The sequence below is a fragment of the Medicago truncatula genome, chromosome 2 (assembly GCF_003473485.1).
Source record: "Medicago truncatula cultivar Jemalong A17 chromosome 2, MtrunA17r5.0-ANR, whole genome shotgun sequence".
NCBI lineage: Eukaryota > Viridiplantae > Streptophyta > Magnoliopsida > Fabales > Fabaceae > Medicago > Medicago truncatula.
Window position 1 is genome coordinate 43881907 of NC_053043.1, and position 71828 is coordinate 43953734.

Here is a 71828-nt window from a genome sequence, read left to right on the forward strand (position 1 = left end):
ACTCCTTTTTTTAATTAATTTTTAATAAAATTTATATTTAATATTTAAAATATTTTTTGAGGTTCAACAACTTAGAATTTAGTAATTTAAATCTATTAATTTAGTATGGACCAACCGTCATCATGAAATGGATCCAAGGACCACCAACTCCTTGCGACAGCAACAAGCATAGCGTCTCTTTCATGCCAAAGAGTCCAACATCATAAACTGATAAGGATTTTGAAACCTCCCCCAAGTTACAAAGTGCCAAACTTCGTGAAGGTGATAAATTCAACCGCCAACACAGATATAGAACCCCACGCCTACAACCTGTTATGTTGCAAACAGAAAGCTTCACGACCATTTCTAGCCAAATCTAATAGAAAGCAACTCAAATCCAATTGAAGGCTAGATCGTGGGACGGTCAATCAACAAATCTGAGCACCACGAGCACCGCCAACACGGTAACACCCGCACCCACCATTCGCAGCAACAATGGACAATAGGTACATGACCATTTCTAGCCTAGAAGACTTGTTACGAAGCATTTGGAGGAGCACTACAACACCAAAACATACCCGTAAGAGGGGTTTTGAAACCAGATCCACCCTCAACGAACCACCGAATGTTTGCACTCTTGCTCAGAATAGTACAATGTGAAGCATCTTGGAGGAGCAATACAACACCGAAACATACCCGTAAAAGGGTTTTGAAACCAAATCAACCCTCAACGAACCACCGAATATTTACAACGTTGCTCAGAACAGTACAAAGCGAAACAGAGGCGTTAAGGTCTTAACACCATGAAAGAGAGCCTGACACCCATCAACAATCCATATCCACAAAGAGAAAATCCAAATCCACTCTTCCATCAACACAGTACACCGCATAGAAACTCCGGCGAAACAAACCACGACGGCACAAGGGAAGGCTACCATCGTCATGTTTGTGCGAAAAAAAAACAGAACCGGCAGAGAGGAAAAAACCGGTTTAAACCACATCCACCGAAGAGAAAATGGAAACCACCATCACATCCGGTATCGAACAAAACTACCAACCGCCGCAAGAACCGCCGGTAGATCTGCCTGGGAGGTGTTGCGGGTGGCTAGCGCCGACGTAACAATATATAAACGAAACAGGAAACATGTTTTATTTTAATTTATAATAAATTATAGAGGTCCCCTCAAAAAAAATTATAAATGGATAAAAACAAATTTTTGATAAGTCATAAATGCAAACATTATTTAAAATAACGTCTTACCAAATAGATTTATTTGTTAAGTTTAGAAAAATAACTTATAAACTAATAAATTATAAGTTCGTGATGAAGTTTATAAAGAATAAACCATTGGTTAGCTTACTTGTCTTACTAAATAGACCCTTGAAATGTTATAAACTTGTAGGATTCCATAATAACTACACAAATCAGATATTTAGGATCCGTGCAGCCACACCTTTTAGCTGTGAACGTACCTGATATATTTGTGGCAGAGATTCAAAACCTGCAGGTAGAGACATGTACTAATATCAAAGCCACTTCTCCAATTATTCTCCCTATATATATATATATATATATATATATATATATATATATATATATATATATATAGAACAGCACACTCACACTCACACTCACACACACACTAAGAATTGGTAGTAGTACAAAAGCTAGTTACCTGCAGCCTGTAGTGACCATGGTGAGAACCCCTTGTGACAATAATGGATTGAGAAAAGGTTCATGGACACATGAGGAAGACAAAAAGTTGATTGCTTATGTTACTAGGTATGGCTGTTGGAATTGGCGACAACTACCTAGATTTGCAGGTATAAGAAAAGGTTAACACTAAGATATCATAAACTTTTGTTGGATAGGTATTTTTTTTTTATTGGTCGGGATTTGAACTCCGGATCATGTATATACTATGTATTGTCCCTACCAATTGAGTCAAACTAACGAGGACGTTGGATATGTATTCTTACAAATTATATCCAATCATTTAATGTGGTATGTTACTTTTAATATTTGATTAATTTGCCAAAAAAAAATTAATTATTTAAAAAAAAAAAAATTAAATTAATTTTCTCACAGTATACCTGTTCCAACAAAACTCCAGGATACTGCGAAGAATTCTCCATAAGGAAAACTATTCTTAATATTAATGTGTAAATTGGTTTTCTTCTATCTTTGTAATTCAAACCTTTAAACTCGAGAGAATTGTTTTCAGGGCTTGAAAGGTGTGGTAAGAGTTGTAGACTAAGGTGGATGAACTATCTAAGGCCAGATGTCAAAAGAGGGAACTTCAATCAACAAGAGGAAGAGCTTATCATCAAACTTCATGAAAAACTGGGTAATAGGTATCAACTTATCAACACTATCATGGCAAAATCATATCTTAATTGTTGTAAAAAAGCCGTACAAGCCATGAATTATTTATGAACACAAACAACGCACCGCAAAGAGAATAAATTAACATACTTTATTGAAACATTTCAAATCACATTACGATATGATTATAACCCAACACGAAAATGTTATCAGCCAACAATGATTTTTTTTCTTTTATTCCATTTTGCTACCATGGCTTGCCCTTCTCATCGCTTGCCTCTCTTAAATAGCAAATGTTCTTCTCTTTTTGTTTAATCTATATGCCAAATATATATAGTGCATGTCTCCTTTTGTACACTTGAAAGCCCCACTTTGAACAAACAAACTTAGTCATGTTTCCCTCGTAGCTATTTAATGGTGACACTACATATGTATTTGTATTTTTCTCAAACTCTAGTGTTAACTCGTAAGCTCAAGTGAGTTTGCGTTTTTAAGTGTGAATTTAGTGTTAATTCGGAGGTAAACTTGTTTTCAGTGAAGTCGGAGCTTGCAGTTTGAGCGGTTTAACTCCCAACAAAATCGGTGAAATCAAATAAATTCATTTGATTTTAATCGAGGTTTATGATTTTACTTTTAAAATAGCCTTTTTGGTGGTCCAAATTTTTTGTCTTTCCGACCCATAAGCCCATTAAACGTGTGAAAATGAACTGCTTTCAATAACCAAACAACTCATCTCCCACACATTACGCTTAAACGACCGAACCAAACACTATTGTATAATAGTGAAACTTTAATTTTAGTTTTTTATTTATTATAGTTTTACTAACAACTCATGAAAATTATTTTTTTGGATTGTTTGTTGGATGATTTGATGATTTTGTGGGATAATTTTGTGTATTTTGATTAACATAAACGCTTTATTTTAGGATTATATATAATTTGAATTTATAATTAAGTTAATATTTTTAATTATTGACATATTAACCTATTTATTATTGTCAAAAAAATATTAACCTATTTACAGTATTATATTAGTATATATGTCATCTATATAATAATTTTAATATAATTTTACTTTTACGTAAACTCGTACGATTTTACGAGTCGAGTTTATGAGTCGATTTCATCTGAGTAAAATATGTTGAAGTAAAAACTTGAATCAGACAACCTTCATTTGTATCTTTGTTACAAAGAAAAAAGTGAACAAGTCACATGAGACATGACCTCCATATCATTAGGAATGCTTTCTATACAAAAACAACTACATAGATCCAACATCATCCCTATTGATATAGCTTGAGTCGATGACTTGGCTGAACCAATTGTTAGATAATAAGATTGAGCTTATGCTATTGGCCTCTTTATGTTTGTAAGTTAGTAGATTTTAAAGAACTCTATCAAGTTTGTAAGTTAGTAGATTTGTAAAGAACTCTATTGGTTCTTTTGGATAATTTGGGAAGTCAAGTTATTGCCAATAATATTGTGTTTGTGAAAAATCCTCGTTGAAGACATATTTGAATTGTTTTGCTCCTCTCTCTCCCCTCTTTGGTTGTTTTGTCTTCTCTCATTTTTCTTCTGAATGTTGGTTTCTACATTTGATTGTTTGATTTAGTTTGATTTTATTTCTCTCTTTAGTGGGCTTTTTTGGATTGATTCTCGCAATATTGATTCCTCGCTTCTGTCTTTGATGATTCTTCCCATTTGGCCGATACTCCTCTCTATGGTTGATGGTGTGATTGCTTTGGTTACACTATTAGTTTGTTTTAGTTTATTGTTAGGGTTAATTTTGTAATAAGCTTAAAACTTTAGCTTCATGCATGGGTAGTATTTTGAGTCTATATTATTGAATATGTTTTTCATTTTTTGTTTGGCAAATTCTCGATGCTATTTGTTGTTGCATCGTGATTCGTGAGTATAAAGGGAGATGTTAGATAATAAGATTATACTTATACCATTGAGCCATTTATGTTTCTAAGTTAGTAAAATTCATTAAGTTTTATATATATTCTCTTGTAACCTTTTAATATGTTATGTTATTTGATATTATTGGAACTCTATTTGACTTATTATTAGAACCTTTTGTATGAAATGGTTGAGGAAGCCTCAATTCTCACATGATCACCCTGAGTATAATACTACTAACCAACTCTTTATGTGATCACCTAAGATTAGACATATTTCACCTCTTTAAAAAATTCTCTATTTGTTAGAGAGGTATGTGATTAGATATTAATTTTTCCACCACTCTATATGTGAAACTTTCCTAGTGCCATGATTATTTGTTATCTAACTGAATGTTACTCCGATGTTGAATATAAGAAACAAAACATTCACATTTGGTGCTGTTTAATGAAGTAAATGTTAACTAACTTCACACCATTCAACTGGTTTACAATAATTTTTTATTTTATTTACACCCTTAAATTAATTTATATTTTTGTGTACAATAAATTTTTTATTTACATGCAAAAAGTTTCGATAAAGAGTAGTTTAGGAAATAAATTTATTTTTTATCCATATGAAGAAAATTAAATGAAATTAACTATCATTTTTTTATTAGCTTGAATTTATATGATTTGACTTATATTCAAGACCGGAGAAAGTATCTCTATAGGGGTTTGTTTGGTGGTTAAAATAAAATAGACACAATAAAACAAGAAACTCAATGAATAAAATGGGATATGAACATCATGAATACTTATTATATCATGTATTTGAGCATTCATGATAACAATTAAATATTTTTTCCAAAATAACTTTTGATATTTTAAACATTATAAATTAACAAAAATACTAAAAAATCTAAAAAATTTAATGAAATAATTTTATATAATTTAAAGTATTCATTGACACTACCAAATAAACAATTTCAAATTTGAAAAAAAAAATAGGGGAACAAACAGTTCTATTATGAAAGTTAGATAAGCTAATAAATAAAGCTATGGTATAATAATTAATTTTAAATGATAAAACTACCGTTGTAAGAGAATTATATTTAACTTCTTAAAAGAAAAACTAAATTAGTAATCTTATCTTCTCTTATCTATTTAAATTTTTAAAAGGTCAATTACATATGGATAAAGTTAAAATTATAAATTACTTTACTGTCCTTAAAAAAAAAATATTTTCACTTATTAATATTCTAAATTATTAGGAGAGTTGATTTACTTTAAACATCTACGCTTTTTATGATGATCAAATGATTTATATAGTGCAGATGGACCGTGATTGCTTCAAATTTTCCAGGGAGAACCGATAATGAGATAAAGAATCACTGGCACACTACCTTGAAGAAGCGTTTTGTAAAGAATATCAAGTCGAAACGTGGAACGAGAATAGCAAAAGATTCAAATTCAAATAATCACCCTACATTGGAAGAACCTAAGAAATTTGAAGTAGTTTTAGAGAGCAACAATGATCCTAATATTGCAAATCAAATATCTCCGCAACCATCTTCAAGCGAATTGTCTTGCATAACAATGGACAATGCAATTCTTGATGATAATGACCTTTCTTTTATGGAAACATACATGGAGAATTTTAGTGAGAATTTCTGGACAGAGCCATATATGATAGACAATTCATATGTCCCCCATAATCACCCTACAATGGAAGAAACCAAGAAACTTGAAGGAGTTTTTGAGAACAATATCGATCCCAATATTACGAGTCCACTATCTTCACAACCATTTTCAAGTGGATTCTCTTGCATAACAACAGAAAATTTCGCTTCCACTATATCACATGAAAATTCAGTTTTTGATGGTAGTGAACTTCCGTTTATGGATGCATTCATGGAGACTGTGAGTGAATTTTTTTGGACAGAGCCATATATGATAGACACTTCCTATTCCCCATATAAGCACCCTACATTGGAAGAAGCCAATAAATTTGAAGGAGTTTTAGAGAACAACAATAATCCTAATACTGCATCTACCACAATATCATATGAGAATCCAATTCTTGATGACAATGACCTTCATTTTATGGATGCATACATAGAGAATTTGAGTGAGAATTTCTGGTCAGAGCCATATATGATTGACAGTTCACATTTCCTTCGTAATCACCTTACAATGGAAGAAGCCAAGAAAATTGAAGGAGTTTTTGAGTACAACATTGATCCCAATAGTGTTAGTCCAGTATCTTCACAACCATCATCAAATGGATTCTCTTCAATAACAATGGAAAATGTTACTTCCACAATATCACATGAAAATCCTTTAATGGATGCATTATTTCCTGCAGAGTGTGAACATGAATACTTTAGTTCTGTGTACGATGTAGAATTTTGGAGCCATACTGCAGAATAAATTGTTACAGTAATGTGGTGGTTTACTCTTTTGAAAATGACATGCCATAATACTAATAATTTCATTTGAATCCTAGTCCTATTTTTTCTAGGTGATTTTTTACTTTGAACCAATATTTGAAATAAAATAGCATTTCTTTCTCGCTTCTATATTTTTTGTTTACCATCTCTCTCTATCTCTCAAAATAGTTAATTAATAAGAAGAATATTCCTGCTTTATTTTACATTTAATGCTTTATGACGATTCTTCTTGGGGTTTGGATTTTTCGAACATAATAGTTACCATATATATTTCTCTCAATGTCAAATAAGTTTATTGCTGAGTGTGACTTGAAATTTCATCATGTCCAAAAGTGAAGGTTTTGAAAAGCTGTGTCTTTTGGATGGCCTATGTCCCATGTGCAGGACGAGTGATACCATGTGTAGGGCACATGGTCATTTTTTATGTTGTTTGTTTGGGTTTACTGATTATCAACACCACTTCACGTGTGGGGGCGTGCATGGTGGGCGGGGCACGTCATGTCATGTGTGGTGCATAAGGTCATGAATTGTACTATAAATTGTTCTACGTCAATTTTCACTGGAAAAATGTGTGTGAATCTTGGGAAATTAAAAGAGGAGACTTTTGGGGAAGGTTTAGTGACTTTTCGAGGAAGGATTTATGGGATAGGAAACACATGAGAAGATAAGAGATTTGTATGCAATTTGGGTTTATCAAGAGAAGCGATCCTTAAAAAAAACAAAGACTTAAGATTGATTCCTTTTGTGATAGATTCATAGGGCTGAAAAATAATTGTGAACACCTTAGCTAATGAGGAATCCTTACTAAATCACAAAAAACAAAAAATTAATATACATGCAACACACGTTTTATGTTGTGAACGCATATATATTTGAATAACCACACACATATCACAATCCAAAACGAAAAAGGACCACCAAGAAATACAAATGTCCTCAAACCAAGGTTTTAAATAATTTCGCGATTTCGGCCGTTATGGGTGTTGCGATACAGATTGCGGTTGTCGTGGTGTGAATTAATCACAACATTGCACAACTCTTAAATAATGATAGTAACTTAGATAACTTAGACCAGAGAAAGATTTGGAGTTCTAAACTAGATAAGGAGATAACTTATGTAATTTATGATCAAATATGTACTAAAAATATGATTTTCTTCTATCTCAATTGAAAAAATATCCAGATTCTATGTCTTTTGTCATGAACGACATTTTTTTTGCAGCCGTAACGGTGTTTCGTGGTGATTTTTGTTCACTACGTAAAAACAAAGAAAAATGGTAATGTCGGCTACTTATACCTTTTTTGTTGCGGTCATTATCTCGGTAAGAGACAGTTTTTTAAAACCATGGACCACACACGGAAGTGACTACAATAGAAAAGCAATGGAACACAACCCAACACGGATATGGGGCAGCAATATGAACATTTAAAACTTGTTGTCAATCATAATAAGTCATTAGAAGAAAGTAGTGATATATATAATTTACTTATAATTAATAATTTGATTTACAAAAACAATTGTAAATCATATACATATGATTAGAACAATTATCAATGTGGTGAGGATAGACAAGATTAAAAAAATTCTAGTAATATATTACCTTCTTGAAAGAGAACAAATGGCAAAATCATATTCAGAAACCAGAAGAAAAACAAAAGAGCAATAAGATAAAGATTGGAATGCAATGAAGTTGGTAAGCCACATGAAGTCAAGGCCAAGAGCTTGCAGCGCTCCTTATATTCCAAATATGAAGTCAAGATCATGAACCAAAGAGTGTAAAACCTAATCTGGTAAAGATTTGGAATGTTGGAGAGAGCCAATATACTGAGCGTCAATATTTTAGGGTGAGCACAGGGCCACGAGAAGTTTTAAACAAATAATTAATTCGTGGGCGTTAGTTAAATCTAATGATTGATATGGATAGTTCTCGTTTCTCACAAAAGATGTTAGTTCTCAGCAAAACCTATGTCCTTTAGTTATGAGTTTTTTTAACTCCTCCAAAGTGTAAATTAAGAAATTTGTAAAATTAAATAATGCATAAGTAAAACATAAATATAAATTACAAATTTGCAAAATAGTTTGATTTTGATTGATTAATTGTGTGTGTTGAATTAAATATGCAAGTGTGATATTTATGGACAAAACTAACCATATTGGTCAATGCATCGTGGCTAACTGAATCCATTGTTGACTATCTATTTTCTCAGGTAATGTGTTTCTTCAAGTTGTTTGATGTATGTGGCACCTCACGTTTGGCATGTTTTCTCTTATTTCACGATATGTTTTGTTTTTATCCACACATGCAACATTGCCTTAAAAAAGACTCGCCTACATAAAATACAACTAAAATGGTGAATTGTCAAGTTCCAAATGTATTCTTTTTTACTATTTCTAACATTTCTACGACGCAAACCTTAGTCGACTTGAGAAAGACCCGCCTACCTCGTATTCAGATGTTTTGGATTCGACTATTCTTCATTGAATTAAAGGGAATTCGCATGACCCTAAATTCGAATGCTTGTAGTTATGTGCTAACATCTTATTATTTTTAATTGTAATCAATATTTATGTCACTCTCTCTTTCAATTATGACAACTCTTAGGGTGTGGTTGTGCGCGTGCACATATATAACAAAACACATACATTTAAAAGCACACACACAAATTAATAAAAAAAAAATCTCATGGACACACACTTTTTTATACAAGAGCAACACCAGGTTAATCATTTTAAAAAATACGGATGATTTGATTCATTAGATGGTTAATTCAATTTATGTTGAAGATTGTGGCTAATTCAGGTAGTTGAATTAACCATAATTTTAGCTGTAAATTGAGTTTACCATATATTTTAAGGTGATTAATCAGATGTTGTCTGGGTGTATAAAAAATGGATGTCCGTGTATCATTACTGATGATTAATTGGTAGTAGTACATTACGACAAACTATCAATCTTCAGTATAGAAAATAGGTTTTGATCACATGTTGTGGGCAAAGGACTGCAACTGTGGTTTTGTGAGTGCAAGGACAGAGAAACAAAAAATTAAAAAAGAAGAGGTAAAGATGAGTGAGAGGTTAACAATTTGAGAGATAAAGACATAAAGTGGAAACAAAGAGTGTAGGAGGGAGAGTAGAAAATGATTAAGGTCCTTAGACAAGAAACCCTTTGTTGTGAAAACAAAAAGTCGATTGCTTATTGTACCAGAAGTCTGTATGGCAAGGCCAAAAAGAGGGAAGTGGATTTAGTGCCGTAAAAAACAACACAATTTTTATTTTAATTATTCGATGAGTTTGACAAAGTTACAATAATACCGTCTAATAAAGAGATATTTATATTTCCACTGATGCACTTATTTAGAAGAATCTTGATCTTCATTTTCCTCACCCGGGGCATTTCTTTTATCATTTACTTCTTCCTCGTATGGTGTTTCACTATAGGGTGTTGTCACCTGGTTTATCCATTATCTGCAAATTCTTGCACTAGTTTTTCCTTTTCATTGCCAAGCTCTTTGTCAATAAACCTTACATGAATTGATTCTTCCACCATTAAGGTTTCTTCGTTATATACTCTTTATACTCTAGGTCGTTCAAAATATTCTAAAAACACATACATTTGTGGTTTGAAAATAAGAATTCATTACAACCAAATTGATGAAAATAAGAGATATTGGATTTTCTACCTTTCCATAATTCATAAGTAGTATTCTTCAAAATAGGTCGTAGATAGATTATATTTTGAATGTAACATGCATTTGCAGCTTCTGTCCTAAAGTGAGTTGGAACATTTTTTCTAATTAATCATGGTTTTGGTCATCTCTTGAAGAGATCTATTTTTCCTTTCTAGCTTTATACAACTTCATTTTATTATGGTGTCCTGGGAGAGGAGAAATCATGAAAAAAAAGTTTTCAAAAGATGAATTTTCAAACTCTCCTCCATGATCACTTCTAACTATTGCAATTTTCAAATCTTTTTCAACTTGCACTTGTTTGCAAAAGATGACAAATATTGAGTATAATCCGTCCTTGTTTCTAAGGTATTTTATGTAGGAACATATATTATAGTCATTAACAATGACCAGTCCATACCAAAAAGAGTATAAAGAAAGCTAGGATTAGGTTGTCCCTTCTTTGTTTTTTTTTTTTTTTTGTAGACTAAAATTGATTTTTATTTTTTCTTATAGATTAAATTGGATCTTCCAATTTTTCTCAAAGATTAAAATGGATCCTCGCGAACAAAATTTAAAGAGAACCATTTTACTGGGAAAAAAACATGTTTAACCCATAGTTAATTCATAGAGAGACTAATTTAATTCCTATATGCAATTTCATTAAGGTCCTTCCTTATACCACCTGATTTTCTCTCGAGTTTTCGCATATAGAACTCTTCGCTCGTTTTGCTTTACTATCATATGCCCGCATACGGAGGGGTGCCTATGAAACCCGAATTGAGTCACCCTCATCGAGAGGCTGATCGATAACCAAGTAAAAATTATGCTAATTTAGCGAAATCGGGGATTAGTTCATAGCGTGCTGAAAGGGCCAAACCTGTGGGATACCATGGTGGACGCACCGGAGTGCCAATGACTTTGGTTTCAGTGAATTCCAAAACCAAGAAAAAAATTCCCTTATTTTGACAAGGAATGTACTTATCACATGCAATTTGGATTTAAATGAGAATTTGAAATTTTTGCAGTATTTTTTCTTTGCACATTAACTATTACGTAGACAAACTTATTATTACAATATAACATGTTTAAGCACTTGCATAAAAACTTGAGAGGCCCAGGTAACTTACTAGCTTATTCAAAGCCTTTCTAATTAATTGAATATGTAAGCTTTCTAAGGTAGTGTTATATAATGAAAACATTCTGATGCTAGTTTTCTAATGAAAACGTTCATAGTGTTTGAGACAAACTTTCAAATAGCTATTTTATGATTTCAGCTTCCTAATATATCTTGGAATGGATCTTCTGAAGCTAACTTTGCTTTCTAACATTTGCTATTTCCTATTGAGACATCAACCATTTTATGATGCTTCAGAAGGTACTTCTATGATGGCTTGTTCCAATTTTAAATTTCATTCTCATATCAGTTTTCAGATGCGATGAGCGGATAACTTTCTAAAGAAGTTTCTTTCTATTCGATAACCTTTCTAATTTTGAATTCTTTTTTTGATGGTGAGGGAACTTTATGATGGCATTCTTTATTTTCTAACACAGTTCCTTTATTCTTATTCTTGTTGGCTTATTGTTATCTCAGAACAAGATTGTTGTTCTTTCTTCAACAAACCAAGTACAAAAATTAGTATAACAAGATTTAAAACACTAAATTTACTTGGAATGTCTATTATCATTAAAACACTCCCTCACTTTTAGACATATCATATCTGTCACAAAGCCAAACCATCCCTCTATATCATTACTAATTAATACAATAATAGCTATGGAAAGAGAATCTCATTATTCAAACCATACATTACAATAAAATCAAAAGATGACATATTTTTTAATCAGTAACAGCTAACAAGAGAGACAATAAACCATCCTAATTTTCTAACAAAGACTTGAAGCTAGATGATGAGATATTGCTTTTGGCCTGAGAAGATGTTGAAGCATACCTTTTGGCCTGTGAATTTGGTAGAGAAAATTCTCTTAGTTATCTACAAACACTTGATTGAATCTTGGAATTGGTGGCAAATTCACATTCAAGGTCCCCTCGAGAATTTGAACTGCCTGACGCATGGTTGGCCTCTGAGTTTCATTTTCTTGGACACACCAAGAAGCAACTTTTATCATTTCAGTCACTTCCTCAATGTCAGCATTTCCCTCCAACCTATGGTCCAAAAGTGTAAGGATACTACCACCTTGGTTAACTACTGTAGCAGCCAAGGTTGGAAAGAAAGTATTTTGGTCATCTGCAGATGGATCAGAATTCCTTTTACCTGATACAACCTCAAAAAGCATCATTCCATAACTGTAAACATCAGATTTGGCTGTGATAGCAGCCCTAGATATCCACTCTGGGGAAAGATAGCCTCTTGATCCTTCCATGTTTGTAAGGATTCTTCTGAAATCTCGTCCAATTAACTTAGCTACACCAAAGTCTGCAACTTTTGGACAAAAATCAGCATCAAGGAGAATGTTTTCTGGCTTTATATCACAGTGTATGATACATTCTTCGCATTTCTCGTGTAGGTAAATTAGTCCTCTAGCAATTCCAAGAGCAATTTGGTATCTCATTTTCCAACCCAACACCTCAGAACTATTGTTCCCAAACAAATGGAAATCCAAGGAACGATTTGGCATATAATCATAAACCAGCAACCTTTTGGTACCTTTTGAGCAAAACCCACGGAGGCGAACAAGATTAACATGTTGCATTGTCCCTATTATACTCACTTTTGTTCTGAACTGCTTCTCTCCTTGGCTAGTCCCCTCCAGTTTCTTCACTGCTACCATACTTGAATCAGCTAATGCTCCTTTGAAAACAGAACCAAAACCACTTCCTCCTAATTTCTCGGTGAAATTCTTAGTCGCGTTATGCAAATCCTTGTATCCAAATTCCACCATAAACCCCTCCAAGAGCTTCCCGGTTGCAAGCATTCTCTTTCTTCGCCTAAGCATGACAAACAATAGAAGGGCTAAGAGTATCCCAATGCCAACAACCCCGCCCACAATACCACCAATAATCAACCTTGCCTGATTACTGTTTTTACTAGCATCACGTAATTCTGATGCTGCAAGTTTGACATATAAAGTTTTTCGACTACTATCATCAGAAGTCAATTGTTGCAGATTAATGAGGTCTCCTACCCAAATTGAACATCCATTACTATCATATGCATAAGCAGTGCATGAACAGTTTTTCAAGCAAGTTAATTCACATTCAGCTGCATTCCCTAGCCCCACAGATTGTGCATATTTAGGTGATGCAATGTTTGGGATTGCAAGGAACGCGTCATTATCCCTATAAGAGGGATTGGATCCCTCACATTGCAAACTTGTTTTCCTAACACATCCACCTGAGTTATCCCCCAGATTCCATTCAGACACTGACTTTGGCTCGAAACCTCTCAAACAACTACAATAAGGCATGGAATTTTGATAACAGCTCCCAAATGCACCGCAGAAAGCATAAACATCACATTGTACTCTTGGCTGGGACCAAAAGAGGTACCACTGTTGGGTGCTATCCAACCATGTTATTTGCTTGATCTGTCCTGAGATATCCATCACAAGCCGAGATATAATGGAAGAGTTATACAAGGAGTATGTGAAATAGCTCTCATTCTCGTTCGACACAAATGAAAAATTGTAAATGTAATTTAACCTCATCTCAGGAACAAGACTAAAATTTTGTCCATTCCAAGGTCCACTTGTCCAATATTCTTCAGACTTATTCCAACGAATGAGATAGGAATTTGTTCCTTTAGGGTCTAGTTCCAAAGAGAATAGACCCGTTGAAGGATCTTGCCAATTCTTCCATGAAGTGAGATACTGAGGCTGCTTTGTTTTCTCATCCAACTTAATTTTTCCACCCGGAAGAAATGTATCTGTAGGATGATCAAAACTCTGCCATAGAGGATTTGATACATCATCATCAGGCCTATGTCTTAAAACAAGATTTCCAGTATCTAGAAGCATAGCTACAACAGAATCTGACTTAGGAAAACTCATGTTTGTTGACCAAACTTGTTTTGAAGACTCATTCAATAGAACTAAATTACCAGCTGAAATTTTTAAGGTAGCAGTGTTTTTATTAGAGACAGGGTTGTCTCTGTTGGCTACCCAAACAATTGTTTGTGGAAAGACATTTTTGTACCATATTCCTATGTAGTAGTTAGAAGAATTACCTGGTTTAAAGAAACCCAATTCAAAGATTCTTCTTCCTTCAGAGACTAGAGTTTGATCACCTGAGAGAGATTGATTTGCAGTGATGGTAGTTAGAGCTGCAAGGGAATGATGGAAGTGTAAAAAGAAGATGAGGACAAGAAGAGAAAGACAGAACCATGGCTTCCTTGTATTGATCATGGCTTCAATCTTCAATGAGCAAGGAAGCTTTAGAAAATTGAGGGAACAGTCAAATAAATGATAAATGGTAGAAGAGTCAAACTTTTCGAATTAAACTATTGTGCCATATTGTAATGAGTTTTGAAAATGATGAGAGGAGGACACGTATTCTATATCAAAGAAGAGAAGAGTAAAAAAAATATGCACATTAATCTTGGATATTAATCAGAAATCCTTTATACCAGAAAATATCCATTTACTAATATTTAAGTAACTTTGAATTGCTAAAAAAAAAAACATTAACTTTGAGAAGTAATTTATGGATACACTAAGGAAAGATGAGACTATCCTTCCTATATTTCTCTCTAATACACCTCATCCTCACACCCTTCTTTCCACGTGCTCTTTATTATGAGATGACTTTCCTCTATTCATATCATAACAATTTAATGCTTCCAAATATTACCTGAGGATTAGTCTCATAGATATAGAATTGAGTAAGCAAGTTGTTAAACTCTAAAATATTTTCCTATAATCAAGCAATAAATTTATCAAATAGAATTTGGAAAGACTTGTCCACAAATCTTAGTTTAAATGGTAAAACACGGAAATTGCTAGCTCAAATGTCGTATTTGAAGTTTGAACTCAACTTCTTCATCTATGTGTGTAAGTTTTCAATGACTGTTATTGCAAAATTAAATTGACTTAGATTTATATATTCACTACTAGGAAAAGCAAAATTAGGGAGAGAAATTGATGACGGAAAAAATAAAATCTCTCGCAATTTTTTGGTCGCAAAATTTAGTGACGGAATTAGAGACTGATTTTACGTTTTCCCTCTCTAAATTTCCCTCACTAATTGTTGTTTTTTTAGTAGTGAAAAAAAGGAAAAAATAAATAAAACATGACGAGAAATGCAAAAGAAAATCTACAAACACTATCATTCTTCTTCTGAGTTGCAATTCATCTCACATTAGTGTGTAGTTCTTCGACCCAACAAGATGGAAAATATGTTTTTAAAAACTTAAAACCAAAAAATAAAAACATTTGGAGCATGTTTGAAACACTTCTCAAAAACTCTTTTTTAGTTTTTAAAAACTTAAAAATTAAAAACTTTTTTGCTAAATTATTTTTAAAATTACAGTTTTGGAAACTGTTTTGAATTTTTTAGTTTTGGGGACTAAAACTAAAACATGTAAAAAGATAAATATTATGAGAAGAAGACTTGTATATTTCAAAAATTTAAAACAAAAACTATTTCAAACAGTTTCCAGAGGTGCAATTTTAAGCGAATGCTCACCAAAATGTTAATCCATTTAATTGAATAATAGTTTGATGAAAATGATATATCGTAATTTCTACCAATCAATAATAAAAAATAATCACATATATTTCAAATCACAATTGAAAATAAAACTCTATATATTAATGAATTTTAAATTTTTTCTTTAAAATTTTTGGCTTAATAGCAGTTTTAGTCTCCTAACTTTCTCAAAGTTGCGATTTTAATTAGCCCCTTAAGAAAAAAAAACTACAAAACCGCCTCCTAAGTTTTGCATTTGTGGCAGTTTTGACCCCAATGTCAATTTTGACTCGGTCTACGCTGACGTGGCACCCTAAGTAAGGTGTCACGTGTTATTTTTTATGTTTTTTTTTACCAAAAATTGGCCTTGGGGATCAAAACTGCTACAGTTGCAAAACTTATGGGCGGTTTCGTAGTTTTTTTTTTCTTAGGAGGTCAAAATCGCAACTTCGTAAAAGTTAGGGGGCGAAAATTGTTATTAAGCCGAAAATTTTATACAATGTTGATTTAAATGTTTTACTTATCTATGCTAAATGATTTTTATCTGTTAAATTTATTGAGGTTTTACATGTTTTTAACGGTTAGTTTTCTTTTTAAACTTATTTGTGGATCTTAAATATATTTTGTTCCAGTAAATCGAAAAAACCATTGTTGCTTGAAAATGAGTCTAAAGATAGTTTATAATGCAAATGCTCTTCAACCCTATGAGAGACTCCATTAACAAGACTTAAAAGTGAACAATACCTCAAATATGTAATGTTCTAGACTTGAGGTCCGAACATTGACACACCATGAAGAGGTTGAACCTATACCAAACTCAAGAGCTGATAGATCATTTAGCCTCGACTAGAAGGCTATTGTTCCAGTACACCAAAAAATTTTACATTGTCTAACAATATAGACTACGAATAGTTTATAAATAATATCTACACTTCTTAACTTAATAAGACACTATTAATAGATGATAACAACTGTGAGGGCTCATACCATACAAAATCCAATGCGGATAATATTTCTGAATCACACAGTGGTGTGGAATATAATTAAGGTTGGAACAAGTTTAATGTCTTAAATTATACTTATAATTTATTCACAAGTTTTATAATATTAAATATACTTACAAGAATATTTGTCAAATGATAAAAGATAAAAGGAATATTTTTTTATGGAACAAAAGTAGTCTTTTAACACGATGCACTTTGGTTCCTTAGAGAAAAACATGAGAACTTGACGGTAGAGTTGAAATGTCAACCAAGCACATGAGAATTGAATAGGTAGAGTTGAAATGTCAACCAAGCATGAAGAATGCTTATATGTGTGATACATGAAATTTCTTGTCGCCATGCGAAGCCCATTTGTCTAATACTCCCTCCAATTTTATTTATAAAAGAAATTTGAGTCAACAAAAATTAATATATCTGATTCAATTTTTTAATCAGATACATTAATTTTTGTTGATCCAAATTTTTCTTATAAATAGAATCAGATTGAGTAGTTGATACGACTACGATGAAAGCTCATTACATGCGTGAACTAATTTGGATTCATAATATATTAAATCAAACAAATTACAAATGTGCCATTATTTAATATACACTATTATTCGTTTTTAAACAAGAAATGATATTTATACACAATTATTTTAGAATAATTTTGGTGGCACCTCTTGAATATTTTCATTGTGCTCTTATTTTATTTCTTCTTTTATTCTATCTATTTTTTTTTCAATTGTTATCTTAAAATTGTCTCAAAATAATTATATAAATATCTTTATTATTTTCAAAAGCAAAAATAACTCTCATCAATTTTAACTTTTTTAGTTTTTAGGGTTAAATATGTTTTTAATCATTATAAATATATCAATTTTTTCTATTAGTCCCTTAAAAAAAAAATACATCACAACTTTTATTTCGTACTTTTTTTTTTGCTTTCGTATTGGTTTCCGACCCATCAATGGTGGGCAACAAATCTGACTCATGCGTAGCGGCATGCGCACTAGCCAAGCGTTATTCCCCCTGTGAATCGAATCCGGTATTTCTCGGGTACGTCCTTGGGAGGAGTTCCTTGCCACTGTAGCCCAAGCAACTTGGTTTATTTCCTACTTTTTAGTCAACTTATGTTTGGTACTCATATTTTTTGATGAAATTTTCCAAAAATATAATTTATTTTTTTAACAAAACATGAATTTTTAAGCTTAGAAATTCATATTTAATTCATGTTTTGTTACATTTTTTAGTGTGTCATAATATTCTACCAATTTATGGTAAATTTTATTAGAAAATATGAAGACTAAAATGAGTTGACACCAAGAGTGGTAATTAAAAACTTTTGGAGGACTAAAAATCTAACAAATTTTTATTGAAATTAAAACAAAAAAATATAAAGACTAAAAACATATATTTAAATCTAGTTTTTAAAAGGAAAAACAAAAATGATTTTCAAAACTGTTATTTTGAAAACAGATTATTAGACAAGTTTTTAATTTTTAAAAACTAAAACAAATTTTGAGAACGGAATAAACATGTCCCCGTGCAACACGTTTTACATCTGAGGCGTGTGTCCCATTTGACCCAAAAATTCAATACTCGTGATTATTTCTTCTTCTTCTTCTTTTTATTTAATTTAATGAGAAAAAAACTTGTGATTGTTAAGCAAAGAAATTAGTAGACATATCACATCACTTGCATGTCGATGAAAAATACATTTTATTTTCTTCTTGATAACATGAAAAAGAAGTGTTATGAACACTTTATTTTTAACACTCTTTTTATTTACTCTCTTATTAATTAAAATTAATGTGAGTTATTAATTTTTAAAACGAGGTCTAGATAGAGTGGTGCAATCTATATAAGATTTCATCCAATAAAAATATAATGTTAAAGTGAGCGTTAAAAAAGAGTGTATGTTTCCTTTAACACACATTTGAGCGCATTATTTTTTCAACATTTATATTTGAATTTCAACATTCATAATTGTCAAACATTTATTTAACGCCTCATTTTATATACAAGTAAATAGTATGCCACAAACACTAATCAAGTCCATGGAGCAATTTTTACTCTAGCACAATCTCAAATCAAATTTATTTAAATACACACACAAATATATTTAAAAGAAGAATAATTTAGTCACATTATTTAATTATTTATTTATTTATTTATGAGTGTGTGCTCAAATAAATAGTATACATCCAAAAAAAATATTGATATGAGTTTATGCCCAATACCTATCTCCAAAAATTTGGTACATATCCTCTATCCTTCAATTATTATATCTTATTAATGTATAGATCAACACACAACCACTCACTGGTAGTAGTACAAGTACGACAGGCTGCTAGCCAATAGTTTTTTCTTGTGATCAAAATGCTGGCCAATAAAATTAAAAGGTTTTTTTTTTTTTTGTTGTTAATTCTGTTATAAATTTAGAAAAAAAGGTTTCTGATAATTTGATGAGTTTGAGAGAATTATTTTGGGTACGTACATGCAATGCAACACAGGCTTTAGTTTGAACGCTTGTTATTTGTTTGTGGCGGAGACGTATCAACTTGTGGTCCTAAACTCCAAATGTACTCCTGTTGTACCAGCTCATTTAAAAGTGTTTATCGTTTTTTATTTGGAAAATAATGTTCATTCATACACCCCATGTTTAATTTGAGAGAGAAGAAACATAATCACAATCTGATTGATAAGTGTTTTGATAAGAGGAAAAACATAAAGAAAAAATTAAGTGGTGAATGAGTGTTAATTATAAGTGTTGAAAATATTTAATGTCTAACAATTTTCTACTACTCCCTCCGTTCCATATTAGATGATATAGTTTTTTTTTAAGGAATATTAGATGATATAGTTGACAATGTGTATTGTTGACCTGACATATTTTAACCATATTTTTCTACTAATATACAAAGATAAATAATATTATATAAGATATTGTTGGATTTGTTTCGATTAATATTTTCAAAATATTAAATTTTCATAATTCTTTTAATAGATAATTAAAGATAAAAAAATATGCATTGGTATGTGTGATAGAATCAATCATGTCACTTAATATGAGATGGATAGAGTATTAAAATAGGGAATTGTTAACTGATGACTTTTGACACTAATTAAGGAAGCAAATATAATGGTATGTTATAGAAAGTTGTGCGGTCAACTCTTCAAAAATCTAAAAAGAAAATGTTATTTTCAATTTAAAACTTTCTTTTTTTTGGCTTCCTAGAATGACCCATTAATATATGGAAATGCTAACCAGTGCCCTAAGCTCACTAGTTAAGAAGATTAATATAGAAATTATGCATTACAAATTGGTGAAAAATGAAATGTTTAACTTTATGAAAGTCAAAAAGGTGTTGTTTTTAATAAAAAATTTCTATTTTTAATATCCTTAATCATTGTCCTTAGGATACTGGTTAGCAAAACCCGAAAATATATCAGGAGTATTTTCAAATAAATTCATTGATTTTAGTGTTTTTAATTTTTCTTTCATAAAAAAACGTGAGTGAGTAACTCACAAGAGGAGATACGTACTACTTATAGACATTAGACATATAGATGATATATGTCTCTCTGTGCTTCGATTGTTCTCTCTAAGATTATTATATATAGATCTAACGGCACTCATACTAAGAATTGGTAGGAGTAAGACAAGCTATTACCAACCAGACTCTATAGAGAATATGGTGAGAACCCCTTATTGTGACAAAAATGGACTAAGGAAAGGCACATGGACACCCGAGGAAGACAAAAAGTTGATTGCTTATGTAACTAGGTATGGCTGTTGGAATTGGCGACAATTACCTAAATTTGCAGGTATAGAAAAGTTATTACAGTTAATAGTTTATGTGTGTTGTATTTCTTTTAGTTTTTGTGCTATATATCTTGGAATTCAGTACTTAATTTGTTTGCAGGTCTTGAAAGGTGTGGGAAGAGTTGTAGACTAAGGTGGTTGAACTATCTAAGGCCAGATATCAAAAGAGGGAGCTTTAGTCATGAAGAAGAAGAGACTATCATCAAACTTCATGAAAAATTGGGTAATAGGTACGTACGTATGTATCAACACAATAATAATGATATTTGTGTATATCATAAACCTATTAAATCACTCTATTTTGCTCTCCATCTCTTTCTCTCTAATGTATGCATTCAATTTGTGTATATCATATATAAACCTATCAAATCACTCTATTTTTTATATCTTTTTATATTCAAATAGTTGATAAAAAGGCACACACATGCCAACAATTAACCTACACGTCCATGAGTTTTTTAGGATAAATTTGATTAAAAGCATTTCAACATATTATATTATCCCCATCTTAAATAACATTGCAATAAATTTGACAATGTGAAAATTAATGATTCTACCACTCTTTAAAATTGTAGAATTTTCCAACCGTGGAGATATATCCATCCATTTTTTAAAAATGTATCTCTTAAATTTACACTCGTGCCCTTAATGGATATATAGATAATTTGATGAATTGATTTCCCAACAAAATCATTCTTCACTAAAAATCTCTTAAAAAGTTTTAAAAAAGTTTTTTTTGATAAAAAAAATTCACATATCTACGTTTTACACCTGGAACCCTCTGATTATTTTTGTTTTTTTGCATCATTAACCCAAAAAGCTCAAGAACTCAAAAGTTTGAACACCTATGTTAGAATCCTGACTCCGCCATTGTCAGACACCTTTTCCTTACATCCACAAAAACATTTCAATATAATGTATTCTCCATCTCAAGTAACATTACATTTAATGATTATATAACTCATTCCGAAATTGTGTACTACTCTAGAATACTCTCACTCGAGAGTTACAAATAACGGTAACACACGTCTCACATATCAAATGATCACCCAAGAATAACGAAGATAAATTTATATCTCTTTATGATAATATCACCTAAGATTGGCATATTTCACATCTTCAAAACTCTCTCTAGTTGAAAAAGGAGAGGAGAGAGTATTGACCTCCGTTTATGAATATGATGTAAAGTGCATAGACATTAATATTGTCCCACCACTCTTTATACATCTTAGAACATACTCTTTGATCTCAACTATACAAAGCTAACAATTTGTTTGGGATTGGGGGTCTTGTTTTATACATAATATTAGGGCTTTAAATGATAATCAAATGATTTATATTAATTGTGCAGATGGACCATGATTTCTGCAAATTTACCAGGGAGAACAGATAACGAGATAAAGAACTACTGGCACACCACCATAAAAAAGACTCTTGTAAAGAATAAGTCAAACACCAAACGTGGAACGAAAAAAGCCAAAGACTCAAATTCAAAAAATCACCCTACAATGGAAAAACCCAAGAAACTTGGAGAAATGTTAGAGAACAACAGTGATTTCAATATTACGAGTCCACCATCTTCACAACCATCTACAAGTGCATCCTCTTGCATATCATTAATGGACACTGCAGCTACTACTACAATATCATATGAAAATTCTTCTCTTTTTGATGACTATGACGACCTTCCTTTTATGGATGCATATGTGAGTGAAAATTTCTGGACAGAGCCATATATAATAGACAGTTTATATGTCCTTCCAAATGAAGATTCTATATTACTTGAACATGAATACTTTAGTCCTGTATACGATGCAGAACTTTGGAGCCATGGAAAATAAATCGTTACTGTAATGTGGGGGTATACTCTTTTGAAAATGTCCCGTAGATAATATAACATCATTTGCTTCCTATCTTGTCTTGTTTTTATAATTAGAATTATATTTTTTTTTAATGTTGTACTCTGAAATAAAATGGCATCTCTTTTGTAACAAAAAAAATGGCATCTCTTTCTCTCTCTCTCTCTCTTTTTTTTTTTTTTTTTAAGAAACTCTCCTGTTTTTTGTTTACTATGTCTCTATCGCTCTCCCCCAATTATTTATTTAGTCAACCCGAGTTAACTTGCGATGCAAGTAACTCAAGTGAACTAGTTTGTTTTTGGAGCTTATTACACTTTTGAATATAAATACTCTATGCCTTTAGTTGTTAATGTATGCAATTCACAATTTATTAAGGTTTTTTTTTGTTATTCTCTCAAAACCTAATCCTGTGTTTAAGGTTTTACAACACAAAAGTTTGCCTTAACTCGTTTTTACCTATTTAACCTTGAATCGTAAACTTGTAATGAGAAATGGTAGCAAAATACATTTTAACTCATACTTTTCAACACACTCTCTTTGATTGGTTATAATTCACATGGGACCCACCAAATTTATATGGGACCCATCTAATTTGGTGGGACCCATGTGAATTTTAACCAATCAAAGTGAGTGTGATGGAAAGTGTGTTGCTAGCATTCCTCGATCTAAAATTAAAATTATATAAAATTTATTATACACATGACATATGTATGCTAATATAATATTGTATATAGGTCAATATTGTAAAATATGACTTAATTATAAAGACAACGTATACATAACCCCCGTAATAAAGAATTACGTTCAACTTAACATCAAAATACAAAATTAACTTACAAAATCATAAGTTTCATAAGACTCTAAACCATCCGAAAGAGTAAGTTTCACATGTTGATAAAGTTGTTAATAAACCTATCCAAAAAATAAACTAGTTAATTTCTTCAAAAGTTCAATCTTTCTATAAGGTTTCAGAACATCATTATCATCAGTGTCTTCATCTCCAGCTTCATCAAATTCTTCTCCATATATTAAAGGGTTTTCAATATTAGAACCAAATATATGGCTTGAACCCACTTCAACATTAATTTCAATATCTTATGCTTAAAAAAAAGAATTAGATTTTTTAAGAAAATGACCCAATATATATATATATATATATATATATATATATATATATATATATAATGTTTTTATAAACGTAAACTCGATCAAGCTTACCCGAGTTTACATGAGTTTATTGAGTTTAACACGTGTTAGATCGGTCAAACTCATCAAACATTATGATTTCACCAAAAATCAAGTTTACCTCCGATTTAACACGTTTTTGGCATCTAAAAACGTAACACTCGATTTGTGGAACACTGCCTACGCTTCTCAATTTCATATTCTTCTAGTTTGTTCTATCAAATTGGTATCGGAGCCTATCAATTAAGTCAACCACATTTATATGGACACCACTTGTGTACCATTGGGATACCAATGTTATATAACATTGGCCAATGAAAGTGTGCCACATAGCAGTTCACATGCATATTTTTTCTATTTCCTCTTTAGACATTCTTATGTGGCACGCCTTCATTGATCAATGTTATATAACATTGGTATCCCAATGGTACACAAGAGGTGTCCCATTTATATACAAGCACCAAATCCAAGAATGTTGGAGTGACGTGAGGGGTGTATGGAGAAGAAAATCTAAGTTTCACATCGGATAGATAAGACTTTTGATAAGAATTTCAAAAGATGACTAAAGATGAGCCATCTATATGAGGAGACACTCGTCTTTAAAAACTCTTTAAAAACTTTTGAATAATTTTCTCTATCATACTCACATTATATTCCTACTATTTTTTTTTTCTCTTATTGTTTTTGACTAATAAAAAAGGATAAAAAGTTATCATAAAAATTAATATCATTATTGAACACATCATAAACCAAAACTAAAAAGGACTCAGATACAAATGGCCTCGAGGCCCCAAAGCTGAACACCACGGAAAGAACATGCATTGAGATGATCACAAAGAAAAGCAACCAAACACAAACCCTACACCAATGGGACAATAATACAGAGTACAGACAGCTTAAGCTTGTGGTCAAAATAACCCAACAGAAATTAGTACTAGATGTGTGTATTTATTTATACGTCGCTTAATACATAGATCACCACACACTCATACTAAGAATTGGTAACAGTAACTATAGGATAGAGAAAATGGTGATCAAATTCAAATGGATTGAACACGCTACCTAGAACCCCATGTTGTGACAAAAATGGATTGTAGAAAGGCACGCGGAAATCTGAAGAAGACAAAAACTTGATATGTATTGACATATTTTATATTTATCTGTTTCAATTATACATAACAATATAAACTTCCAAATGTAACTGTGCCTTGTATCTATGGCCGTTATGAGAGTTTAGATATGTGTAAACTTAATTTTTCTTTTTTATGTTTAATCATTTTATTATATCTATCCTTTAAACTTTCGGTTGGTCAAATTGTAAATAAATTTAAAAAATATTCATAAACTGTTGATAAAATTTTAACAATAATTACAATTTATAAAACTTCTTTTGATAGATGCAATAAAAATCATAATGGTTAATGTTATGCTATGTTTTAGATGAGCCGTTTGTTGTAATTTGGGGTCTAACTCATCCTTACAAAATCGACTTGTGAGGTGAGGATTGTCCCCACTTATAAACACATTGTCAGGCCATGTCCTATCCGATGTGGGACTCTTAACACACCCCCTCACGACCAGCATTATTGGGCTTGGTTCGTGGACATAAACAGTGGGTGGCCCGATAGCAGAAACCTGATAGCAGGTGGCCCAATGGATCTTGGAGAGGCTCCGATACCATGTTGTAATTTGGGGCCTAACTCATCCTTACAAAATCGACTTGTGAGGTGAGGATTGCCCCCACTTATAAACACATTGTCAGGTCATGTCTTATCCGATGTGGGACTCTTAACACCGTTTGTAACACTTATATTTTTGTGATTTCACATTAGTCTTAATTCGTTGTTGATTTAGATTCCACCACTAATCGATCCTGTCCACTAGAAAAAACACAACAACATGCCCAAGTAACAAATTTTTAGAAATGACTTCTGATCTAAAAGCAAAATTGATCGGCCCACAATACCCAAAAAAAAAAAAAAATCAGTCAGCCACTGGAGAGGGGACCATAACCATCCCAAAAACTTCGAACAAGACATTAACTTTCAATGTCGAAGCAAAAGCAATCAGCCAACCAGAATATAGACGACAAATCCCTAAGAGAATCAACAGGTGGAGCTATAGTGCAAACATAATCAGATTGGAAAAGGGTCTAAATCGACAACAACCCAAAATCGGCAAGAGTTAGCGGCCACAAAGATGGACCCAGTTCAGAAATCAACATGAGCATACAACACAAGAAAAACACAAAACCCCCTAAAAACAACATAAGCCATAATATTTATGAGATCTAGTGCTAAGGTGTTTCGTTAGTGATCTAGTTCTATACATTTGGTGCATTTTTCATATCTTGAGTTTTACAAATATGTAGATAATTGAATTAGTTTTTTAAGAGTATAAGATTTCTTATTGACCTTAGCTTAGTATTTGATCATTTCTTAGGTTGTGCAATTCCTTTTGAAGTGCAACAAAAGCCATTCAATTCCTAACATACATATCTACATTTCTTATGAATACATTAAAACCTAATTATATTGTTTTGATTCTGCAAAATCTCTCTATGAAAATACCCCAACTTTTCATGCGAGCTAAGTTAGTGTGGAGAACCTAACCTATTCCATCTTACGATGTGATGTGATGAGCTCCCTGAGTGATGGTGTTAAAGTCTTTTACCATATTTAAAGGGTTAAAATACAATTTTTCCTGTTCTTTCTTAAATAGTAGTACAAAATTGTAAATCAAACTCTAGGCTCCAAGAATCATCTTTTCTAAATAACCTTTAGTGATTCTTGATCAACCTAGTTAATACCCAAAACTTTCTAGTCTAAGAAAGTCAAATCTTTTTACTAAAGCCTATAAGAAAGTCAATTATCACCATAGAAATATCTTATCGTGTAAGTTCTACAAATGAGTAAGTTTCATTCATCCTCAAATTCAGGATTCCTTCATTTGGGTGTAGTTAATTTATCTTTTCTTTTTCGATTATTCCATTGATTATAAATATTTCGCCGTTTTTCTAAGGAAAGGATTTTGTCGTTTTAAAGGTGGGAAATCAAGCTAGAAGGCATTTTGTGGAAGTGGATTTCAATGATTATTGGCCATCTTAGCACATCCTAACCGCCCTATATATTTCACAAATATTAGTGATCTCAACCCTATACATTAAAATTATTATAGTTTATAGCTGCAAATTAAAAGTGTAGGCCTCAACGCCGATGCTTTAGCATCTGCCAAGCTGACGCTACCCATAAAAAACGAGCCCATTGATTTAACTTGTATCAATTACGTTTTTTTTCCCTATATATGTAAATAAAACTGCATGAATTTTTCCCTACATGTCTCATGCAATCTTGTATTTCTCATTGCTTAATTGAACAATCCATATAAATTTAGAAACAAAAATATTATGCATAACACATTGTAAATCATCCCTCGCATATATATCATGAAAATTGGAGTTGGATAGCTTAACATGTTGACATTTGTCATTCAAAAAAATATGACGAAACTTAAATAAGGAAATACCAACTAGTTGAAGTTGTTTATAAGAAAAATGATTTATAGACAATCAATCATCTATTAGAATATACCGAAATTGGTATGATATACTTCCTCTATTCCTTTTTAAGTGTCATTTGACTATGAATTTAACGTTTTTAATTAATTGTCGTTTTTGATATTCTACGTGTATAATTTTTCAATTATACTATTCCAATTACTCTTATCTTTTTCAATAAAACTAATAAATTCTATCTATTTAAAAAACTAAAGTTCGCTTTTTTAAACAAAGTTTTTTTTTTTGTTCTTTTTTAAAAAAAAATTACCTATAATAATGATTTTGTGAAGAGTTGAAATTCTATAAATATGAAGATGAGTAACATTGTAAAAAAATAAAAGAACAAATTTTATGGAAAAAATAAAAGACTACGAATGTTTAAATAGAAGAAAGAGTGGAGGACTCATTAAGACAAAAAGAAGAAGGAGAAATAGTTGACTATTGTTTGTTATGGAGAGAGAGATAAAGTGTGTTTAGAAAAATAGGAATTTATTTCTTAAAAAAATAGGAATTTATTGAAGAAAGAGATAATAACTTTGTTTGTTATGGAAAAAAAATAACACATTAAATTGATTCGAAAGAGAAAGTGTGTGCAAAAAAAATAATTTTATTTGTGGATTAAAATGGGGGTATAGTAAGAGGAAAAAAGGTCCATAAATCCACTTTCTTAAATTTGTGTTAATATTTTAAAACCAACCTTAAAAAGGAAGGTGGGAATATCAAAAAGATGTTTGTGTAATAATACCCAAGGATATAATTGTTATATATATATAGACCTTAATAGTGATATTACTTGATTTAAAAATTCATTTTATTCTTTTCCTTCTAAAAAAAAATTCATTTTATTCTTTGATGAAAAAAAATTCCATGTTATTATCATAAATTCATTTTTTATTTTGACGTGTATTCAACAATGAATTGTTGTTTTTAATTGTGAATGTATTTCATTTGTAACTCAAGTTGAAAAGGAAAATTAGATAGTCGTTTTATAATAATAATATTAGCGTCGTCCCATGTGGCGCTAAATTTAATTAAGAATCCAAATGTAGATGTACGAAGGGACATTGACCTTGTAGATTTGGCTAAAGCTAATTAGCGTTGGTCAGGTCGACACTATAAGTGTTGCGTCGAGATGTTTAGCCTACTAACGGTTTGCAGCGAGGAAATAAGCATCAGCTATGACGCAAGGTCGATTATGTTTGCCTTTGTGTTAACTTGCGCTTTTTGTGTGGGCTTTTGCTGACGCTACGGTGCAAAATTCTTAGTTATAATTATTTATTAAAGCATTTCCCACCAACCAATAAATTTATCATCATCCATTTTAGTTTTCTATGGTGTAAATTTATTATTAACCATAGATGTTAATTTTAATTGGTCAATATTACAGTTTAAACATTTAAGATTGTTTTTCAATCTTTGATAAATTTTCACAAGAATTATTTTACAAAAAAAAAAAAAACCCTTTTCAATATTTCACATATTGATGGCTCCGTGATCTATAATGGTTCAACCACCTCATCCTCACATGTGGTCAAATTATGTGCTACTATTAAAATTGTGATAGAGTTTCTTCTAACTATATTTTTTTTATGAATGCTTGATTTATAATTTTATATCAAATACAATTCCTTGAGCCAAAAATCTTAAAACCCTAAGCATCAATATCTTCAATTCCTATTGCTGAAATATCTTTAACAATATCCCAATTTGTGAAACCTTTCCAGAATTTGAACTGTCTTAAATCTTGAGCTGTTTGGAATTCAATGAATCCTCCGAGAAACATTTAACACCCTTGAACTTTCAATTGATTGATTATGCACCTCCAACTCATTGAAACACCAAAGAACATAAAAGCCTAAAAAAAACATTTCTAGGTGAAAATAATTTTCATATTCTTTTTCCTTTCACTCTTCCTATTGAACCCTCAATACCAAGAAGATGAACACCCGTACGTCATATAAATATGATCTAAGCTCACACTCAATTTCACCAACCCAAAAGAATCAAAGACTTTTCTTAGGGATTTTCTAACTATGAAGAGAGAATGAGAAATCATGAAATTTTAAGTTTCAAAAAGTGTGAGTTTTCATTTATATATGCCAAAGAAAATCACCGATGCATAAATAAAAACTGAGTTTCAATAGTGGATTAAAATCAACATTAAACAAGTTTTACACAATTTGAATCCAGACTATAAGAAGAGAGTTCCACTTTTGAAAATTGTAATGGATTTAAATCAACATTAAACAAACATTTTACCATGATCTAGCTACTAGAAATAATTTCCACCGGTGGAAATTATGATTTCCACTGAAGATTCAAAAAAATTCCGGTGAGGTTTTCAACATCGATTTGAATCAACATATAAATGATTTAACCAAGATTTGAATCCAAGGTACCAGGGACCAAAACAACATGAAAAACATACTTTCTATGAAATGTGTGATTTTAAAAAAATATCCTTTGATTCTTAAGAAACGGGAATTATTGAGGGACACATCAATGTACATTAATTCTAAACTAAATCTAGTTTTAACATCCATCAAAAGTTTCTCAGGAATTGAGTTTTAAGGTCAAACTCAATTGAAAGTTTCTCAAGAATTCAAGAATTTGCTCCCTTTTTTTATGGAATACTTATAATTTTAAAAGAAACTATTTAAGAAGCAACTTGGAAAAGACAATTCTGTATTAACTGACATAACTACGTTTATTTTGCACAACTTGACTACTTCTTTTAGGGGAACTTAACTACTTATTTTAAAGAGTGTGAAATATTTTTATTTGTTGCTTATACACAAGACCAGAGGATCAAAGTTCTTTGGTCCTCCCTCTAAAACCGCCTTACCTTTTTCTCCCCAAATCAAATCATCTTTTTCAAAGACGTAGTTACAGAGTTGGTGGTGCGACGAGAGATGTTTTTCATGCGCACCACTATCAAACCAACGAGGTTGTAACGTCTCATTTTTGACAATAAAAGTTTAAAACATTTTCATCTTAACTAGAAATTGGCTTTAAAAATTTAGCTTAAAACATCAAATAAAATAAAGGCAAAATATTTCTCACAGTCCTTTAAGTTGAATGTTTACAACAAGTAAGTGCTTTTAATTTTTTTTTGTCACAAATTAGTCCTTTTAAGTCACTTAATATTTACATTGTTACCCTTTTTTTAGCCAGCATAGTTAAAAAGGGTTATGAACCATTTAACCTTGAGGGTGTATGTCCAAAAGTGCTTATGACATCAAACAAAATTACTTAAACACATTTTTCTTCTTCAAGTTTTTTAATTCAAGCCTAATTTTACATATAAATATTTTATCAACAATACTATAAAGCAAGTAATAGATCAACATTGTGTCAAATCAAGATTGAATAATACACTTATGAACCATAGTTTTGAGAGCGGTGAATTTGGACATATTAACTTAACATTAAGTGTCTACATAAACATTTTTTTAATTAAATTTGATGAAAATAAAATAACAATGCAAATATTTTCTGACTTAAATGACCAATTTGTAATAAACAAACTTAAAAGACTAACTTGTTATAACATCTAACTTAAAAGACCGCAAATTGTATTTAAACTAGAATGTATTTCAATCTAAGAAACATTAAAAAATATTTATAAATGCATAATTGACAATTTTGAAAAATAACATTAGTAATAAACCCCAAACTAGACTTTGACTTTGATCCGGCCTATAATAATATTTTGAAACAGCTTATACCTGGAAAAAAATGAAATCAATGTGGGATGAGATATCTATATAATATAAATTTAGAACCCATTTCATAGACTTTTATGGAAATGAATTACTATTGTTTTGGTGTTGCCACATGTCCCTTTCTTTTTTACAAATGCTCTCACCATATTGATTCTCACAAAATACTCTCACCACAATCATCCTCACATATTTGTATTTAATGTTCATGTAAAAAAGGAAGTTTTACAATATCAAATTCTATTACTTGAATTTATATTAGAAATCAAACATTTCGAATTCAAAAAGTACAAATTTGAATCAAATAATTTTTTTTAATAATCAAATAGTTTAAATTAAAATTATTTCAAAAAAGATAGTTTGAATTAAAATATTTGAATTCATAGATTAAAATAAAACAATTGATTGAATTATTCAAATTTGTTTTTTATTAATAATAACACATAATAGTGTTTATTCAAAAAAAAAACATCAAATAATGTAGACATTTCTTATGAATTTGACATTTAATGCTATTAATTTTATTTGTATTTGAGTTTTATAAAATTATTCTAATTTGATGTGTTGCTATTCATGGAATATTAAATATATAATATATCTTAACAATTATTTTAATTGAATTTTTTCTTTTCACACACATATACACACGAATCTATTTATATCCAAATTATTTTGTGTTTGAAATTAAAAGTAACAAAACCAAATGATACACTTCATTGTATTTTGTATTTTCGTTCCTAAAAAATAGCATATGTTGTATTTTCGTTAAAAAAATAAAGAAGTTCATATGTTGTAATATTATTAAAAAATTGGGTCAAACTTAAATATTACTATAATCTGAAAACAATAACGAAAACAAACTATTAATAAAAATTATTTTTTTTAATGAAACATTTAGTGAGAAAATATTCACTATTATCACTGACCAAAATTTTAATTGTTTATGCTTGGATCATTACATATATTATAATAATAAAAAAAACACATAATCAGAAGAAAAAAAATGACCTCTATTTTAAATGATTATGTTACATATATATGTCAAAATCACCTATAACTTAGCATAGGAGATTTCCTATAAAAAAAAAACTTAGAATAGGAGACTTTTTTATGATACGCTTTTAATGGCTATTAAAACAATTTATCGACATTAAAATTGATTCATGACCAAATAATTTTGTAAATGAATACCCTGCATAGAACAATTGTTTTTTAGGAATGTTAAAAAAATAATGGTTATTATACTAAATTACGGTGTGAAACAAGTCTATAAATTAGAAATATGGATTGACATAATTTCACATCACAATTCACAACTCTTATCCCCCGTTTTTTATTCTTTGTTGTTCTTCTTTTTTAACTTTGATATCAATGCTCAAAGATTTATATTTCCTTTATGTTGTGACTTTGATGAATCAAATGTTCAGACAAAGATTGTTTAGTTTTTTTATTCTTTTTTCTTCATATTTTTTTTCTTTGATATCAATGTTCCAAGAGTAATATTTCCTTCATGCTGCGATTTTGATGAATCAAATGTTCACATAAAAAGTAGTTTCTTCGTCTCTCCTATAAAAAAATTATTCATCTCTCCTTTATTTTTTTTCATGTGACTTATTTTATTTTTTCCTTATGCTTTTATGACATTGTTATGCTTTTTTGTTTTCGTTATTATTCTATTTAAATTTATGGATGGTTTATAAATGAATACTATAGTTTTTATTTTTACTTTTGTGGTTCCTATGCATACAGGGTATTGAATCAAGAAATCACGAACAAGCACAAAAAATAAGAATATGGAGATATTATTTTATAGATGAAACCGATTATATGATGGTTGAGTTCAAGACAACATATTCTTCACACGAGGGCCTAGGGGAAAAAAAGATGACATTATGACAAACTTTGAGATTCCAAAGAAATTAGTCGTTCTTAGAAAATAATCTAGATAAATTTTTTACTATGATGAGTCACTATTTTATGTCTCTTATACAAAGAAGGATTGTGTAGTTTTTTTGTATGATTTATATGTAATCGGACTGAAAAATGGAACAAAGGAGTATTATATTGATGAAATTAGTTAATAAATTACTTATCATTTTAATGCTTTTTACTATTAGTTCATAATTGAGTTTATCATTTTCTGCATATTTAAAGTCAGTTTAGTCGAAATCAAAAATAAACATCATGCACACACACTATCAAATAGCAACACCCAAGTTTCACCAGCAATCTCATGTCCTCTTTTCTTCGGTAAATTGTATATTCGTTTATAATTTGTTATGATTTTGTTTCAATAATTTCTTTAATCTTTAAAAAATTATTTTTCATTATGTAGTTGACAAAGAAAGCTATGACCAGTTGTTTATTGGACGGTAATCAATAGCAATATTTTTTTGTTCTTGAGGGAAGTAATAATCTTGATTAACATATTTAATTTATCCATCACAACACCATATATGTTGTAATGTAAATGGTAATTAATAAAAAAAATATATTAATTGAGTAATATAGTTACAGCTTATTTAGTCATTTTCACAAAAGAGTAGATAAAACTCTTTTTTTCGAGAAAAATTTAAGAATGCCATGAAATAAACCTTTGACCAAATAATTAAGGAGTTTATTTTTTTCATGTTTATAAATCATGAAAATTCTAGACATTATTATTTTTTAATTAAGACAAATATCTCTAAGGATCAACAACATTTTGGATGTAATTAATTTGATACAAACTTTTTAAATAAGTGAACACATTGTAATATTTGAAATAAACATTGTAATATTTTGAATGAAATTAATTTGGCACAAACGTTCTAAATAGGCTATCTATTTTTTTCTTTGTTTCACGACATTTGATTCCAAAGACTTGGGTATGCTTATAGTAAAGGATCGTGACTTCCGCGTGAATACGATATAAAAAATTGTTAGTAATTAAGTACCTTTAAATAACCTTTAAATAAGCATAAAAAAAATCTATTTTGTTCTTTCAAAAATTAAACACATACTTTAATTGTCTTAATTATAAATGATGTGTTGAAACTTTAAAATGCTCCAATCAGGGCTATCTTAAAGAAGAAACTCATAGAGTTCTTTAAATCATTTGAGAATATAAAGTAAGTTTTCCGTTTTCCCTTAGCTCGCCTTAGTGTTGTTAATGGGTTCTACAACCAAATTTTGATCATTCACAATAATTAAAGATACAATTATGTCTTGATAATAATAAAAAATGTATAATTACTTCATTAAAAATAATAAGTAAAAAAGAGAACATTGAGATAGAGATTAAATTTTCAAATTAATTTTTTTGAACTTAAAGGTTTTTTTTTCTTAGCAACTAATTGGGTCTCAGTTTTTATACGAATCTAAAATTTGTCTTGACTTAAAATTCAAATCTACCCTCAATCACTACATATTAACCCATAAATATAAATTTTACAGTATAATATTTTTAATAAAAATTATATTACCAATTAACCATCCATTATTGTATTTATAGCAAAAACAATGACAATCAAATGATTTCAATACAGAGATATACATATGTCAACATGTATTGAAAAATAAATAAGGATGCAGACTTTCTTGCCTTTCTAATTTGAAACCTTAACTATTAGTTCCTTTATTTGCATTCTCACATATTTCATTTATTGCAGACCAAAGTTTGTGCTTTTTTTTTTCTTCATACATATATGACTCACTTATCACGTATCAAAATATTCTCCTAAATCATCAATCATAAAAAAGTTTAATAGACATGCATTTTGTCAACTGAGCATAACACATTCATGTTTTTCTATGATTAGTTTTCATCAAAGATCAAAAGTGAAGGAATTTAAAATAATACAAAAATTTAAATATTTTTTTATATTTAATATAAAAAAGTAAGAAAATAACACCTAAAAATAAAAAAATATTTCATCATAACGTTTGGAGAAAAAATTGGAAATTAGTGTTTTTAAAATTTAGAAATAAATTTAAGAAAAATAAAATTGAAAATTATATAATCTCAAAATTTATAACTTTTGAAAATATAATTTAATTTTCAGAATTAAAAAAAAATGAATTTTCGAAAATTTAATTTTAATTTTCAGAATTTTGAAAAAAAAAAATTTAATTAAAAATCAAAAATTCAATTTTCTGATTTTTTTTAATTTAAAACAAATGAATTTTCAGAATTTTGAAGAAAAAAAAATTAATTAAAAATCGAAAAATTTTAATTTTCGGTTTTTTTTTCTGATTTTTTAATTTTTTATATTTATTTTCCGATTTTACAATTTAAAAAATGAATTTTTAGAATTTTGAAAAAAAATAAACAAAAATTAATTATGTGGCATGCCACGTCAGCGCCACGTGCCATGTGGTGGTGTCCGTCCCTTCTCGCCTTTCATGGACAGGGGCAGATGTACGAAATATTATCCGAAGGATTATAAAGGAACTACGACGATTGACGAGGGTTATCCGAGTTACAAACCTCGCGATTTTGGGATACATATTGACAAGCAGAGGGTCCTATTGGATAATCGATATGTCGTCCCATACAATCCACATCTTCTCATTAGATACGGAGGTCATGTAAATGTGGAATGTTGTAACAAATCCAACTCCATCAAGTACCTTTTCAAATACGTGAACAAAGTCCCTGATAAGGCATTGATGCAGTTGTCTGTTGACGGTGACAATCGTGATAAGTCCAAGCCGGTTGATGAAATAAAGCAGTATTACGATTGTCGTTATGTTTCACCTTGCGAGGCTGTTTGGAGGATATTTGCTTTTGATATACACCATAAATGGCCTCATGTTCTCAAATTAACATTTCACTTGCATAATGAACAATCAGTACTATATGATGGTGATCATGACATCGAGGACGTGGGGATGTATAACAAGGAATCATAGACCATGTTTCTCGCGTGGTTTGAAGCAAATCGTCAGTATGTAGGCGGTCGCAATCTAACATATGCTGAATTTCCAACAAGATTTACTTTTGAGAAGAAGGACAAACAGTGGCAGCCACGTAAACTAGGATATCAAATTGGAAGGCTTCATTACACGCCGCCTGATATATGGGAGTTGTACTACATGAGGATACTATTGACCGTTGAGTTGTACTACATGAGGATACTATTGACCGTTAAGAAGGGCTGCATGAGATATAGATGCATAAAAACGATTAATGGACATACCTATGACACGTTCCAGGAAGCACGCTCTGCTTTAGGATTACTTGATGACGACAGAGAGTTTATAGATGATATCACGGAAAATGGTGAGTTAGGTTCGGGCCATCAATTGTGTTGGTTGTTTGTGCATCTCTTAACCACTAGGACAATGACGAGCCCTGATATAGTATGGGATGCGGCATGGCAGCTACTGTCCGATGATATCTTATTTGAACGTAGGAAGCGTCTGAATATTCTGGGTAATGTTTATTGTACTTATTACGAAATCTATGCACCATTTTTTGTTTTGTTTACGATCTAATTTTTGCATTTTTTTTCTCTGTCTAATAAGGCACATTTTAGAAAATTGGTTAACATAGTTCTGTTCTAAGTATTGTATGCCTATCTCAATAAATATATTTATCTATTTAAGTAGTGATAATAAACAAATACAATATTCTTTCAAAAAAATAAAATAAACAAATACACTATTAATTTGATTATACACTATTAAATAAATATATTTATCTACTGTCAACGCCACAAAACTGTCATATATAACTTTCCACTATGTATATCTTGATTAATTTGTTCCCATTTTCTGTTTTTTTCACGTTCCCATTTTCATGACATCATTTTGTAGCAGTTCCTATATCTATTTATTTTCGCTTTAAATAAATAATGGCTTGGGAAATCCTTTACAAATAAGCTTATTTTTTTAGTTTGAGTTAAGCTGAAAGAAGCTTTTTTGATTAAGAATTGAGTCGTGACTTTAATATCATTTTTTCTGTTGCATTGCATATATTCTCTTACTATCGTTTTTCTTTAGGTGTTCATATTAATTTCGTGACTTTACATTTAATATGTAGATATGCGTATCGGTGGCGATGACTTGAAGAACATGTGTTTGATTGAAATTGAAATGCTGCTTCAGGAAAACGGACGTCGCTTACTGACTTCAAATCTATGCCTAGGCCAAACGCGGCAGACATGCCAACTTTCACAAACAAGCTTATCATTGATGAGCTAAATTACAACAAAGTTGAACTGGAAAAGACACACGTTGATATGTTACTGATGCTGACTGATGAACAAAGATGTGTGCATGACAAGATCATGGAGTCTGTTGGTTCTGACGACAATGGTTTCTTTTTCTTATATGGTTACGGTGGTACGGGAAAAACCTTTATATGGAAAAAATTGTCGGCTGCTGTTAGATCGAAGGGGTTAATTGTATTGAATGCTGCATCCAACGGTATAGCGGCTCTTCTATTATCAGGTGGAAGAACCGCGCACTCCACGCTGACAGTCCCTATTGAGATTAATGAGGCGTCATCGCTTACGATGGAAAAGGATAGTCCTTGGGCAGACCTGGTGTGTGCTGCAAAGTTGATAATTTGGGATGAGGCTCCAATGATGCACCGATGGTGTTTTGAGGCAGTTGACCGATCATTGCTTGATATCATGTCCAAGAATGATCCCCTAAACGCACTTAAACTTTTTGGTGGAATGGCAGTAGTTTTAGGCAGATATTGCATGTTGTCTGAGGAGGAACGATGCCAGATATTGTTGATGCCTCGGTCAATTCGTCAAAGATATGGACTTATTGTAATGTTTTGAGGCTTGCTATTGGATGCATCTTCGGTACCTACAGAGCAGGAAGAAATTGCTAATTTTTGCAAGTGGATACTCTCAATTGGAGACGGCAACGATGCTTCGGGTGACAATGGTGAAATGAAGGTAGAAATTCCTGAAGATTTGCTGATATCAAACACAACAAATCCGTTGATGTCACTTATAGACTCTGTGTATCCCGATCTAAATGATAACCTTGGTGACCAACTATTTTTCCAAGAAAGGGGAATACTCGCACCCACGCTTGATTCAATTGAGCATGTTAACGAATTTATGATGTCGCTGATTCTAGGTGAAGAGAAAGAGTATTTAACCTCTGATTCTATTTTTAGATCAGGTGAAAATTCTGATGTCCAAAGCGAGTGGTTCACACCAGAATTTCTTAATGGTATTAAGAGCTCTGGAATTCCAAATCACAGGTTGAAACTAAAAGGTGGGATGTCCAGTTATGCTGTTGAGAAACATCGATCAGGCCAATGGACTGTGTAATGGTACTAGGCTGACAGTTATACATCTAGGGAAGAGCACGATAACTGCTACCGTAATTACAAGGAAAAAGGGCAGGTACTAGGGTATTCATTCCCAGGATGAATCTTATTCCGAATGATCCAGGACTACCCTTCAAATTCAGACGCAGACAATTTCCATTGACGCTTTGTTTTGCAATGACAATAAATAAAAGCTAGGTCAATCTTTATCTCGGGTGGGGGTTTATCTTCCTAAGCCTGTGTTCACGCATAGACAACTTTATGTCGTTGTCTCTCGAGTAACTTCATGAAAAGGTCTGAAGCTGCTCATCCTGGATGAAGATAATAATGTTTGTAAGGAGACCACAAATGTTGTGTATCGTGAAGTTTTTCAAAAAGTATGATCATTGGTTATGTTTTAGAATTGTTGTTGCTATAATATATAAAACTAAAGTTGCCTATTGTTTGGAAGTCGTTTTATTTTTAATTTCTTTGTAAGGCGTACCGGTCATTATAGACATGCAATTTCTATATAAGCAGATCCTCCTGTCATTGACTATTAATTCATGCACTTTTTAGGTTTAACAATCCGTGAAACCTTTTTTTTTTTTTTTACATCGTTGTTACCCCAAAACACAATATTTACATTACACCATTTGTTTTGTAAAAATTAAAAACAAATAACAATCGGCATTTCTGTAGCCCAAACTATATTTATACACACCCGTAAAAAATTAAACGTTTGCATTTACCGACTACGTGTATGCATTTGACAATGACTATTATATAAAAAAAAATACATATTTTTTCGTTTTTATGATTAATAAAATACATTTTGTCAACAAATATTATTACACAGTACGTCGGCGTATTTTTGCAAGAAAATTACATATGCTAAGTTTAACAATGAGTGCATCTTATGCTACAAATAATCAGTACAAGTATAATAATCCAAATATTTTTTATCGTTATATGCAATGTTTAGATATTTTAAAATATATACAAAATGAAGATGATATTTTTTTCATATCGAATTTAAAATCTATACATTTAATCAAAAAAGTTTTTTATTTCCCCGTGCTGGCACGGGTCACTATACTAGTTGATTATATAAGTGAGCCTTCCAAATTGAGATAAAACACAATCTTGCATTTGAACAAGATTTTCAATTAAAACATAAACATTGTAAATAAAATGTAATATAAACAGTTCCACAATCCTCGATTAATTATTCTCAGCCAATATGTTCTTGTATATTCTCTTTATGTTCTTCATTAAGGTAAGACTCAGACCATATATATAATATATCCTGACACTTATTATTGCAAACCCCACCTCATATACACAAATATATGTCTCAATTAGCAAACTCATTTTCGTGAGGCTAGCGTTTTTCATGACCTGGAGTTCTCTGTAGCTTCGGAACTGGGGTCACGAAAAACTTAACGACGACGAACACCTTGCTACGACGTCGCCACCTTGAAGATTCATTGCCGGATCTTGTTGGTTCTATTACAAAATGTGCTTTGGTGGTTCGCACTGTTTCACATTTGTACTTTTTGTTTTGGTTCTAAAAACCACTATAGGCACAACCACGGTGGTCGGTTACTTTTCGATTTGTGACTTCACAGTGGTGGGTGATGAATTGGATTGAGTCAGTTGCCGCTGATTTTTTTCGTTTGTTCATTGCTACGATCATGGTTGGCTTGAAATAGTTGTTAAGCTTACTTTCCTTTGTTACATAGGCAGCTGATTCATTCGCCATTCCTCAAAAGATGAATTTGTTTATAATCCAACTCGTCTCTAGTTCGATAAGATGCTTGCGGATTTTTACACACCAATTTCTTTTGTTATTTGGTTTCGAACCCTACATTGGTGGGTTCAATACTGTATTTCCGTCCAATTGATTTTTAAATACCACTTTTGTTAATCTTTTTTAAAGCACCTGTTTATGCTGATTTGTGTTTATTCCTCATCGACATTTTGTACTTTCTTTTTATTTATTATATATTATATTTTCCTTTACTTAAAAAAAACGAGACCAGATGAAATTTTGCTTGATATAAAATCCCATTTGTTGGTAAGAATTGCTCTTATGGAGTTTTGGAGGCATATCATTGCAGCCACTCCTAGCTAGATAACAATGAATTGACAAGGGCCAACTCTTTTATATCTTTATCAATATTCATGTGACTTTGGGCAGATCTGGGGGGTTCCACGACTTTAATTGCCCCTGCATCAGCTACTCATGGCCCTAGCAAGACACCTCAACTAACAAATTCATAGCTAAACAAAACGCTTCCTGCGTCATAGATGAGCAGTGATATTTTAACAATTATTTTGGTACAATCTTTAAGACAACTTTGTTGTTCTCTCTTTTCATTGGTCAAAAATAAAAGAGATAGAAAAAGTAAGAGAGAGAATAAAAAGATAATGTGAGTATAAGAGAGAAAGTTGTACCAAAATTATACCAAATTGATCGTACAAATATCATTTCTCTTTATAGATTACGTAGACAAAAATGTGTTGTTTTGGATAAGACTTTTTTATAAATAAATTGTGATTTATCATCATACAGTTAAAAAATATCATTAATTTTATGCATATTATTATGCATAGGAAAACCTAGGCTTCATAGTCGCCTACATGCCTACATGGTTTGGCTCTTATCGCTTTCAAGTTTTGTCCTTTAGATCAGAAATGAGTAAATCAATTTAAGGTATAATTGCACATTGTTGGGATGCTTAATTAAGCTGTTTTTAAGTCTATATCATAAGTTGTAAACCGTAAATTATAATTTTCTCTCTCTTCTATTAATTTTTTTTTCTTCAAAAGTTAATCAAAATAAGTTTTTTTTGGCTGATAAAAACTCACACTTAAACTTAACTAAAACATCAAGAATAAAATTTAAAAAAATTTATTTAAAATCGTGGCTGAGTCTAACACAACATCACAAAACTGACTTGTAAGATGATGATTGTTTCAACTTATAAACACATTTAGAGGTCATATTTTGTCCGATGTGAGACTATTTAACACATCTCTAACGGCCAGCTCTATTGGGTTTGGTTCGCGGACACAAATGGTGGAAAATTGCTCTTCTCCCAACAAAAAACGATCACTCACATACAAACTGACCAAAATACCCTCGCGTGAGTTAACTCACGCAGGTATATAATCCAACCTGACTCGACACATGACTTAAATCAGCGTGAGTTAACTCACACAGGTTATAACCTAGCGTGAGTTAACTCATGTAGCTTATAATCCCAGCGTGAGTTAACTCATGTAGGTTATAACCCAGCGTGAGTTAACTCATGTAGGTTATATTTCAGCTTACCGAGCGTGAGTTAACTCACGTGGGGGGTATTTTGGTAAGTTTGTATAGGAGTGAATGTTTTTTGTCGGGAGAAGAGCAATTTTCTAAATGGTGGGTGATCCGATAGCGAAAATCTAATAGCAGGTGATCCAATGGATATTGAAGAGGCTCTGATACCCCCACAAAACCGGCTTGTAATGTGAGGTCATATCAGGAGACAATTATTTATAAGTTGAGAAAATCATAACCTCACAACCCGATTTTATAGGTAATATCAGGAGACAATTATATATACCAAACTCTTTTTTTTTTTTTTTTTGAAGGGTATATATACCAAACTCTTGACTATTTACTATGAAGCTAGTGAGGTGAAAGTCTAAAATCATTAGTAAAATGTCACCATAAACCAACCCCATATATCACATGCTCCATCTAAACTTTTATCTCGAGTCAAACAAATATTTCAACAAATGGCGCATTCATATAACGAATCTGACAACCCAATATTCCAAAGTAAAAAAAGAGAAAAAAGAAAAAGCATTGCATTATCAATCTTTACTATAGTAGAGAACCTAATGAAGTAACAGGTAAGAAATTTTATTACTTAATACTACCTGCTTTGTTTAACAACTAACAAACTGAATTGAAAATGCTGCAATGTATAATTGATTATTTGGGACTGAAAATGGCATTCATGTTGCCATTATAATACACATGAAATACACGAGAATGAAAGAGGATGAGAAACAAAAACAAATAAATAAGAACAAAACTTTAGAAAAAGGGCATTTTTCGTTTTCTACAATGAACCAACCCATAGTGGTCCCAATTCCTTATGTGAAGTTGCAATCAACTCTTTAGGTACAAAAACAGATATCTCAAATTTGGTCCAACCAAATATCTTTGATAAAGAAATTGGGGTCGTTGGGACCTTTCAACGCTTCACATTTTTTAAGTCTTGTGATTGATTTTTGGACAACAAAATGAATTGATTGTATATACTTAATTTTGATTAGTGTACCGGACTGGAATCATGCTTCATTCACAAGGTGATGCCGAACAAGGTGTCAAACATAAATACTATCTCTTATGCGTATATAAGGTTCACATCATCATCTTAAAATGTGTACTTCATTCTAACCCTAGTCACTCACCTCGATCATGTATTGACTTGAACGTTATATTGTCATTTTGCATATCCACCCCCTACTCGAGGTTGAAGATATTTCATCCAAACACTACTATTGAAAGAGTCTTCTTTCGATGGTCCGTCTTATGAAGATCTCTACTAAATCAGATGAGTCCATACTTCATTGAGGATGAATGGAAAGCACTGTCATTAAAAATTAAATTAGATTTATATTGACATTGTCAAGTAAGCTCGCTTTAGCCATTCAAAACACAAAATAAGATAAGCTCACTTTATTAAAAAAATAACGGCTAAATACATGGTTTCAATTGAACGTCAAATAAATCTAGCTAGTTACACTAATTGTGCATGTCCCTTTTTCTGAAAATAATTTTAATTGTGAACAACTAAACACGTAAAAAATCAATTTATGAATTTTTTTTTTTTTTGAAAGAATCAATTTCATGAATCTTGGAATCACTTTAAATTCACAAACCAAAAGCCAACAAATTATTGTGAGTTGTGACCAATGACTCGAAAAAACTTAAGCAACTTGACAAAAAGATAAAAGAACCTACCAGAAAATGATAAAGGTTGAAAAGAAAAGACAAAAACACAAACACATAGTTATCGTAGACACTCTTCTTAGATGCTCCGTTTATAGCCGTTTTTTACGGTAATAATAGAAGCTTTTGCATATACATAATTATAGTGAATCTGGAAGACATACATGACTTGGTGTTGCCTCATACAATTTTGATCTCGATTGTTCCATCTCAAACTAATAATTGAAATCATTTGGAATTAATTTTAACCATCTACGCTCATAATAACAGTCAAGTTTGAAAATTTCTTTGCTGAAATTGATTTTATTATTGTATAATTTGAACCATCTATTTTAATAATAACAGTCAAGTTCAGTTGGTAGGGACAATACATAATATATACAAGATCCAAGATTCAAACCCCGGCCACCGCAAAAAAAACAGTTAAGTTTGAAAACTGCCTATAACTGCGTGGTTTTTCCTTAGCAAGGAATCTAAGTCAGACATAAATACATCCCCATATCTCTAGTTAGAAAACATCTTGGTAGGCCTATCACTTTTACTTCGAGATCGGAAGTTAGTGTCTAGTTTCAAGTTATGGGATGGTTAAGGTGTCTTATCCGAACGTGGAGTTGAGGGACGCCCTAGTGATTTGTTTCTAAAGTCAGGTAAGCCGATCACTTTTGATTCGAAATCTGAAGTCAGTTTCTTGACTCAAGTTTTTTTGCCATATTTTGGTGTCTTCTACGACGAACCGAGGATTGATTGGTGGTGGAATCTGAATGAGTGTTGAAATTTGGCTCAGTTGTGGTTATGAGAAGGTGAGGTAAGGGTTTATTGGTTTTTTAGCATTGGATTTGGTGTGAGTAGCAGGCGATAGGTGTGTAGATTTTGTTCTTGTGGCCATTCGCGATGTAGTTATGAGGTTTTGATTCAACTTTTGGCTATGTGGGTTTGTGGGGGTTTAGCTTGGTTAGAGGTTTGTTTTTATTGGGGTTTAAGATGTACCATGTATGCATTTTTTTTTTGGGTTGTTTTGCCTATGTACGACACCCTTAGTTTCTATCTTACTGATCACTGTCCGTCTTTTTCAATGATTTGGATATTAATAAATTTTGCCGTTAAAAAAAAGTGAATATATAAAATACAAGTTCAAAAAAGTACCATTTCCACGAAGGGTTTAATTGATAACAACTATTTAGTGTAAATTTGTTTGGAAAATGTTTTAAAAGATATTTTTTTTTTTGACAGAAAAGATGTTTTAAAAGATATTATTAGAACTAATATAAAGAAGTAGCACAATAATAATAAAATAATTGTAAAACATGATTAGATATACATATATAAAACTCTGCATTAACATTGCATATTAATTAAATCCTTCCAACAAAATTTCTTCCTTCACTCACTATACTATTATTCATTTGCCATAAGCTAAGAGACAGAAAAGCACTCCACTACAAATCAGACAATACAAAAATTCAGACATACAATCCAAAGTTACATTTTGTCTTTTTGTTTCCTCTCACATTGGAAAAAATGATATTAATTCCAATATTTTCTTCCATGTTCCTTTTCACAATCAGCAGATTTAATGAAAACCGTACGAGGATCACGTTACAGTGATTTTATCCACAAACTATGGATCAAATTTCCTTTTTTTCACATTCCCATTAATTCCATCACTATCTCATTCTATTATTGTATCTTTCTTTTTTTTCACCTTAACTTTTTTTTGTTCTATTACAGCAGCATTAATCATTCTTGTATGGACCAGAAGGATTAAATGTTGTTATCTTCTGTTCTAGTACTTCAACATTGATGATTTAAATTTTCCTTCTTTTGAAATGCTTCTCTTGTATCATAGTAGTATGAGCAACATTGGTTCCGTTGGTTTTTTCACTTTCCAAGCTTAGAAAATTTTCGTCTAACACATTAACCGGTGTGCCTGAACTTGAATGCACATTAAACATGGACTCATACTCCTCCTTCGCTATATCTTGTATTACATTATAGCACTCCATAACACTTTCCTGCACCAATGATACAAAACATATAAATTAGTAATTTTGCTCTACAAACCGATCCGGCTCCTGTGGGATACGGGATCCCCACATTCATGCACTCAAGATATTGTTGTTCGTTTAATTAAGATTGAACGGTCCATAATAAACTCGATACTTTATAAAAAAAAAAATAGAAAGAGGAGAGAAAATAATTTAGAAATGTTGTGTAAAAGAAAATAAGAGAGAATGTGTACTTTATTTACATATGAACAATTGGAAATTATTCCCAAGAAGCATGGATATTGAAAGGGAAACAACTCATGTGAAGAATAAAGAAGGGATGAAGCAGCAACTATAGATGGCTTAAATTCCATAACCTTTACATCTGAAAAACAAAAGAAATATAAATAAAAATATTAAACTTTAATTCTAGATCAAGTAATCACATTAAATCATACTATTGTTTAATTCAATTAATTATACCTTTTTGTGACTTCAATATAATTTCAGAAGCTCGATCTTTTAGAACCTTTAATGTGATATCATCAAGCATAAACAAATTTGTGAAGTAAGGAATGAAAGAGAAAGGTGTGATGGAACGCATTCTCCATTGTAGTGCCCCTAACACAAGTGCTTCCATTCTTTTTATTGTTTGTGTCTCAAAAATGAAACCACCATCACCATGATTCATAAGAGCCTATCAACAATAATATCAATAACTTTGGTTTAAAATTTCAATAATTTTTTACCTATATGGTAAAGTTTTTTTACCTGAACATCAGTAGCAGAGTACTCTGTTTTCAACATCTTTACTGCTAGAGAAAAGCAAGTTACTGCAAGTAGTTTGTTTGCCCATGGCTTTGGTTGCTGTTACATGCATACCCATTTTAATTTAGATCTTAAGGGAGCATAATCTAATTGAAAATATTCCATTTTCTTTAATTATGCTTAGGTAACAATAACTACTTATTATAGTTATATATCATTTACAAATTAAATTAAATAATTATAATATAAAGTACTGAGTCCAATAATTTTCTTACCAATATCCCTTGGTTAGCGAGGAAGCGATCCAAATAGTTGATAGCTAGGTAAGTCACAAATGGATCAAAATTACAGGATAACTACACACAAACAATTAACCCACATTAAAATTTGTTATTCTTTTTTCCATTTACATGTTTGAATTAACAATATATTTTACTGAATTAAAGTGAACCATCGTGATTTTGACAAAAATTGTACTTGAATAAAATTACAAGTCATCGTGATTTAGAAAACTCATCGTGAATCAAAACATACACAACTAAATGTTTGTATTGATGGTGATTTTGGTCTAACTAAAACAAAATCAATAGTCTTTTAGATAAAAACAAGTTAATTACCTGAGAGATCAAAGAGATGAAATCAGTTCTAACTGAGGCATCAAACTCATTTGATTTGAGGTTTTGAAAGTAATTTAGTGGAGGGATGTGGTCAGATTCAATGAGGAAAAGTGAAGAAACATCTTGAGAATTAGGAAGGTCATGGAAATATTCAAGAGGGTTTTCAAGGTCAAACTCCATGGATGTGTGGAGAAGATGTTAGTGATGTTGAGAAGTAAGGAAGATGATAAGCATTGTTATAGGGAGAGAAAAGAGAAGTGATAAAGAAAAGGCAATGAGAGAGTTTTCAGCTTTTCATGAGAATCAGATGAAAGCTACGTAGGGGGTTGAGTTGTTTTAGCTTTGCTACTACACTAGTTGCTAGCTACTCATAAGTAGTGTTTTTGCACGAAACACAATATCTCTCTTTCCTTCCTTTTGTCTCTCATTGGTGAATAAAATATGACAAATATATAAGAGGTAGTTGGGCATACTTTTGCATTGCACTACATGAGATCATAGGATATAGGATGTCCCTCATGATACGGTGGATGAATATTTTTCTTTTGTTTGGTATATGAAGTGGTAAGCGCTATTGAAACTCATACATACGATTGTAGGGTTTTGTATATTTAAATTTTGATGAAAATGTTGAGTTTTATAATATTGACATTGTCAATTGAATTGAACTTTGTAGGCTATGTGACAAATTGTAATACCTAACTTAATGAAAAGCTTACCCATTAAACTCATGTATTCATATTTAATAAAACAATAGTACTAATCACTACTAATTGAATGATGAACTTGTATAAGCACTTTTCTCTCTCTCAAGGACCTTTTTTTTTTTTTTTTTGCATTAAGAAAATAAGATTCTCTCTCTCTGTTTTTTTTTACTTATACAATATGAACTAAACTGGTTTTTGTAAGTTTAAAATATCCCTATTTATTTTTTGAATTTTGCAACATTTGTTGTTGAAATTGAATGACATAAAGACATGAACATAATGTATATAATTACATTTTGAGTTGTTGTGAGAATGAGTGCTTATTAAATACTAATAATAAAAAAATTATAAATAAGTGATAGGAATTGGTGACACCCACTTAAGTACTCAAATTTGTGTTACTCTATTGTGAACACTGTTAGTTTAAATTAAGATCCAATTTTTGGGACGTTTTGTGGACACATTTGGATAAAAAAATTGAATTGATTTACTTATGATAAGTTGAATTCTTTTTATTTCAACGTAATAAAGAAAGAATACATGATTAACCGGAGTTTTAGTCTAATAGAAGAAGTTAAACTTCCACAACATGGCGAAAAAGTTTAAATTTTGACATAAAAGATATCAACATTTGGTGTTCAATATGCTTCGACCTTCTCAAAAAAAACCTATGAAGAAAGAAAAATAAGCATGTAATTGGTCTCTTTTAGAATTCTTTACTAATTGTAACTAGGTAGTTTTCAACATATTCTTTTAAAGTAATATTAATTATTAACATAGAGTACACGAACTTTTTTTTTAATCAAAAGTGCAAGCAACGTTACGAAAAAGAAAGTCATTGCCACTATAATGGTACCACTCATTCAAATAGATTGACTATAAGCTAGTATATGTTTATTAAAGAAAAAAAAGATAAATAAACAAACAATATGGGACCAAACCAAAACTCATGAGATGGAAAAGTTAACATAATCTAAAAAACTAAAGACCATGTGTATTGCGATTTGTGTCTTCTAAGATTAAACTAGGTGGCAAAATCTCATATAGGTGTAAATCATGTTCGAAAGACCAAAGGAATCTAGCCTCTCAACACACTCTTAGACTTTGTTTGCAAGTTTGAAGAGAAAGGGGGAAGGAGATTAAAAAAAAGGAAGGAGTAAGTGGAAGATATAGATGGCATTGAGATGAGAAGACTTCGCTAAGATTTTAGAGAAAAACTCATTTGTTTGTTGCTCTTAGACCAATGTGGATGATGTATGAATTTCCTTCATGATCCAATATAACTCATCATTATATGTTGTTCAACATTTACATTTTCTATTTAATATGAAACTTCTTATTTACATTTGACACTTAACCATCCTCGTGTGAGCTTTATCCTTTCATCTACGCTCCTCTTTAAACCTAACTTTTTCATTTGCGTAGACTTATGCTTGCACCTCCACAGATTTACATACACTAATCAAAATGTTACATGACCACCACATTGTGAAAAAGAGTTTTGATGTAAGGAGTCGACTCTGATATCACACTTGACTAGCGATGGGAACCTTAAACATCAAGATTCATCAAATTTTATTAAGAGCAATCGCTCAAATGATTTGAACATCACATCTTAATCCATATTATTAAACATTATGTATATAGATTTCTTCACTTATACATTATCTAATGTTCATATTTTCATCTTATGTGACCCCTCTAAGTCACACTTCACACTCCAACAAAAATTAACTTTATTTTCCTCTAAAGTTAAATAACTAGAAGTATTATAAATTTATGATACAACTTTCTCTTGTTTGTAGCAGGGTGACAGCTATATATCTTTGTTTTGTTTTGAACAATAATTCCTCTATTGTGAATTAACAAAATCTGTGGAGTAGAGACTATCAATAGGACAAAGCATAAACGATTAGAAACATAAGTAGCTAAAAGCCACAGCCCATTTGAAATTTAAGTTAAATTTAATCTAAACTTGTCTAAGTTTTTATGATTCGTGTATGTTTTTTAGAATTTTGTTTTTGTCACTTACTTAAACCAGGCTATATGGCAACATAGGGTTAAACAATTGCTAGCAGCCTAGCACATGTATGGCTATTCTCTGATTTTGTTAAAACCTGTAAATTAAAATCTGTTTTATAATTTTAGAGTTCAGAATATACTAAAATAGAAATAGCTTGTTTTATAGTATCAATATTAAAATATGGAATCAAGAATACTCTGTAAAAGAAAAACTATGTTATTTGATTAATTAAGGGGTTGATAGTTTTATTCAATTATTGTTTCTTAGAGCATCTCCGATTCTCATTTTTTAGGCAACATACTTTGGATTTTATACACTACTAAAAAATATTCATCATGTTCATGTGACTTTGAGAGTGTAAATCAGTTTACACGAGGAATGCATATTGTTATATGTAGGGATCAGAATTCGAACTCTAAACACCTAATTTATTCACCTTAAAAAATGAATTTCAACTACTAGATTACTTGATCAAGAAACTATGGTTCATCATTGTCACATCAAATTTACGCCACTCATATATATTTTACTCCAAAAGTAAAAAATTTATACAACTCAAATTTGTATTTTTTTTTTATATATATTTTCAGTGTTATTCTATGATACCATATCTTATGGAGATATTTCAACAATTTCTATACTATCCATTTTTCTACATCATGGATTCATGGTTCCACCAATAAACCGAAAAATTTAGATATAGATTCGTCAACGGATAATGTTGCATCAAGCGAATAGTTAATTCCGAAATTGTCCCGAAATCATTTCTATTGGTCAAGCACCAATGTTTTCCGCCCAATTTCCTATTGTAAGCTGCCTCATGCATTTTCCCCACAACTTTGAATATTGACACGTAGCCTTCGTGAATTTCGGGATGATTTTTCTCGCTATGTATAGCAGCACCGTTCATCAACATATAAATCCTCTTTGACACCTTCATTGAAGATAGATGCTCTTAACAGAAGAAATGTAAACTTTCAACAGAAAAATCAAGCTCAAAAATCGGAATTTAGCAGTAGCATTTCATATCCACCTTCTCCAAACTGCACTAACCAATATGTACATGTACATATAATAGAATTTGCAATTTCGATTATGTCATTTCATCATTCAATGTGTCACAATAGAGCAAGATAAGGTTTCAAATATTTCGGGGCATGCGTGCGTTTGAACCACAAACGTGTGTGAAACTTATAAAATGGGTAAGAATTAAAAGAGATCATGTTTATCCTAGGTTCTTAATAGGCAAAGCAATAAATATTCATTAAAGGAGAATAGCCATAATAAATTGTGGAGTGAATTAAATTACCATTAATAAATTTTAAATAAGTGCAACTGCTATAGTAGCGTGATACTTTCCTTACAGCTGTTGAAACTTTAAATTACAAACCTAATTTTCACTCAAACATCAACATGGGACCATCATCGAAAGAACCTTAGTCTGCATGTCCAAAAGATACGACGTTCATGTCTCTTTATGGACGGACCAATCAGTTTAATGCATTACAAGCTTATTCTAGCCCCACTTAAAATTTACTGCATGAATTTATTTTTTGAGAGGACTGCATGAATTAATTTATACGCATCAGTTATGTAAAATATGTATTATGTATTAGTATATTATAGGTCAAATGTATCTAAAGGTCCTTTAAGTTTTTCGTTTTTTTCAAAGTCATCCTTTAAGTTTCAAAAGTCCCAAACAAGTCCTTAAGTTTCAAAAGTCCCAAACAAATCATTTTAGTTTTTGAATCATTTCAAACAAGTCATTTTAGAGGATGATGGTGATGATTTAGATGATGGTGATGATTTAGATGATAGCAACAAAGAACATTATCCACTATTTGTCATGCCTAAAAAGATGACTAATTTTAAGTGGGTGTTAGGAGCCAGATTTGGTATCAAAGATGAGTTCAAAGAAGCAATTACCAACTATGCTATCTACAATAGGACTTGTTTGAAACGATTCAAAAATTAAAAGGACTTGTTTGAGACTTTTGAAACTTAAAGGACGACTTTAGGAAAAATGAAAAACTTAAAGGACCTTTAGATGCATTTGACCTATATTATATTTGTTAAGTTAGTAATTAAACCAGAATCCAATCTAAAAGAGTTACCCATTATATGAGAGAGATTTGATTTATGTGTACACATTGACCACTTAGAACTTCTATCATTGTCATCTCCCTTAAAAGTCAACGCCACAATTATATCATTTCTAAAATACTTCAATAACTTTAGATTTAATTTATCAACAATTAATTTTATTCTTATTTTTGTTGCTAAATTAATTTTATTCTCATAAGACAAGTCTCCATTAGAGAAGATATAGTTAAGAGAATGTAGCCAATGTATTAATATTACATATCTTTTTTTTTTTTGGTTACATGTTACATTACATATCTAACATAATGTGAATGAGTGGTTATTTCCATATATTATCTTGAGTATAAAAAGAACATCGATCGAACATATGTTACTTTAGAGTATGTATGGATTAGACAATTTTTTAACGTATGATTCTTATTCACAATAATTCTTATTTATTTTTTGAATTTTGCAAATTGAACCATATATTTTTTAAAAATTTGCAATTATAAAATTGGTGTGGGGCACTAGTCCTTAATTTTTAGCACACACCAATTTTTGTGGAGTGCGATTATTTTCTATGCTTCTCAATTTTGTTTTCATGAAAAGGAGTTGGGGATAACAAACATCAAGTCCCACACTCTACCCTGCAGAACAATAAAGATCGTATAGTCATTGTTAGGGGGTGACACAACTTATTATGTTTCCTTCAATCAAATGCCCTAACTTAATTAGAAACCAATTCATTGAAGAACTTTGTGCCGTGTCACTTTAGGGTCTGACCTGAAACCCACATGCAGTTCCTTTTATTTACTCTCTGAGTGTAAGATAGACAACAATAATATACAAAGATAAAAGTTAAAACTGATTTAGCTTTATTCCTATATAGCCAGATTCGAATCAGCAAGAGACAATATTGAAAGTTGAAACATCTCTACCACCATAAAAGAAAATTATAGGATCGTTTCTGTGACTAATTTGTATTTTTCTTATGTAAGTACTATTTAATAAGAACTCAATGACTCAAATCTAACATCTCAAAAAATAGTATTAAATGGATCTCACTAATAAGTTTTGCATATTCACATTTTAAAATTAATTAATTTCCTAACTAAAAATATTACATGTAGGCATAGAATATTACATGTAGAAAAATAATAATAAATACACTCAATAACGTTTTTTTGTTGACAAATACACTCAATAATTTAAATAATGACTTATATATACACGCTTAATCTCTCAAATAATGTTTATAAATAGAGACCTGGGGAGTAAAAAGATACATGTATGATAATATTTACATGTATGGTTCATGAATCATGACTAATTTACTGGTCAAAGGAACATGCAATTGATTAAGGTTAATTTTCGGTTGTGTTGCCTGTGGGACATGATGTCATTAACATATGTGGAAAAAAGGGAGCATGGAGACTTTGGGATCTGTCTGACTTGATTTAAGTCAAGGTGAAACAAGAATACTAATAATGAGAGCGAGTAAACAAAAATTAGATTGTTGAAATAAAACTATGTGTCATTTTGAGACTAAATTTTGAGGTAAAAGGACTAGGTGATTGCTGATTTTCTATAGAAGGAATTCTTTAGATGAATTTAAATTCAATTCTCAAATAAATAATTCTTAATCAAATTTTACTTATTTTTTGATCGAACTTTAAATTATTAGAACTCAATTTCCTTAGAGTTTGATTGCCATATTTTTCTAAAAAGTTTTATTCTTAACGGTATTGTTAAGAGTCCCACATTGGATAGGAGATGACCTGACAATGTGTTTATAAGTGGAGGCAATCATCACCTCACAAGCCGGTTTTGTGGGGTTGTGTTGGGCCCAACCACAATTTTTAAGATGGTATTAGAGCTTGTCGAATTTAAAGGTCACCTACCAATTCACGCACAAAAAGTTGGTATATTTATAGGCACCAAAAACATATTTGGTTTTTAGTGTTGCTCTTAATTGTAAACCAAAATGTATTTGGCCCCTGTCCAACCAATTTATCTTGCATAGTCAACTCTTGGGATGTTATAATTCATCTGGTAATTAAGTTGAGACAAAAAGCTGTGGAACATTGCAAAATGTCTTTTCATATGTTTCATCACTTCCAAACAACTTTAAAGAACGTTCTATTTCTTTGGGGATGCTTCAATCCTACTACTCTCTTTTTGAAGAAGAGCCTTTTTTTTTTTACTATACAAAAGTTTTAGCTAAATAGTCCTTTTGCTTTCTTTGTTAGGTGTTACCTTCTTTGACCAAAATAATAGATTCTGCTTCATTGCTTGCCTTGATTCAAGATAAAGTATAAAGAGAGAGAGAGAGACCCATTATTTGTTTCTCTTTTATTTGAAGACAATTGCTCTTTCTTTTTTTCTCTTTCCCTTTTCTCACGTTCTCTAAATTAAGTATATATATATATATATATATATATATATATATGATCATCACGAGTATGCATCCATAAATTTTGGAGATTTCAGGAAACTAATTAACAAAGAAAAGAGATTGCACGCTTCAAACCATGAACTTTTTTTAATTTTGGGTGAAGAACAAAATATCAATACTTTAACCAAAAAATAAAGCAAATAATAAAGACAAACAAGGGTGCCTACACCTAAGAATGTTCGGATCTCTAACCGATTTGAGGAATCAATTTTTGCAGTTGTGTTAGAACAAAAACTAGTATAGAAATATAAAAGAAATGAAAAATCGTAAGACAATAAGTTATGATTTGTAGTTTCTTTTTATATCTATGATGAATTAGGATTTACGGTGTTACAATTAATATATATAGTTTTGCGGCTCAGTTTATAATAATACCCCATGCTGAAGTGTTTCGAGAGGGCTATCGTCTCCCACACCCCTAACCGCCCCCAACGACAGCTAACACACGTTTGGGCCAAAAGCAAGGGGGGCGAAGGGAACTTCACAATGCTCCGCTATCTTAGCTCCACCCCTTGCCCCTCTTTTGTGTATATATGAGCCATACTCAACAAGGTGCATGTGAAAATTATCTTCTTCTTTTTTATTTTTTATTTTTATTTTTAAAGTAGCAACATATATAGTGAGGTAGACAAAGGTGGAGAATCGCATGATGATTTGATGAGTACATGTGCCACGCCATACCTCCCATGCAGAAAACAGCATCATTCTATGCTTATAGTGTTTGTAATTTGCAGTAGAGGGTGTAGACAAGGAAGTGTACCTTTACCTAGCTACTTGGGACAGAAATAAAATACATACAATAATTTATGTTTTAGTGGAATAAATGTCAGTGTCAATACATATTGTACATGGGATCGAAATAATATGTAGCCATAGATTTTTTTATTTTTTTTCCCCTTTAGTTTATCACTCATGACTGTACTGAAAAAAAGTTATGGAAGTTCCTGTTGTTTTGTATTCATTTTCTTTAAGAAGAAAAAGTGTATTTCATGATTTTCGTTAATCACGGTAAAAGGCACCGTACATGAGCATAAGACACACTCAAGTGTAGTTCCTTAAAAAGTTCAATTAGAGGCATCGGTAATGTGATAAGTATATATCCTGAAACACAAATTGCAACTAATTAGTGGGGAAAAACACCTAAAACATAAAATTAAGGTCCTCGTCTTGGATAACAATACGTTTTGGAGGGCTAGGTCTCCGATTTTATTAGTGTAATAGTCTTCTATCATGAGATGTACTTTGAACATATATCATATATTAGTCCTCACAATTTTATTTTTTTTCATGATTAGTGTACAGAATACTATTTTCACTTCTCTAAAAAGATAGGTGTTTCTCTCAACTCTCTCAATGGCATTTGCATCCTCTTCTCTCCAATTCACACCATTAACACCCCCTACCCCCACCCCCGCACACACCCTTTTTTTCTTTCATAATATTTTTCTGATGTAAAAATATAAAATAGACTATTTTCATTTTGCCAATGGTTAACAATTGACAAGTGAGGTGAGGTAGAAGTTCCACTTTTCTTGAAAAAAAGTAGAGGTTGAACAATGCATAAGTGAGAGGACACATAAACTCAATGTCTTAATGGTTTTGGGTAATGATGTTGTGTCCAGCAGTCCAGCTCACTTGTGTGATTGTTTTTGGTCTAATGACGATGATCCCCCGAGCTCCTCTCGTGACCCAACATAACGTTTTTCTAGCATGGTTGCTCTTACGGCCCCCTGTGTTGCTCAAAACAGACAAAATAGATTGGAATGCATCTTTCAATAGAAAATGAGGGGCTTTAAACTAACATGGGGGATCTAAAGAGCGTTTTTCCTCTTCTAGATCTTAGCAATGTGAAACTTAAGTTTCTTTTAGAATAGTATGATATCCAAAGGAAAATGGGCTAGGGATTTGTGTTTGACTTACAACCCAAAATAAAATGTCGACAATTTATTTTTAGGCCTTTTAAATATCTCTTCGACCCCCTAAAATTCTGTTTTTACCCCTAATATATATGTTATATGTCTGGTAGATACGTACCGGAGGGTTAGGAGTTATCTATTCGACCCCCTAAAATTTTGTTTTGAATGACATAACAGTTAGTAAAACTATCAGTTATGTTATTTTGCCATTTTAAAGTTTCCATATTGCCTCATTTGCTTTCCTACATAGCTCAATAACCAAACAAATTACATAGCTAACCATTAAGAATTGGGTAAAAGTAAAACGTAGGTTTGGAGAGCAAATGAGGTGATTTGAAAACTTTGAAATTAACATCAAAATAACGTAATTGATAGTTTTACTCATTTGTATACAAATCATTCCTCTGGGAGATAACTCTCTAACCCTCTGGTACGTATCTAACAGGCGTATATATTAAGAGTAAAAATAGAATTTTGGTGGCTTAAAACATATTGAGGGGGCATAAAAAGTAACTCTCTAAAATCTCGTATGAGCATAGAAAGCCAAAAATAGGAAAGCCCACGTTATAGAATATAAGTATTTAAACAAAAAAAAAAAAAAAAAACACATAATCTAAATTTGAGGTTGATGGTTGTGATTGGCTGAAGAATATGTGGCACCTACATGGCCTTAGCGCCTTATCCATGACAATTGTGGTGGTCGTTTTAAGATTTTAAAAAAACCAAACATAATCATCTTATTATTACATTCACCTTTCATTCTCAAACCAACCAAAATCTTCCTCATCAACCATGTCTTCCACCACTCTATCCCCTGCAACCCCTTCTCAGGTATCATTGCAAAAACAACAAAGATTTTATCTTCTTTAATATCTAATCTAAAGGGTCATTTTGTTTTTTTAATTTATTTCAGCTATGTTCTGGAAAGAGTGGAATTTCATGTCCTTCAATAGGATTACTTGTGAAGCCAACAAGAACTCAGATGATTGGTAAAGGTAAGGGAATGAGCATCACTTGCCAGGCTACTGGCATTCCTGCTGATCGTGTACCTGACATGAGTAAGAGAGAGACCTTGAATCTTCTTCTTCTTGGTGCTCTTTCACTTCCTACTGCTGGAATGCTTGTTCCTTATGGATCCTTCCTTGTTCCACCAGGGTTAGTTTTTTTATTTTATTGTATTTCTAGTTCATGTATGTAATGTTGTATAGTATAGGAAGCACTAACACAGACACAGACACGAACAATATACATGCACCGATACCGACATGTAAACACAAGAAATAATTTAAGAAAGTGAAAATGATTGTATGTAACCACATGTATCGAAGTTCTGTCGATGTTAGACATCAACACCTATCGAGCCCTTGAACACGATTTCAAATTGAAGAATCCATACTAGTCTGCTAGATAATGTATACTAACATTTTAAATAGCAAGTGTATACCAAATAATCATCGGCTTTTGATTGTACTATACCTTGGACCTAATTCATGTATCTTACTTTTCATATAGTCATGCATCTTCACTTTGCTATCTTGTCTCATTAGCATCAAAGGCTATAACATATTGTATAAGTTTGATGTATCAAAGAAGAAAACTATGTAGTCTACCATATTGCTAATTATATGTTGCATTTGCTATCCAAAAGTTTTATGATTCTTCAAACTCAGTTCCTTCGTCTACCAAATTATTAACCAGTCTCGGAAAACAATTACAGCTCAGGTTCTTCCACTGGTGGTACCGTAGCAAAGGATGCCGTTGGCAATGATGTGGTTGCAGCAGAATGGCTAAAGTCACATGGACCCGGTGACCGTACTCTTACACAAGGATTAAAGGTAAGTGTTCAATTGCAAACTGGTTAGTGTGTCTCCATTATAAGTCGTTTTCATTAGCTATTCTAGAGAGCTTATGAAAATGACTTATAGATAAACACTTATATGATAAGCTTTTATGCTATAAGCACTTAAGATACTGTTTGAAAGAGTGAAATAAATTCCTTCTCAAGCTTCCACCATAATAACTACTTTGATAAATTCAATAACAGGGTGATCCTACCTATCTTGTGGTAGAGAGTGACAGAACACTTGCAACATTTGCAATTAATGCCGTATGCACTCACCTCGGGTGTGTCGTGCCATTTAATCAAGCTGAGAAGAAGTTCATCTGCCCCTGCCATGGATCTCAGTACAATGACCAAGGAAGAGTTGTGAGAGGACCTGCTCCTTTGGTAAGCACGTTGGAAAACCTTGCCAATTGACAAACTAGTTTAGCTGCAATTTTTTTTGACTTAGAAGCATAAATGCATAATCATGAAAACAATAGCTCATGACAAACTAGTTTAGCTGCAATCCTTGGGCCTGTTTGGATTAAACTTATTTACGCTTATCTACTGACATAGACACACTGTTTGAGGAAGTTTATGAAAACAATAGCTCATGACATGTCCATAAACTATTTTCAGCTTATTTCTATACGCTCTCTAGGACAGCTTATAGCTTACGTGAAACAAGCTCGACTTTATTTTATATTTTATTATAAAAATAGCATATAAATAAGAACTTATATGATAAACATTTACGCTATAAGTGTTTAATTAAATTGTTTAGTGATAGGCCCCCATGAGCTTAACTCAGTAGAGACATTGCATAATATATGTAGGGCCCCGCACATCCTACTTATTCACCTTAAGAGGTGAATTTATAGTTGCTAGGCTACTTGACCAGAAAAATAAATAAATTTGTTTAGTGATAGGATAGCTTAGAGTTGTTCAATTTTATCTTTAATTATCTAAGCAGAATGTACTTGTTCCTGGAATACTTATGAACATTTTTGCTCTTTATGTTGGACAGTCTCTTGCATTGGCACATTGTGATGTTGGTGTGGATGATGGGAAGGTTGTGTTTGTTCCTTGGGTTGAAACAGATTTCAGAACAGGTGATGCTCCATGGTGGTCTTAGACTTCTTAAAGCTGTCTCTATATTGTAATATATATTCAAACCTGAAATTCAAACATTTCTGTTTTGTATTAATGCATAAACACATTTTGTAATCAAATTAATATTATGTCAATTGAAGATGGTATAAGGTGAAAAGGAACATGGACATTGCTTGCTTTTCCCCATAAATTTTCACTTTTTGCGTCGATCGTCTCACATTTGTTGATATATGACTTGAACAAGTGTTTATAAATGAAAGACATTTTTCACCTTATAAGTTAGTTCTCAAAGGTTTATTTAGCCTCAATTCAAACTCTTAAGATTTTGTGTCCCCTCTCATAGAGGCTTTCTTTCCTTTCCTATATCTGGTCTTCTTTTTTTCTTTTTTTTTTTTTTTTTTTTTTTTTTAAAGCAAAGCATAGTTTTCTCTCCTTATATTTGTAATGCTGAATGTATTTTATACTTACTATAGTGTGGTAATTGTAAGTTAAAATAGGAATTCTGTTAAATATAAAATATGTAATTTCATTTATTTTTACCATACTAAATCAAAGTCTGATTTTACAAGTGGTTGTTGTGGATTATGCATTATAGCAAACAATAAATTTCATTTAAAAACTGAACCAAAAATTGTGTGAGCAATTTGACCAGTTCAAGCACTCTAGTGGATAAGATAAAAAAAGAAACTAACCCGTAAAAGTGGAGGAAATAAACTGATTGGATGAGAATAGAGGAAAGACGGAAAAGTCACTTGAAGACTCAATCTTACCACAATATAAATGTGTGTGTTCTATTTTGAGTGGTACTTCCACAGTAAATCTCGCTAAAATTGTGTGAGCAATTTGACCAGTTCAAGGACTCTGGTGGATAAGATAAAAAAAGAAACTAACCCACAAAAGTGGAGGAAATAAACTGATTGGATGGAAATAGAGGAAAGATGGAAAAGTCATCTGAAGACTCAATCTTACCGCAATATAAATGTGTTTGTTATATTTTGAATGGGACTTCAACACTTAATTTTTCAATTTACACAACACTACCTGAAAGACTCATAACTTGGTGTTTAATCTTCAACATCGTTATCTTCAAGTAGTAAACATATTTCACTCCTTAACCTTATTAATGATGCAATATTTATAAATACATATCATGTTTCCTGTCTAGTTTCCATTGGATGCATGGAGCCTTTCTTTTGTAGCAACATAAGAGTAAAGAAACGTCTATGATGTCTTAGACCATCCCCAATGGTGATGTTTTCACCATTTAAGATGCGGTATCTGATAGGTACCTTTATTGGAGATTTTTTTTGAGGTCTCTAAAGACCTAGGGCTCACTTAGAGCATCTCCAATGGGAGGTCCTTACTTAACAAGGACCACTCCCCGTTAAGAACCTCCCATTGGAGGAAGAAAAAATGAGTTCCCATTAAGGAACGGGTAACTATATAAGGACATTCTCTCTCTTAGGAAACTAACGGGTTCCACGTTTAAAAGAAGTAATAAAATATGTACTATGTGGTCCCACTTACAAAAGAAGTAATATTTTAATTTTTTTAGGGAAGTAACATTTTAATAATTAATAGTTGTTTTAAATATTATTTTATCTATGTCTTCATTTTAAATAAAATATAATTCATGCAAATTATTATTATTATTTTATTTTTATTTATTTAACGAAGGAATGTAATATTTGTAATGTTAATTTTTCCATTTTCAAATTATTAGGAAATTTCGTAGAAATTTAAGTTCATACGAATAAATAAATATTTTATAATTTAATTTTTTTAAGGATTATAATTAAATATTATGAGGTAATTTATAATTTAATGAATAAATTATTTTTGTTTAAAGATGTAAAGTAAGTGTGGCCTATTTAAGTATTTTTCATTAGAGTCCTTATTAGTGTTCTTCCATTGGAGTCATTGAGTCCTTAATATGTACTTTTATTAAAATATTATAAATAAGTGATGTCTAACGTGGGGTTCATTTAAGGAGTCCCTATTAATCAACTACCATTATAGATGCTCTTAAGACCCATATTATTAAGTGGATCTCACACCACTTTTTATTAAAATAATCATCGTTGAGTTGTTTTTGTTAAAATGTAAATGATAAATAGTTATTTGTGTCAACCATTTAAACCTTTTGTTAAAAGGTCTCCAATTGAGTGGTTGAGTACTTATTATATACTATTATTAAAAAAATTATAAAAAAATAAAAGTCTCGTTTAAGACCTCAAAATTGAAAGTCTCAATTGTGATGCTCTTAGTATGGTGTCATGGTAAATTGTCCCCACCATGGTGGAGAGCATGGTTTCATGGCAAATTGTCCCCACCAAGAAGACATGTTATAATTTTCTTATGTTGGCTCGATCCCCGCACAATATATTAATTTACGGTCTCCCCAAAAATAAATTAAGTTATGATCAAAGTAAAATGGGATATTAGTATCATTGACGGTTCAAAGAATTAAAGATTGAGAAAATAGTCCATAGAACCATTGAAGTGTCAAAAACTCTAATTTAAGTGGTTTCCTTCTTTGGGAGCGTCGAGGGAAGTATAGAGGAGTGATGATGAGGAAAATAGAGAGAAATTATTCACTTTATTTGAGAGAGTATTTTTTGTTGAGAGAGAGAGAGAGTATTTTTGGTTGACATAAGAGAAGTAATGTTTGAACAAAAACAATAAGGACATCACAATTTGTTTTGGTGTGTATGTTAAAAACGGTATAATACTTGACAAAAAAGAACTACCAATATGACAACCATTTCAACCACCAATCTGTCCATCATCAATCCCCACTTTATCAACATTTGATCATCCACTTGACCACCATCGATTATCACACCAACCACCATTGATTACCACTTTGACTACTATTAACCACCACTTCGACTTCCACTAACCATCACTCCAACCATCGCCAACCACCACTTCAACCTTTGCCAATCATTACTTTGACCTTCACCAGTCACGATTCCATCCACCCCCAATCACTATCCAACCACCAACAACTACAACTCCGACCATCGAAACCCGCCACTTTTACCACTACTACTACCATCACTAGCCACTATATCCACCATTGATGACCACTCCAACAAATGTCTGATGTGTGTCAACACCACCACTTTCAACCACTATTTTAAAATTACTACTAACTAAATACATTAAATATTTGTAGTATTTTATTTCTTTTGCAAATATAATGATATAAATTGTTTGGATTAAGATATATTTATGATAAATCTGTATTTTTATGTTTGAAACTGATTTTGATTTTTGAAAATTTAATAACTCAAAAGAAAATCTGATTTTGATTTTAGAAACTTTTAAAACTCCAAATAAAAATTAATTTTGATTTTTGAAAACTTTAAGACATAAAACAGAAAATCACCCAATCATAAGGGAGTCAAGTGGATGAATAGGAAAAGAATCTCCTTCTTTAAAAAAAGGAAAAGAATCTCTTGCACATGAAAATGGCTCATATTTTTGTAAAGTTTAAGTACTATTTTTTATAATTTTTTACAAGTTTAAGCAGATTGGAACAACCTCTCAAATTTTTATTTTTTTTTGAAGGAAACCTCTCAAAATAATGTGCATTGAACAAAAATAAATTTTAAATAAATGTAAGCTAGCCGACTTTAGGATTGGAGTAGTTTATTATGGTGTGCCAGTGACGGCAGTGTGACCGCTGCAGCAAAGTGTATGGAAACAAAATCATGCAAGATTGAATTCACATTGACAAATTTTAATTTGAAATACTCTCTTCCTCTTTAATAATAAAATCATTTAAAAAAAAAATGTTTATCTCAAAATATAAGATCATCTATAATTTTTTAGATACATTCATTATTTTTTTTTCGAGTATATACTACCAATTGTTTTAAAATATGAAAAACCAATATTAAATCTATTTATACAAGAATGTTAAGTTAATGATATTACTCTTAACAATTTTATTTTAATACCAATAATTTTTATAAAATACTCATATATGAAGAGAGTATACAAATAATGATAGAATAATAAGATAAAATAAGGTCATGCTAACATGTTCTAAGTATATATGTTAAAGTTTTCACAAGTTGTAAGTATGAGTTATCTGCAAAAAAGTTGGTTAACAACAAAATTGTCCCAATAAAGTAGATAAGTATATATAATTGAAAAAGTAACATTAATATTTATATTTTAAAACGGCATATAATTTAGGATAAATTTTTTTGACAATATAGTTTAGGGTTAATTAAGTTTTTGGTCCCTATAAATATCTGCAAGTTTTATTTTAAGTCTCTATAAAAATAAATCACACTTTTTAGTCTCTACAAAATTTTCCGTTAGTGTTTTTAGTCCCTGTTAAATTAAAATTTGTTTAATTATGCTTAAAATTTTAAATTTTTTAATGATTTTTTACATACTTGTTTAAAACATTATAAAAGGTTCCGCCACAATAAATTTAGCTCAAAATTTTATTTTTAGATCCAAATTTTCGTTAGTTTTATCTTAAATTTTTGCCGTTTTAAAAAAATTATATTTAATTCATTACATGTTAAAAAATTCTAATTTTTTATAAAAGAGATTATTAGAATGTTCTTAACATGTATGTTAAAAATCATTTAAAAATATAAAAGTTTAAGTATAATTAAACAAATTTCAATTTAATAGGGACCAACACATACTTTTGGTCCTTGTAAAATTAAAATTTTCTTAATTGTGCTTAAACTTTTAAATTTGTAACATATTTTTCACATACTTACTTAGAATATTATACAAAGTTCCTCCGCAAAAAAGTGACTTAAAATTTTATTATTAGTTCCAAATTTTCATTAATATAATCTTGAAAATTTGGCTTTTAGAAAAATTCATATTTAATTCATTACATGTTAAAAAACTAAATTTTTTTATAAAAGAGTGTCTTATAATGTTATAGACATGTATGTAGAAAATCTTTTAAAAATTTAAAAGTTTAAGCATAATTAAACAAATTTTAATTTAACAGGGACTAAAAACATTAATAAAAAATTTTATAGCAACTTAAAAGTAAAATTTATTTTTATAAAAACTAAAAACAAAACTGCAGATATTTATAGAGATCAACAATTTAATTAAACCTTTTAAGAGGGAGAAGTAAAAGTTGAGGACCACCGGAACTCTGCAAGTAATGGAATGCTGCGCGCGCTGTATTTTATCAAGATGATGATTGCGCAACTCCATGTTCACAGTTGACTCACGCCCAACCAATGAATTTTTTTAGGCAATCCATGAAATAATTATAGTCAATTAAATATTTGTATTTACACGTAGACACCGGAAATACGGATAATAACACATGGACATCGATAACTAAGGAAAAGAGAATGTTAAACACATGGACAACGACGATAACACATGACATTAGTTAAATAATTAAAGATGTAAATTTTATTAAAAGTTGTGTAATTATTATTTAATTAAAAATAAAACTTTATATTTTTAAGATAAAAATTTATTTTTGGATCTTTAACCAAAGTTTTGGAAGTATCAATTAACAAGACCTTTTACAAAATTATAATAGCGAGTGTTTCGAAACACTTTTTAAAAATCTTAAATCTAAACATTATTTTTGCAAAAAGTATAATATTACAAACTCCAAATGCATTAAATATACATTTTTCATAAAATTTACTATTAAATGTTCTTAAAGAGTATTCGGAACACTCATTAATATTTTATTTTAAGAAAAATGTGATATTTAAACACTTTATCCATCAATTTTATGGTGTGTTTGTTTTAAATTTATCAAATCTATTTTCAGGAATAACATTCATTAGAATTAAAGATGTTTAGTTAACATTATAATATTTTTAGGAATCATAAAAATATGAATTATAATAGGTAGTTACACATGAATTTATTCTCATCTTCATGGGAACTTTATTCTCACCATTTTCTTTGGAATTTTTTTTTTCTATTCCTAGAAACATTTTATACCCGAAAATAAAATTAGTAAACTTCTAGCAAACATAAGAAGGTATATTTCTATCATTTTATTTTCAGAAATCTACGAATATTACTTGAAACAAACCCACCCTTACACTTTAAACAAATAATTTTATTAGTTAGTGTCAGAAGGATATTGATTAAGAAATTCATTAATAAAAACTTTATCTTAGCAACAATTAAATCACTTTTTAATATATGCATAATATATGCAAGGTCCAGGGTTCAAACCCTAACCACCACAAAAAAGAATCACTTTTTAATGTAAACTTACTTATTGTAGTACTTTAACTATACTAACATTCTCTTAAAACAAATCCACACAAAACAATGAGAGTCAATTTTACACTTTGGATAAATCCAAAAACAAAAACAAAAATCAAAAGAGATAAAATGTATAGGCAGACTAAGTAGATGGGTGTCTATCGATCTTTTCTCTTAACAAAATAAAATTGATTGAATTTAATCGTATATGACCTACATTTGTAGGACACCTACATACATCAAACATCAAACACACCTTAATATGGACTTTGTAATACATAAATCAAAGTTAAATAACACGTAAATGGTATTACAAATATCACTATTTCTAAAAAAAAATACAGTGTTTCTTTCTATTTATGTATTTTTTTTTTAATTCGTGTGAATTGTATAAAATGGAATATTCTACTGTTTTTGCCTAAAAAGTGTTTAAATAACAGTACAACAATACATAAATACATATATAAATTATAAGACTCTTCCCTCTTCCTTCTTGCCGTGTTCATGTTTGTCTTCCTCAGCGCTTCTATGGTACCTTGAAGATATAGTAAGCTCTATCTCCCTCTTCTTCTCTAATTATCTTTATCCTTCACGTAATTTAATTATTATGCTTGGTATCTTTATTCATTTAGATTTCTTCAGTACACTCGTGTGTCATAAAAGTAAGAAAGATATTGGCTAATTTTATGTCTCTTCTACTTCTAGTCTTCTACATATACAATTATATTAACTTTTTTTTTCCTGCAGTTTTAGTTTCTATTAACGGTTATTTCCTTCCTAAAGTATTTGCTCTACTATCTTCCATTTTCAATATGGGCTATCACCATACTTGTTTTGGAAGATGTAGCCATCAAGATTTTGAATCAAAGTTAAACAACTTTCGTCCACAATTTTTTGATATCATATAGATACATGCTTTGACTTATAAGCCATTTTTGTTGATTTATAAGTTTTTTTATCTTTATCTTTATCTTTATATGCATAAAAAATTTGTCACGTTATTTAATGAATACAATAAATTATATATTTTCTAAAATTTATGACAAAGCATTATTAAATGCATGTATAAAATATATTTTTATCAACTACTCCTATGTACGTAAATTTAATGGCTAGTTATATATTTTCTAGTTATGTTGGAGTACATTACAAAATAACATGTACACATTGAAGCCTTAAATTGTGGTTATATACTTTCTTGTAGAACTTGGATTGAAAAAGAATAATTCAAGGCAGGGCCATGGTCAACGTTGAGCCTCCAACACGTATAGAGGTTTATGCTTAATTGGATCTCTTACTACTTTTGTTTGCTTAAGAATGGATATGAAACTTTTTCTTAAGTTCAATTTTTTGTTGTTATTGGTATTCATAGGGAAAATATGCTGCAATATTGGTATGCTTCCTTCTTGGCAATGGATGTCTTTTCTCTTGGAACAGTATGCTCACAATAGAAGATTACTACATTTACTTATTTCCGGTATGTAATTAATTTATGAGAGGAACAATTCTTGACCAAACTTTACTTACTTCTTGAACGAATTCTAGATTACCAGACATTTATTCTAAAAAATTTATAAACCAAGGAATTTGACTCAAGTGGTTAATGAATTCCACTAAATGACAAATTGTTCAAAAGAATTTGAATTTGATTTCTGAGCGAAACAATTTTTAGCCAAACTTTACTTACTTTCCGATTGAACTCTAGATTATCGGGACTCGTTTTCCGGAGAACTGGATCACAAAAAAATATTTATTACACTTAGTTATGTGCTTTTCCTTGTATGTTGGTGAAATTTAATGTTGAAAACTAGAATCATCTTGTAAAGAAATAATTCAATTAATTAATTTTTCTCCGTGTGCAGGATTATCATCCCTCCAGGGTGCTTACACTTGTATACCAGCCATTTGCAGTTGGAACACTTGCTATATTGTCTTATAATGAGGCAAAAGTCAATACTAGATTAAGGAACCTGTTTGGATATACTCTTTTTTTCATAACCACTTTTTTGGTGTTAATAGTAAGTCCTATATCTATTCAACTAATTGTGAACTTTGATTCATTTAGGAAGATTTTGATTTTCAAATAAATTTATTGTAGTTGGATTTAGCAACATCTGGTAAAGGAGGACTTGGAACTTTTATTGGTATATGTGCAATTAGTGGTGCCTTTGGAGTTGCAGATGCTCATGTTCAAGGTGGAATGGTGGGAGACTTGTCCTACATGAAGCCAGAATTCATTCAGGTCAGCTATACCGATTATAGTTCTAAATTGCGATTCATAATTGCAATTGTGGTTACAACAGCTGCATTTTACGCGATATCAAGGTTTGCAGCGCAGTTGCAAGCACAATTTTGCTTATGTTTGATTTTATGTTTGGACCTAGTCAAACTTCGTTTGACCATAAATTGTTATGTAATTCGTTCTCGACTTTATGATTGATTTGAAACTCAAATCAATTTTACCTAAAAACTAATAATTTTAATTCCTATGGTGACAAAGATTCAATTCTCAACGTTTTTGACATATGTACGCATTCTAACATAAATCATTTTACGTTCAATTAATTCAGTCAAAATCAAATTGTCATCGCGTAATCAAACATACACTTATCTATGATATTGATATCTATGGTTCTTAATGTTACAGTCTTTCCTATGTGGTTTGGCAGCATCTGGTGCATTAACTTCTGGTTTAAGGTTAATTACAAAAGCAGCATTTGATAATTCTAAGGATGGTCTTAGAAAAGGAGCTAGTAAGTTCAACTTTTCTTTTTCTATTGTTACAGAGACATCATTAACCTAAATATCATCTAATTCATTTAGATTCTGTGATGATGTTCCAATTCTTGTTTGTTGCTATTGAAATATTCATAATATATAATTATGGCCATTTTCCTCACTCTATATACTATTTAGTTGCTAATATATATACTTGTTCATTGCAGTTCTATTCTTTGCTATATCAACATTCTTTGAGCTTCTCTGTGTTCTTCTCTATGCATTTGTTTTTCCTAAAATACCAATTGTGAAGTACTACCGTACAAAAGCAGCATCAGAAGGATCCAAAACTGTTTCAGCTGATCTTGCAGCTGGTGGCATCCAAACAATACCTAAAGAAGTACTATTTCTTTCTTCTGTTTTAGTTTCCAATGCGTCTCAAACTTTCTCATTGTTTATGATGATTTACCTTAGAATGTGATAATAGTTTCCCTTTCCCCCCTTTTTTCAGGATGAGGATCATGCACACAAACATGAGAGAAAGGGAAACAAGGAATTGTTTTTTGAAAACATTGATTATTTACTTGATATGTTCCTAATTTATGCATTGACACTATCTATTTTCCCTGGATTTCTGTCTGAAGATACTGGAGCACATAGTTTAGGAACATGGTATGTTCATTGCTACCTGCATCTGCATTCTAAATCTTTAGTATTTTTACTTTATACGAATCGAAACAACAAGGACCAACTCTTAATGGTTTGTTGTAGCAAGACTACTATTTCAAAATGAGACTCAACAATAAAACAGATAAAGATGTGTGTTCTGTAATAATATGTATCACTGAGGAAGTTGTGTTTTTAATTTTTAGGTATGCTCTTGTGTTAATTGCAATGTACAATGTGTGGGATCTAATAGGAAGATACATCCCACTCTTGGAATTTTTGAAATTGGAGTCACGAAAGATGATCACGGTAGCAATACTATGTCGTTTCTTACTTGTTCCAGCATTTTATTTCACTGCAAAGTATGGTGATCAAGGTTGGATGATAATGTTGACATCATTTTTGGGGCTATCCAATGGTTACCTCACAGTTTGTGTTATGACATCTGCACCCAAAGGTTATAAGGTGAGACCTTGAAAGTATATTATAGTAGTGTTTAATTTGGAACCGGCTTTCCTGGGGATTTCCTGCATTCACGCATTTGAGATATCAGTGGCTGTTCGATCGAAATCGGATAGCCTAGACCGTTCAGTTTTGATTGAATGGCCACCAATATCCTTAAAGCGTAAATACTAGATCTTTATACTATATGAAATCCAAATTCACATTAATATTTCATGTTTTAATTTATTGTAGGGTCCAGAACAAAATGCTTTGGGAAACCTGTTGGTGTTGTTTCTACTTGGAGGTATTTTTGCAGGGGTGACACTAGACTGGCTGTGGTTGATAGGCAAAGGTTGGTGAGATCTCAATTAGCACAAACTAAGGGAATAGTTTTAATTGAGGCTATCATTGTAAAAAAGAAAATCGAAGTATGCGTTATCTTTCTAGAGATATGATATGGCTAAATGACACAAAACAAAAAGGTGTATGTGTCATTTACACAAGGAAGGGGATGTGTATGTACAATTTTTTTAGCAAATAAAAGTAAGTGAGGATATTTCAATTAACACAAAATGCATTGAAGTATGGTGAGGATATTTCAATTTCTATGTAATTTCATTATGGTTGTATTGGTGTTTGTACCTAGATCACTAAAGTTGTTATCAAGTTGGTTTTTTTATTGTATCAGAGTATCGTACCTAGATCATAAAGGTTGAAGAGCGAATATTTTTCAACTAAATGATTACAGGGTAACCGACTATAATCAAATTAGTTGCAAGTGTTGAATATTAATCCATAATTAGAATAAGAAGTTAGTGAGTTGAGTTTGTTACTTAACTAACAAGTAACCACTATAAATAAGTTGTAATCACACTTTTTTATTCACTAATGAGAATTGATACAACAAAAATATTTTCTCTCTCAATTTCATCATCAATCTCTCTTCTTTACCATTATTTTCACAAAATGCTTGTATCACAAGAAATACAATAGCTGCACTAACAATGAGTATGTCAGTCCTTACCAGCTAGGAGAACATCCTGATTTATACCATAATTTGGTCATTAAATCCATATCATATTTGAGAAGTTTGGACTAAAAATTAGTTACTGATCCACATTCAGCTAATTGAAGGGGCAGGCCTATGGGATTTGACCTCTTAATTTTAACAACTTCTGATAGAATTTATTTGCTAAATTTTGAGCTTATAATTATTTGTTTTGGAAATTTTGAACTTATGTTCTATTCTTCAAGAGGTCCCAATGTTTAAACAAGACATCACAACTATGTTGACATCTGTCGTTGCCCGCCTATCATCTACATCATTCTAGAAATATTATTAAAATGAAAATGAAGATACCAAAGAACCCAAACCATAAAATATCATCATATTTGAATATCTTGTTATAACAAGCAAATATACAATAGTGCTAAAAAAAGTTTATACGAAAAGAGACTTGAAAAGAGAGGCTCGTGACAAAAATGGACAAAACTCAAACAGACATCTTTGTCTCTTTGCATATACTTGTTCTGTTGTCCAATAATAATAGTTTCACGTGACTGACACAAACAACCCATGTAGTAGACACTTCAGACAGTTTGGGTCCCAATCATAATAACAATCATACTCCAAAAGAATTTAATCAACGGTGAAGATGGTGCCTCACTACTACTTGTGTGATCAAATTGCATGGAATCAACGGCTAAGGGCATGTTCTCTTGGTCTGGACTACACTTTATATCATGTGGATGAGCACTGTACATTACTGCACGTAACACTGCTGATACTGTTGGTATATACAATGTCTTGTTCTTCCCTAACAGCCATGTTAATGCCATCAATTGACAATCCCGGTTGTACATTTTTCTTTCTCGGTCACTCTCCTTGGTATCCTTCTTGTGCACTTTTAACTGCACCCACTCAACAATCAAAATCGGACATTAACTTAATGTATGTTTGGTATTAAGTATCGCAATGGAATTGTACAAAATCACAGTGGTTCACCGTAATTTTAGCACATCTATCTAGAGTAATACCAAAAATGTGATGGTGCATTTTGATTTTCACAATTCTAGTGTCAATTCAAACATGTACTAAGATAATGACAAAAAATATATGTTATGGGTGAGACTTTCGATCATGTTCAATTGATTTACTCGTTGAACCGCAGTTGAAATGTATAACAAATAAGTAAAAATATATTTAAAAGAAAAAAGAGATTGGTCCAACCAAACTGCAATGTAATTGAAATTAAACCAACGAACGAACTAATCTGTCCATGTTCAACCGTTTTTTAAAATATTGGTTTATATATAATGTGTAATTAATTAATTTACCTTTTGTAATGCACTAAGACAATTGGTGCAACCAGCATAAGAAGAGTTACGACAATTCTTCTCCAAGTCACGAACAGCAGCAGTAGGGGTAGCTTTATGAGAACCAGATACATTGTGCACCATAGTAGAAACAGAAACATTAAAAGCGTTTGGACAATTTAACGAGCTTATTTGATGAAGCCTGATTCCACAGAAGCATAATATGGCATCACAACTAGCATTTGGTGTCGGTATTATAATGTTCCGGTCGCGAAGCGAGTCTTGAAGGGAGTTAACACACTTCTGAGAATCATCCGGCATCATCGGAAGATCGACTGAATTTTCCCGTGGTGGAGGAGAAATCTCTAATGCTCTTCGCGCATGAGCCGCGAAGAGCCAGGCCGCGAGTACGGGACAACAGCGGCTTCGATCGAGGTTGTTTCCACATGCATCGTTGACGCCGCCAAAGAGTTCGTTGGAGAGGTCTAGTTTGCATATTTGGGATTCTGTTGGAGTGGGATATGAAGGGAGTGTGTTTGAATGTGAAATGTTTGAAATTGATGTAAAAAATATAAAGAAAGCTAAAAGGAAAGCTA

At 31.1% G+C, this 71828-nt stretch overlaps 8 protein-coding genes across 9 annotated transcripts in view; 5 read left to right on the top strand and 3 right to left on the bottom strand.

Moving 5' to 3' along the window:
- The first annotated feature begins 1620 nt into the window (after window positions 1-1620).
- Window positions 1621-6618, top strand: LOC11411430 (MYB-like transcription factor ODO1). Its single transcript, XM_003597030.3, has 3 exons — window positions 1621-1803; window positions 2205-2334; window positions 5523-6618. The coding sequence occupies exons 1-3, from the start codon at window positions 1674-1676 to the stop codon at window positions 6616-6618; spliced, it is 1356 nt and encodes a 451-aa protein (XP_003597078.2). The 5' UTR covers window positions 1621-1673.
- A 5406-nt stretch (window positions 6619-12024) lies between these two features.
- On the bottom strand, window positions 12025-14784 carry LOC11412772 (G-type lectin S-receptor-like serine/threonine-protein kinase At2g19130). The gene has a single exon (XM_003597032.4). It carries the CDS (start codon window positions 14667-14669, stop codon window positions 12291-12293), a length of 2379 nt encoding a protein of 792 aa, XP_003597080.1. The 5' UTR covers window positions 14670-14784; the 3' UTR covers window positions 12025-12290.
- A 5649-nt stretch (window positions 14785-20433) lies between these two features.
- On the top strand, window positions 20434-22676 carry LOC11413233 (transcription factor MYB14). The gene is made up of 3 exons (XM_003597033.4): window positions 20434-20765; window positions 20864-20993; window positions 22115-22676. Exons 1-3 carry the CDS (start codon window positions 20633-20635, stop codon window positions 22602-22604), a joined length of 753 nt encoding a protein of 250 aa, XP_003597081.1. The 5' UTR covers window positions 20434-20632; the 3' UTR covers window positions 22605-22676.
- A 13305-nt stretch (window positions 22677-35981) lies between these two features.
- On the top strand, window positions 35982-38365 carry LOC25487565 (uncharacterized). Its single transcript, XM_024777153.1, has 3 exons — window positions 35982-36501; window positions 37176-37849; window positions 37901-38365. The coding sequence occupies exons 1-3, from the start codon at window positions 35982-35984 to the stop codon at window positions 38363-38365; spliced, it is 1659 nt and encodes a 552-aa protein (XP_024632921.1).
- A 6307-nt stretch (window positions 38366-44672) lies between these two features.
- LOC11427737 (putative cyclin-D6-1) lies at window positions 44673-47194 on the bottom strand. 2 transcript variants are annotated; one of them, XM_013609540.3, is made up of 6 exons: window positions 46728-47194; window positions 46386-46466; window positions 46114-46209; window positions 45826-46039; window positions 45606-45727; window positions 44673-45369 (listed from the first exon to the last, which is right to left on the bottom strand). In XM_013609540.3, the coding sequence occupies exons 1-6, from the start codon at window positions 46905-46907 to the stop codon at window positions 45163-45165; spliced, it is 900 nt and encodes a 299-aa protein (XP_013464994.1). In that variant the 5' UTR covers window positions 46908-47194; the 3' UTR covers window positions 44673-45162. The 2 variants fall into 2 exon arrangements, with proteins under 2 accessions (XP_013464994.1, XP_003597084.1); XM_003597036.4 differs by having other exon boundaries at window positions 45597-45727; window positions 46728-47186.
- A 9390-nt stretch (window positions 47195-56584) lies between these two features.
- LOC11427739 (cytochrome b6-f complex iron-sulfur subunit, chloroplastic) lies at window positions 56585-59044 on the top strand. The gene is made up of 5 exons (XM_003597038.4): window positions 56585-56744; window positions 56827-57068; window positions 57631-57748; window positions 57958-58140; window positions 58763-59044. The coding sequence occupies exons 1-5, from the start codon at window positions 56706-56708 to the stop codon at window positions 58868-58870; spliced, it is 690 nt and encodes a 229-aa protein (XP_003597086.1). The 5' UTR covers window positions 56585-56705; the 3' UTR covers window positions 58871-59044.
- A 6481-nt stretch (window positions 59045-65525) lies between these two features.
- On the top strand, window positions 65526-69603 carry LOC11427740 (equilibrative nucleotide transporter 3). Its single transcript, XM_003597039.3, has 10 exons — window positions 65526-65635; window positions 66293-66361; window positions 66461-66565; window positions 66951-67106; window positions 67187-67330; window positions 67736-67841; window positions 68034-68206; window positions 68318-68478; window positions 68679-68937; window positions 69169-69603. The coding sequence occupies exons 2-10, from the start codon at window positions 66329-66331 to the stop codon at window positions 69274-69276; spliced, it is 1245 nt and encodes a 414-aa protein (XP_003597087.1). The 5' UTR covers window positions 65526-65635; window positions 66293-66328; the 3' UTR covers window positions 69277-69603.
- Window positions 69604-70290: 687 nt separating this feature from the next.
- LOC11419081 (uncharacterized GPI-anchored protein At4g28100) overlaps window positions 70291-71828 on the bottom strand; it is a 1685-nt gene continuing 147 nt past the window's right edge. The window contains exons 1-2 of the mRNA XM_003597040.4: window positions 71254-71828; window positions 70291-70827 (exon numbers count right to left, since the gene is read on the bottom strand). The exon at window positions 71254-71828 is cut by the window's right edge and continues 147 nt beyond it. Coding sequence (XP_003597088.1) covers window positions 70507-70827; window positions 71254-71828 — 896 coding nt within the window. The 3' untranslated portion in view covers window positions 70291-70506. The remainder of the gene's footprint in view (window positions 70828-71253) is intronic.

What these genes read in the sequence shown, in the direction of transcription:
- LOC11413233 (XM_003597033.4), top strand. Translation starts at nt 20,633, where the DNA reads ATGGTGAGAACCCCTTATTGTGACAAAAATGGACTAAGGAAAGGCACA. An exon ending in ACAATTACCTAAATTTGCAG is followed by an intron (nt 20,766 to 20,863) that starts GTATAGAAAAGT and finishes ATTTGTTTGCAG; the next exon opens with GTCTTGAAAGGTGTGGGAAG. An exon ending in CATGAAAAATTGGGTAATAG is followed by an intron (nt 20,994 to 22,114) that starts GTACGTACGTAT and finishes TTAATTGTGCAG; the next exon opens with ATGGACCATGATTTCTGCAA.
- LOC25487565 (XM_024777153.1), top strand. Translation starts at nt 35,982, where the DNA reads ATGTTTCTCGCGTGGTTTGAAGCAAATCGTCAGTATGTAGGCGGTCGC. An exon ending in GAAGCGTCTGAATATTCTGG is followed by an intron (nt 36,502 to 37,175) that starts GTAATGTTTATT and finishes ATGCTGCTTCAG; the next exon opens with GAAAACGGACGTCGCTTACT. An exon ending in GTCAAAGATATGGACTTATT is followed by an intron (nt 37,850 to 37,900) that starts GTAATGTTTTGA and finishes CCTACAGAGCAG; the next exon opens with GAAGAAATTGCTAATTTTTG.
- LOC11427737 (XM_003597036.4), bottom strand. Translation starts at nt 46,907, where the DNA reads ATGGAGTTTGACCTTGAAAACCCTCTTGAATATTTCCATGACCTTCCT. An exon ending in ACTCTGCTACTGATGTTCAG is followed by an intron (nt 46,040 to 46,113) that starts GTAAAAAAACTT and finishes TATTGTTGATAG; the next exon opens with GCTCTTATGAATCATGGTGA. An exon ending in ATTGTTCATATGTAAATAAA is followed by an intron (nt 45,370 to 45,596) that starts GTACACATTCTC and finishes TCATTGGTGCAG; the next exon opens with GAAAGTGTTATGGAGTGCTA.
- LOC11411430 (XM_003597030.3), top strand. Translation starts at nt 1,674, where the DNA reads ATGGTGAGAACCCCTTGTGACAATAATGGATTGAGAAAAGGTTCATGG. An exon ending in ACAACTACCTAGATTTGCAG is followed by an intron (nt 1,804 to 2,204) that starts GTATAAGAAAAG and finishes AATTGTTTTCAG; the next exon opens with GGCTTGAAAGGTGTGGTAAG. An exon ending in CATGAAAAACTGGGTAATAG is followed by an intron (nt 2,335 to 5,522) that starts GTATCAACTTAT and finishes TATATAGTGCAG; the next exon opens with ATGGACCGTGATTGCTTCAA.
- LOC11427739 (XM_003597038.4), top strand. Translation starts at nt 56,706, where the DNA reads ATGTCTTCCACCACTCTATCCCCTGCAACCCCTTCTCAG. An exon ending in TCCTTCCTTGTTCCACCAGG is followed by an intron (nt 57,069 to 57,630) that starts GTTAGTTTTTTT and finishes AAACAATTACAG; the next exon opens with CTCAGGTTCTTCCACTGGTG. An exon ending in TGAGAGGACCTGCTCCTTTG is followed by an intron (nt 58,141 to 58,762) that starts GTAAGCACGTTG and finishes TATGTTGGACAG; the next exon opens with TCTCTTGCATTGGCACATTG.
- LOC11427740 (XM_003597039.3), top strand. Translation starts at nt 66,329, where the DNA reads ATGGTCAACGTTGAGCCTCCAACACGTATAGAG. An exon ending in CCACTTTTTTGGTGTTAATA is followed by an intron (nt 67,107 to 67,186) that starts GTAAGTCCTATA and finishes AATTTATTGTAG; the next exon opens with TTGGATTTAGCAACATCTGG. An exon ending in TGGTCTTAGAAAAGGAGCTA is followed by an intron (nt 67,842 to 68,033) that starts GTAAGTTCAACT and finishes TGTTCATTGCAG; the next exon opens with TTCTATTCTTTGCTATATCA.
- LOC11412772 (XM_003597032.4), bottom strand. Translation starts at nt 14,669, where the DNA reads ATGATCAATACAAGGAAGCCATGGTTCTGTCTTTCTCTTCTTGTCCTC.